We start from the raw sequence: 72,089 nt of genomic DNA on the forward strand, positions 1-72,089 counted from the left end.
CATGCCCCTCCCCAAAGCAACCTCCCAACTCCTTTGTCCCCTTCCCTCGCACAACTTTACAACATCACCCCTCTCTCACTTCCCCCACCCAATCTTCCAACACCATCACCCCCTTCCCTTCCTCCTCCGATCCCCCGATTTTTATCTTTTCTCTCACCTCCTAAAGTGCCCTTGGGCCCCACTGAACCCATCCCCTCATCCCCTACACCTCCTCCGACCCTTTTCCTCCCAACTTGCGATCCCCATCTCCCCCGACTTTTCTGTCGGACCTGGGACAAGTTACTGATTCCGAGCAGGAAGCAGATGGAGTCTAAGATGTTGGACTTGCCGCTGCCGTTCAGGCCGGTGATGGCATTAAAGAGCGGATCGAAGCCATTAATCTCTGTCCGTTGCGCGTAAGACTTGAAGCCGTCGATGATGATGGACTTTATATACATTTTCCTTCACCGTATTAAATTAAACTAAATCCGGAATTTCACTGCAACTCGGGGAGTTCCAGGAGCCTCCCAGTAGTTTAAATTTTGGCGCCAATCCCTGACCGTTAGTTCAATGGCCTCAGTTGGTTCAGTGGTGCTTTCACTTCAGTACCGCCCAGCAATTTTAAAACAGAAAACGCAGCGGTTCGACGTTAATGTAATTATTGCGGCGGATTCCTGGTGTTTGGAGAATAATTAACGATTTGTGGAAAATTGACGATTTAGATACGGCAGGCGCCTTTCGATGACGTTACCACCGCGCGGGGCAGAATCCTGCCGTTTCTCTTAAAGGGGCCACGTCTTCACTTCCTAAATCACGTGGCCCCACCCGAGGGTGACAAAGGCCTTGGAAATGCCACCCCCCCAAACATTTCTGTCTGCCCGACCCATCAAGTAAAACCTGTCCTGAGTGTGGTAGACTCTGCAGATTGTTTAGACTGAACAACCATTTCGCAACCCATTGAACTCAGATGAAAGACTTGGCGTTGTCATGATCTTATTGAATGGCAGAACAAGTTTGAATGGCCTGCTGAGTCCTAAATTCCACAGAACCATCAAAACGTTACGGCACAGAAGGAGACTATTCAGCCCCTTGTGTCTCTGCTGAAAAAAAGAAACTAGCTACCCATGATAATGCCACCTTCCAGCACCTGATCCAGAACCTTGCAGGTTACAGCACTTCAGGTGAAGATCCAGGTACCTTGGTTCCTTTAATGTATAACATTGAAAGAGGCCATTCAGCCCAATGTCTGTGATCTGGTGCTTGTATATAAGTAATAATAGAGCATTCAGCTCCAGTAACGACATTTCAGGAAGTATGTGAGCGTGCAGAGCAGGTTTGCAAGAATGATTCCAGGAATAAGGGAATTTAGCTACCATGTCAGATCGGAGGAACAACTGTTGTTCTACTTCGAGCAAAGGGCATCAAGGGAGATTTGACAGGTTGAAGTAAGATAAAGCAAATCTCACATCTCCGAATGATATGAGGGCACACCGTTTTAAGGCTTTAGGCAAAAGATATCCACGGGGATGTGAGAAAGAATGTTTGTTTTTAACACAATTATTGCGTAATCTTAAATCCCTGCTCCCAAGGGTGCTGGAAGCAGTCATGGTCATTGGGGGATATAAACTTGGCAAAGCTGCACAGACTCATTGGGCTGAATGCCTGTTTTGCTGTAATGACTCTATAAGCCTCCTCCCTCTCATCTTTATCTTCACCTTGTCAATATATCCTTATAATCTTCTTACCTTAATGTTTATCTGGTGTCCCATTAGACTCTTATTAATCACTTCAACATTGAAATAAGAGGGCATTTAGCCCCGTGAGCCTGTTCTCTCATTTAATGGGATAATGGCTGATCTGTACCTCAATTCCCTTAACCCATCTCTTCCACATATAATAATACTATTGGCTAAAAAAGCATATCATTACCAAATTTAAAGTGAATAATTTGCTGTTTGTGGAAGAATTCCATACAGCCATATCGGGTCAAGTAACCAAATGTGCCGAGAAAAAGATTGGCTTTAAGGAATATATAAAAGGGGTAAAACTATTGCCAGATATTTATGGAGCCTCCTCCTCTTGGATGTGGTAGGACTGCAGAGCTTAGGTCTGATCCTTTGGTTGTGGGATCGCTTAGCTCTGTCTATCACTTGCTGCTTATGCTGTTTGGCATGCAAGTAGTCCTGTTTGGTGGCTTCACCAGGTTGACACCTCATCTTCAACTATGCCTGGTGCTGCTCTTGGCATACCTTCCTGCACTCTTCATTGAATCAGGGTTGATCTTCTGGCTTGATTGTAATGGTTGAGTGGGTGGGGATATGTTAGGCCATGAGATGACAGATTGTGCTGGCGTACAATTCTGCCGCTGTTGTTGGCCCGCAGCACCACATGGATGCCCAATCTTGAGTTGCTAGATCTGTGTGAAGTCTGTCCTATTTATCACGGTGTTAGTGCCACACAACATGATGGAGGTTATTCTCAATGTGAAGGTGGGACTTCATCTGCACAAGGACTGTGCGATGGCCACTCTTACCGGTACTGTCACGGACAGATCAGCTGCAGCTGGCAGGTTGGTAAGGATGAGGTCATGTATGTTTTTTACTCTCGTTGATTTCCTCACTACCTGCCACAGACCCAGTCTAGTAGCTATGTCCTTTAGGACCCGACTAGCTCAATCAGTAGTACTGCTGCCAAGCCGCTCTTGGTGGTGGACATTGAAATCCCCCACCCACAGTACATTTTGTGCCTTTGCCATTGTCAGTGCTTCCTCCAACTGCTGTTCAAAATGGAGGCGTACCGATTCATCAGCTGAGGGAGGACAGTATGTGGTAATCAGCAGGAGGTTTCCTTGCCCATGTTTAACCTGAAGCCATGAGACTTCATGGGGTCCAGAGTCAATGTTGAGGACTCCAAAAGCAACTCCCTCCCGACTGCATACCTCTATGCCGCCACCTCTGCTGGGTCTGTCCTGCCAGTGAGACAGGATGTATCCAGGGATGGTGATGGTGGTGTGTGGGACATTGTCTACAACGTATGATGCTGTAAGTATGACTATGTCATGCTGTTGCTTAACTTGTCTGTGAGACAGCTCTCCCAATTTTGGCACTAGCCCCCAGATGTTAGTGAGGAGGACTTTGCAGGGTCATTAGGACTGTTTCTGCCTTTGTCTATTCCAGTGCCTAGGTCAATGCCAGGTGATCCGTCCAGTTTCATTTCTTTGAGACTTTGTCGTGATTGGTACAACTGAATGGCTTGCTCGGCCATTTCAGAGGGCAGTTGAGAGTGAAACATATTGCTGTGGGTCTGGAGTCACATGTAGGCCAGACCAGGTAAGGACATCAGGTTTCCTTCCCTGATACGTTTTTCTGACAATTGACAATGTTTTCATGGTGATCAGTAGATTCTTAATTCCAGTTTTTGTTTATTAAATTCAAATTCCACCATTTGCCATGGTGAGATTCGAACCCAGGTCCCCAGAACATTGGCTGGGTTTCTGGATTAACAGTCTAGCAATAATACCACTAGGCCATTGCCTACCCCTGTGATATTTTACGCTGTAGCATAATGTACCTTAACAAAGATTGATATAGCAAATAAGGCCATTCTTTAGGGAGGGAAAAGACTACGGATAAATTGAAGTTATGTTCTAGAAATAACATTCTCGAAATGATTAAGCCAATATATCCTACCAGACCTTAACTGGGACGTTCATAGTACCATGAAGGAATCTTTGCGCGCAAAAGATATGGCACAATATCTAGTGGGAATTTTCTTTTTATCTTTATTGTCACATTTTGGGATTCCCATCTGTTTTAGCTGGTATAAGGATTCTTAATGTCAGGCACAAGTGGTTTTGTTAGGGATTGGAAGCCAAATATTTCACAAATGTGGAAATTGTCAGTATCCATTCTAAATGAAAATTGGTCTGGATTTTATAGAATAAAATGAGCCAGCTATTAAAAAGTTATGACAGTAAGGCAAACAAATAAGTTGTTAAATAATCCCAGTTGAAGTTCCTAGCTGTTCTGTTGAAATAATTGGAACCAGCTGAGATGCTGGCCTTTACTTCAAGTGGTCCAAAATATAAATGACTGAAAATTGAAATACAATGTTGGAAGTCATAGTCAATACAGTGTGGAGCTGGAAGAACACAGCAGGTCACACAGCATCAGAGGAACAAGAAAGTCGACGTTTTGGATCTGGACCCTTCATCAGGACTGGGAGGGGAAAGGGAGCTCAGAAATAGATAAAGGAAAGGTGGTGATGCTGGGCAAAGGCAGCTGGGATGGTGATAGGTGAATGTAGGTAGGGGATGTAGAGTTTGGTCAATTGGAACGGTGGAGCGGATAGGTGAGAAGGAAGAAGAACAGGTTGTGTCAAGTCAAGGATGCAGGGATGAGAGGGAGGGCTGGATATGGGATGAGGCCAGGGGTGGGGAGATTTTTGAAGCTCGTGAATTCTATGTTGAGACCATTGGACTGTAAATTCTGGAGGTGGAATATAAGGTGTTGTTCCTCCAATTCTCATGTGGCCTCATTGTGATACTGGAGGAGGCCCAGGATGGACATGTCACCAAGGGAGTGGGAAGGGGAGTTAAATTACATAAAGCACCGGTTAGTTAGACTGCAATTATGCAGCACCTTTTTTTTAAAAACCTTGGGCTGACTCAAAACATTTACAACTAATCAAGTATTTTGAAGTGTAGTGCTCTTGTAATGAGGGAAAGGTTAGCCAACGTGTTCACAGCAACGTCCTGCTAAAAATGCCAAAGTGACCAGAACTCAGTAAACTCAGTGTGGAGCTGGAGGAACACAGAAGGTCAGGCAAATGTCAGCTACTGGCAACTGTTCTGAAGAAGGGTCCCGACTCGAAGCGTCAATTTTCCTGCTTCTCGGATGCTGCCTGGCCTGCTGTGTTCCTTCAGCACCACACCTTGTTATCTCAGACTCCAGCATCTGCAGTTCTTGCTGTCTCCAAATGACCAGAACCGTTTTTTTTGTAATGTTCATTGAGGCTAAGGGCTGGATAGAACACTGGAGAAACCTGCCCTGCAAACCTTTAGAATAGTTCTATCAGATATTACATATCCATTTCACAGGACAGAATATCTGTGAAGTGAATATGTAATATCTGATATAACTACTCAACATCTCAATGAAAGTTGGTGCATCCAACAGTGTAGTCATCCCTCAATTCTCTGGAGTAGGGAGCTTGAACCCATAGACTCCTGAAACTGGAATGCGAGTACAGCCCGTTAACATCATGAGATAGCACCATAGGCTTCAATCTTATTAATTATACATTTGGAAAACATTTAAATTGAAATAAGATCTAGGAACAGTTGTTAATAATTTTAAAAACAGGAATTGAAGAACTATTTGAATGGGCGGAAGATCGCAGGGCTTTACTCAGGGGGATCGTGAAGGGTAGGAAGAAGAAATGATGAGAAACAATGGGCCGTTCAAAGGGCTAGTATGGACACGATGGCCTGAACGAACTCACCGTGAAGAACGGTCAGTGACGATTACCCGCGCGAACAAATAGCCGTTAGGGTTTGAAATGGTGACGTTCACCATACGCGACCGCTAACGTAAGCTGTAGTGCCCAGGAACTGCGCATGTGTGATGACATTGGTCGCCAGTTCGCTGACATGGCGTCGGCGAGCAGGCGGTCTGTAGTGGGGTTGCTGCTTCGATTTTGTGCCGTTTTCTCCACCCTCCTGGGCCAGGTCGATGGCTTGGTGGAAGGCTTGTACTGCGGTGCTGTCTCTTGCTACGACGTCCTTGGAGTGTCGAGGGATGCTGGCAAAAGCGACATCGCCCGCGCTTACCGCCAGCTGGCCCGGCGCTTCCACCCTGACCGCTACCGGCCCACGGAAGCCGGGGAGAACCCCGAGGAGAAGTTCCTGCTGGTTGCCACCGCCTATGAAACACTGAAGGTGTGGGTTGGGCGCACGGTACATCTTTTGTGGTGTGGGGCATATGGGCGCAAGAGGAACATCTGTTAGAGGATGCGAGCGTTTCGGGGAGGGGTGGTGGAGCGGGATCCTGGTGGTGTTGATAGTATTGAATAGACTTGTTTGCAAATGTCAGCTACTGGCAAAAGGAAACCTGCATCTCTGGTTACTGTGATTTTTAATTTTAAAATGTGTAGAACATTAAATGGTTGGATGAAAAGCAAACTGCTTTGGTCTACATGGAAGAATGGTGACTGTCACTGACAACTTCTCCTAGATTAACTATTCAAAAGCACTTCACCCAAGACTTAGAACTGCTAACCTTATTTCCAAATACATCATTTGTCAGTTACTGTCAAAGAATAAAATTATAAAATGTATATATTTCATCTGCTGTTCACGGTCATGAGTTTCATGAGTGACTTTAAAATTGTTTCTGTCTTGGCACAGTTTTATCACATTCTCTATTTGAAAAATGTCAGAATAAAATTTGGCAAATTTCTGTCCTTGCTGCATTTTGAGGTTCTGAGCAAGAGTTGAGGAACTTCTTTGGAATAGAGAAGGACGTGTGAAGTTGCATCATTGACTGTCTTATCTACTACGGACATATTTAACTCATCCTGAGATGAGAGCAGATGCTATAGTATTGGGCAACAAATGTATGTGTGAAAAGTGTCAAGTTTTTTCCTCCATGCCCCTAGTTTCATGCAAATACTGGGGGCTTTTGTTGGATTCTGCGGAACCCAGGTACCTTCTGGTACATCCCTGAGGTGGTTTATTTACAAGTGCTGACTTATCATTTGATTTAGATAAGAAAAAAGTAAATATTGTCCATAGCTTCAGTCATTGAATGGAGGTCATAATGTTACCATTAGCCCATATGTCCGAAGATCCAGATAGCACCTTTCGGATCCTCAGAATGTAATGAAGTCTTCCATGTAATTAATTATTTTTGAAACGCAGTCACTTACGTATGCAAAATGGCAGCACTTCAATGCACTAAAACCACCAATTCATCAATTCTAGTGATGTTGACTGAGGGTTTTATAGCGACCAAGGCAACTCCCTACTCTCTTTGAATACTGCCCTGAGATTGTATACATCCACCTGAACAGGCCAACAGGGCCTCCAACAATGTAGCTATCTTGTAGAGTAGTGAAAAGACAACCTAGATCATGTGTGCAAGGCTCCAAGTCATAACTTTGTAACACAAATGGGAATGTTACTGAGCTCAGCAAATACTAGAGTTCAAACCTAAGACTTTTCTAACTTATTTGGTTCTCGTACTTATGTTTGAATGTAGAATTGTTAGGGTAACTAACTTAGAGTTGTAGAGGTTTACAGAACACTAAAAAGACCCTTCTGCCCAATGAGTCCATGCCAGTCAAAAATAACCACCTACCTATTTAAAAAATCAAATGTATATTTTATGTATACTTTTATGTTTTTGTAGTGAATAATTTTACGTTGCTTGTTTGACACTTTAGGGTGGACAGTTGTCAATAGAATACAGCCTAAAGATGCTGGAAATGTAAACATTGGTCCTCATTAAGCACCACTGAAGTAAATCTTGCAGTCCCATTTCCAAGCTGCAGAAGAAAGCTGTCTCATAACTCTGGGTCCTAGCCTTAGGCTGCTTAGTATTTTATTAATCCAGAAAATCTAGACAGTATGACAGTAGCAAACTTTTTCCATATTTGCACATTGAGTGATCAATTATCAACTAATGTTTAATGCAATAGTTTATTTCAGATTAATGACCTTCTTTCTAACTTTAGGTCCAGTGGAAATCACCTTGTGTTCTCCACAATTACAGGAGTAACTTTTCAGGACTCTTAATTTGTCAGGTTTTACATGAAAACCAAAAATATTCTCATAGGTAATTGGAACAAGATTTTCTTAATTACTTTTTGGTGCATTTTCTTTTATCAAACCAATTTGTCATACTTAAACTGTAATGTTCTTGCTGTTTAAAAAGGAGATAGTAAGAACTGCTGATGCTGGAGTCTGAGATAACAGTGTGGAGTTGGAGGAACACAGCAGACCAGGCAGCATCAGAGGAGCAGGAAAGCTGACGTTTCATTTCGGGTCGGGACCCTTCACTTCTGAAGAAGGGTCCTAACCTGGAACGTCAGCTTTCCTGTTCCTCTGATGCTGCCTGGCCTGCGGTGTTCTTCCAGCTCCACACAGTTTAAAAGGAGCTCTTTGGGAGAAGCTTACATTAGATTGTGTTATATTTGGTATTAGTATTCTGTTGGATGGATTGGAGACTAGGTGGGGACACCACAAAATCTGTGCTTCTTACTGTACCTGTGATATTTATCGTACTGCACTTCCTATTTATAATTGCAGAATTATCAATAGAAATTATAAAAATGCATGTTACTTAATGTTTGCCAGTCTTTTTAATCAGTTGGTAATATTAGATTTAAAAAATGATAATGGTGATAATTGCTTCTTGTTTTAACCCTGTTTCTTAAAGGATGATGAAGCCCGGAAGGATTATGATTACATGCTTGATCATCCTGATGAATTTTACAGACATTACTACCATTACTACAAGAGAAGGCTAGCACCCAAAGTGGATGTCAGGATAGTTATAATTGTGACAGTTTGTGCTATATCACTCTTTCAGGTAAGGCATTTATGCAATATGTCGTTCAGTTGTAGGTAAGCGCTACATGACTTGAGCCATATATTGACAATTATTGATGAGTATCAACATGTTCATAAACGCAATGGCTTATATTTAGACCTGACTTATACTGACATCATCTTAAATATTTCTGATAATTTGCTTCCTCAGTTATCTTTCTCACATGGTGTTCTGTTGTCAACTGTATTTGCAAAGTTCCAGTTTAACAAATAGTCTAATTCGTATGGGAAATAAGTTTATAAACTGTTTTAGAAATTGAACTTCTGACTTTTGTCAGGCATCTAGAAAAGCTAGAATGATCCTTGTTGGAGGGGAGAAGATTAAGGGGGAGGGGAGATTTAATTGAGAAGCTAAAGATTGAGAGGTTGAGATTGTTGGAGAAACTGATTCCACTGACAGGAAAGTCAGTAACCAGAAGAGAGATTTAAAATGATTGGCAAAAAAAATTCAAGGAGGAAAATTACAATTGTTTTCTGCAGCAAGTTGTTACAATCCAGAGTGTTGGAGGCTGATTAAATAAAACCATAGACCATAAGAGCAGGAGTGGACATTCAGCGCATCAAGTCTGCTCTGCCATTCAGTGAGACATGGTTGATCTGATGATGCTCAACTCTGTTTTCCTGTGTTTTCTACATAATCCTTGATGCCCTTACTAATTAAAAATCTGCCTGTCTCAGCCTTGAATATAAATAACAACCCATCCTCAACGTAGGTAATTTTCTTTTGACAGTTACTATGTAGTTTAAAAGGAGGAATTGGAAAGGTTGTGGGGAGTAGGACTAAGTGGACAGCTCTTTCAAAGAGCTAGCTCAGACACGATAGGCCAAATAATGACGACCTGCTGCATTTTTCAGGGGACTGAAAGATATGGACTATCTTGTATGTTAGCAGTTAGAAAGCAATTTTGGTATGCTTCTCTTCTGTAGCTATAATGTTGAAGTAGTTTCACTTTGTGATAGTTGGTGTTGACGAGCTATGATGGTTCAGTTACATGCTTGCAGCCAAAAATCTTGTGTTGGATTCCCGTCACAAATTGCAAAATGGGAAAAATTCACCATTTATTGAATCTCTTGGGGTAAGCTAAATTCCTTCAGTGAAAGGAATTTGCCACCCTTATCAGGCCAACATGAGTCCAGACCCCCACAGTATGGTTTACTCTTACTCCTAAAAGGGCAAAAACAAATGATTTTACTGAAGTGGCAGTAGTCATATGTTAAATAACAGACTGCAGAAGTATTTGGGTGAATATTAAATAAAATTAGGGAAATCAACTTTCAAGAGATCTGAAAAAGGGCTATAGGATCATTCTGGATGGATAAATTCAGTCAGAATAAATCTCCTTATGTAATTTCATGATTGTTTTGATACATATATTAATGTTTACCTCGGATTTCCACAGCTTGTAAAATGTTGCAATAGCCTGTTAGTGTTCAAATTTATCAATATTTCTTACAGCCTATAAATTGAAGTGCAGAGAATAGTTTGCAGGATTTTAGTAATTATGATCAATGTGATCATTATGGGGCAGCAAGTAAACCACCCAGCTACAATATTTTTAAATCATTGTTCTTTGGTCATTCTCTACCAAGCTGAACCCTATGCTTCCTGAGCGATGAGATAGAGATTAATTGAAATAAATTGCATTATTACCAAAAGCAATTTGTTTTCTTGCACCAGGTATGGTATTCACAATTTTAGTTATTTTGATGCAATAATGTGTCTGCATATTGATTTGTTTTACTGTACGAAGACTAAATATAGCAGTTGTGGCTTTAAACAAATGATGAATTACTCCCCTCAAAGTATCATGAATCTGTGGAATTCACTAACCAAGAGTACGATGCACAGAGTATATTGGAGGAGACAGACAGTTTTTAATTAGTAATGTGTTAAAGGGTTATAGGGAGTGTGCAGGAAAGTGGAGTTGAGGCTGAGATAAAATCAGGCATGATCATATTAATTGGTGGAGCAGGCTGAATTACCGACTGTACCTAATTATGTTTAACTGTTAGTTCTTTGCACTTTTGTATTTTTAATTTCTATTGTTTTTACAGTACTACAGCTGGTGGAGCAGTTATAGTGAGGCCATTCATTATCTCACTACTGTGCCAAAGTATAGAATCCAGGCCACAGAAATTGCAAAGCAGCAAGGCCTGCTTAACAAAACTAAAGAAAAAGGGAAAAACAGACGCTCTAAGGAAGAAATCAAAGAGGAGGAGGAGGAAATCATTAAAGGCATTATCAAAAATAACATTGACATTAAAGGAGGCTATCAGAAGCCACAGATATATGATATACTCCTCTTCCAAATTGTTTTGGCTCCTTATTACATCTGTAGGTATATAATCTGGTATTGCAGGTGGATTTACCGTTTTCATATAAAACAAGAAGAATATGGAGAAGAAGAAAAGTTGTATATTATTCGAAAAAACATGAAAATGTCACAAGGCCAATTTGATAGTCTAGAAGATCATCAGAAAGAGATCTTCCTTGAGAGGAAGCTGTGGTTACGAGAAAACTTTGAGGTAAGCATTGTATGTTGCAACTTCAAGAACAATAAATTATGTAAACAATGGTTAAAACTAAATTCTTGGTCTTTAAGAACCTTCAGTCATATAGTGTTTCTATAATGGAGAGCATTCAGTTTAAAACATTTGTAGCATACACACCTAAGCACGCAGGACAAAGAATTAAATCAAAGGGTAATGCCCATTGACAAGTGTAAAATTTAGTAGTTAAAAGATTTGTGGAATCAAACTGATCAATGATTCATGGTTCTAAATTCTAAATTTTATATTGGGAAGATGGCTGGCTGCTTGGAATCCCTGATAGAATTCATTGTGAGATTTTTTTTTTTTTTTTTTTTTTGCTTGTCAGCTTTATACGTTTCCTGCAGTCCTGAATTTGTTGATTCCTTCTGCTGAGGTGTGTCAATGGATGACAGTTAACTGATGGTAACTTGTCCCAACTGACTGTTAGTAAATGTCAATGGATGTTCAGCCTAGGTTGCGGAAATAGGGGGAATAAAGATGACCCGTGTCTTAAACACTGGGAATGTCAGTCTGGCAGTACCTGTAACAGAGTTAGTGTTTCAGGGTGGTGATTGATCATCAGAGCACGGGTGAAATGGTCTCATTGAATGGTGGAACATGCTGGAGAGACTGAAAGGCCTACCTGTGATCCTAGAGGGATGTGTCCATGCCTGATCTGGTTCTTGGCCATAGCATGTATATAAACTTCAAGCAGGATTCGTCGGGCTGCAATGAGAACACTAATTATTTTATCTCCTGTTCCATTATCTAACACTGGGCTATTATAACTATGGTTCCCAATGTTATAAATTAACTTAGCATGAACCTGTTGTCAACATGGTCTTAGCTACTCACTGGGTGAACTCTCAAATGGAAGCAGGATACAGCTGAATTGACTGACTTTTATTTAATTTCAGGTTTATAAGCTGGAACAAGAGGAAGAACTCAAAAAAAAGGTAGCATCAGATCCACGATGGAAACGGTATCGGCGATGGATGAAAAATGAGGGGCCAGGGAGGCTAACCTTCATAGATGACTAAATACCTCTGCCTTACACTAGTGTTTACAGAAAATGTCTTTTTATTAAAAAAAATGACTATTTTGATAATGAAAAATAAATATCACTGATCTAATAACTCAGGATTCAGTTTAAACAGCATACAGATTCAGTTTTTTTTACAGCCCTATTACAATTTAGATTCACCCCACAAAAAATACATTCCCAAATTTTAGTGGAAATGTGTATTGATATAGAATCTGACTGCGCTGTTTCTGTTAGTCGAATTATATTTTTTTGCCTGGAAGGACTAACGTGGACAGATTTTTACCGATTTTGGTCACTTATTCATTCAATATAAATATATTAATAGGTGAGTTGGAAATTGCATTGCCAAGGAATAGTTCACTGTAGAGTTTTTTGAGTTATAAATTAAAATGTCTTAGAAATCTAAATGTGAGATGATGATTTAATTGTTGTTTAGCTTTCTAGGTGGAAGTTGAAATAATAGCTGTTCAACATCAAATGGCAGAAGCTTTTGGGGTGCCTGCAAGTTACTGTTTATATATACTAGAAAAATCAGTGGCTGCTCAAATACATGCAACTGGTTTGTAAACAAATGCAGATTACAGTTTACTTTTTTTACTTGCAGCCACCTTGTACATTATTTGTGATTGGATGCAAATAATTTTACCATTATTAATTCCCTATGACAAAATTCAGATTTGTTTCACAACAATCAGTTGAGCTGACAAAGTAGGGGATGGTGTGTTTTGTTTGGGCAAGTTCGTTCTTTTAACATTTCCTCATAGGAAGGACTTGATAATGGTTTTGTGATAATTTGCTGGTACTAGAATAGAACCATAGAATCCCTACAGTGCAGAAAGAAGCCATCTGGCTCATTGAGTCTGCACCAACCTTCCAAAGAGCATCCCAACCAGAGCTGGACCCCTTCCACTGGGCTATTAATCCTGTTATTATTAACCCTAATCCAAGTATAGCTGATCTTCTGTTTATGCAGTATAGATCATGATAGAACCTATGCTGAACTAAGTACTTCCAATTCAGAATGCAGTGACACCAATATGGAAGACTAGTATAGCTAATCCTTAGTAACCACAGACTGATTTTCTAGGAAATATTAATTGAAAGGCAGAATTTTGAATGCTGGAAACCTGGAAGAAATGCAGAAGTTAATATTAATAGACAGCACCTTGAAGAGAATAATATTAACATTCATGGTCATCAACTTGTATCACTAACTCTCTCTGCAGATGCTGTCTGACCAAGTATTTGCAGCATTTTGTTTTTTAATGGTTCCATTAAAATTTTATATATAATGAAGTGACTGGATTGTTACAAATTTATCTCCGTGCTTGGTAAGGAATGTTAATATGTACCTGCGCTTAACGATGTTAGACTAAATTGAGATGGATAATGGAATTTCATTCAAAACAATCCATCTTCTAATGTGCGTCTTCCTTGGCTGTCGATCCTAAAAATAACTTCTCAGACAAAGAGGTTTTACCCCTTGTATATAAATTTGAAATATTCTGTCATTATGATTTAGAATGAGATGCCAAATCAATTATCTTAATTACAAAAATGATTTTTAAAAATATGGAATTAAAGGCATGGATTTGTCCGATCTTACAATTTTGGAAACAAAATTATCATTTTTTTATTTCTAGATTTTGAGGAAGAATATCTACGTAGTAACCAATAGAAGCAAGTATTAATAAAACAACGCACAACTGACAGTTCAGAATGTCATTAACTGCACAGTCTTTGAAATGTATTGCTAGTTAACCCACAATAGATTTTGGAAACCCCTTTTAGATTGGTAGTAATGCCTATTCATCAACAGGCAATAATACAATGAAAGATGTCACTGATATTTTGTATACCAATCGTATTGAAACTATGGAGGAGAAGGTGGTTGCATCATACGGTGGGTCAATACAATTTTGCTCACTAACAAATGTAAATCACTAAAAGCTACTTCATTTTCATTAGTAAACAATAACTAGGATGTTATTTTGGATTTAGAATTCAAAACATCTCACAGTTCACCAAAGATGCTGTAATAGTTTCATTGAGAATAAAGCTCTCGCTTGATTGGCTATTTAAAATCTGAGTTTTGATAGAAAAATTTGAATTTATTTGGCACCTTTAATACAGCAAAATATCCGAGGTGCTTCACAGGAAATAGAGAAAATAACTTGCATTTATTTGGTGCCTTTCATATCATAAGGATGACCAAAAGCACTTTACAGCCAATGAAACACTTTGAAGTGTAGTCACTGTCATAGGAAATGTAATGGCCAATTTGCACACAGCAAGGTGGTAATAACCACATGAACTTGTATTGTTGATTGAGGGATAAAGTATTGTCCAGAATATCAGAGTGTACCTTTTCTCCTTAAATAATGCTAAGGGACCAGCAGCACTGCATTGGCATATTGGCCTTGGATTTTGTGCTCGGGTCCTGGACTGGTATTTGAACCCACAGTCTTCTGACTCAGGGTAAGGATGCTGTCAAGTGAGCTGTGGTTCAGGAGAATTAGCGGACAGAGTTTGACACTGAATCAGTATTAGGACAGGTGGCCAAAAATTTAGTCAAGGATCATGTTTTCCCATTGCAATATGTAAAAAGAGAACGATAGCAGACCTCTCTCTTCTTCAGGGAAGAGCAGTTGCCTTCAATGTGTCAACGTGCTTAGATGATACTTGTACTGTACAAATCAAGAAGCTTCCAGGTTCAAAACTTGGTCTTTGTTAACTTAAAATTTGATGGGGTGTGTAGTGATACAAAATTTCCATGCACCCCTGGTTTGGCAAAGGGAACGTCAGGCTCCTGATTACTGATCGTTTATCTGCCTTGATAAGTGTGCTGTATGGATAACAGGTGAAAACAAGATTAAACTAACCTACTTTAATTTCCTTGGTGTAACTGCCAAACCCCACAAGAGTTGTTGATCTTATCAAGGTTTTGCATGTGAATTGTGACCACTTAGGCAACTGGTATTGAAATCTTGCCGATATTTATCCCTTAGCCATACTGCAGGGAAGAAAATTCCAATGATTATCACGTTGGCCCTGGGAGCTTGCTGTCAACAAATTGACTGCACATTAAGAATGTTGCTTTTTCAACAGTGATTGCACTACAGCTCATTACTGCAAAGCATTTTTGACAGCCTGAGGTGAAAAGCCCTATGTAAAGGCAAAGGTATTCTCTCTAACTCTACCTCTTAAAGAAATCAATGCCGTAAGAGGAAGTAACTGGTGGAAGAAACAGTTGATAGAATAGCATTGGTGACACTTTGTTTTGGAGGCTGTAAGATATTGTTTGTTTGAACAAATATTCAGCAAGATATGAAAATCTACATTTTGAGGGAATGTGTTCTGGAAAAACTGCCTGTCTGATTTCTCTTGTTGAAATGCATTGTTGCATTTTGCCAAACATTCTGTAACGCTTGTTCTAATATTATGCTAATTGAGACTTAATGACAGTTTCAGAATTAATTCACTGGGATTAGAATCTCTCTTTTTGCTCTGTCTGACTTAATTTATTTTTTTCTTGCTTTATACTGAATTTTGATTTTTGAATTATTGCTGAAATGTCTCAATGTATAGTACAGCAGGAAAATTGGTCAATATAATTATCAAATTGAAATTGCTATACTCTTCAAAAACATTTTCCTGATACTCAATAAACGAGACAGTTGGCCGCATAACTTAATTTGAGTACTATCTGGTGTTAAATTCTAAAGTAGAGTAATATCTGAACCATCTTTATTATAGATTTGTGTGTAATGTTGGTTTGGTTTTATAATATGTTACACAGCAGAAAATGGTATAGAATGATATGTATCACCTTTTTCTAACAAGGGATCAGGATGCATACTTTTGCAGTTATTCCTGAAAGACATGACTGATCTGTTATGCAGAGTTTTACTTCTCGTTGCTTATTTTTTAAAGTAAACATTTTATAATTGAACAAGTGGAGGGCTAAGTGCTGCTTGAGTTTTTTTTAATTCATTATTTTATGAATACCTTCATATGTTGTAAAGACATTGAAAATTCAAGTTTTTGGAAACAGATATAGACTCTTTTAAATCATATATTTAAAATGGTTTCAAATATCTTAAAAGCCCTTAATTTGTTTGCACTTTAACGTTATTCTAAAAAAAGTTTGATTCATTCAAGAAAAAGTTACCTGTAGTGGCATGTTGTCTTGCATGTGAAGAAATTTTTCTGCACGGCATAATTATTTAACAAGCTTTTCTGGCAAAATTCTGTAATAAAAAGGTTCCTGTCAAGATTGGGGAAATAACACAAAAGAAAACAGCACACTGCTCACTGATTCTAGCTGTGAATGAAAATCTTGTGAAATGTATCTACTAATCTGTATTCTTATGTAGCAGGATGTCTTTTCAAGCTTGTGTTTTAATCCCTCCAATGGCCTTGCTCCTCCCTATGTCCACGACACCCTTAAGCTCCCTGTGCTGCTTCAATTCTAAACTTTTGCAGACCCCCTGGTTCCTTCAGCTCTCCACCGGTAATGAACTTCTTGATTCCCAAGGCTCTAAACTCTTGAGTTCCCTCACTGTTCCTCCACCTCAACCTCATTCCTTAAAGCCTGCCTCTTTGTAAATTTTTTGGTCACCTGTTCTCCTGTTGTGGTGTCAAAGTTTGTTTGATAACATTTCTATTAAATGCTTTATGTAATCTTGCTATGTTAAAGGTGCTGTATCAATGCATATTGCTGTTAAGTCTTGATTGCAATATCATTTTAAATACTTCTATTAGATTTTACAAAAATCTGCACTAGCATAACATGGCATACATAAACAGTGTTCTGTTTTCCTTCTGCCATTGTTAAGGTTTAGTTTTTAGATAGAAATGTAACATACCTTTGCCTGAATTGGAAAGAAAGGGAAATTGTAAGTATTCATCTCATATGGAGGATACTGCAAATGTTATACAAAATGGCAAGTTTTTGCCTGTCACATTCCAGCTTTGAGATCTAGAAGTGGGTAGTATATTCCATGTATATCTCTGAACAATGTGTTTACCTTAAAGTGAAAGATATTCCAGGAATGTGTTTTGTACAAATTTTCAGCACATAGTAATGCTGGGCATATACAGCTTAAAGTTCATTAGCTACAGTGGGTTAGATTACACTATGTAGTGTCTGCTTGCAATCCACCCCCGTCCCCCCAATATGAGGCCTTGAACGCATTACGTAAGCATCAAGTAACTGTTTAGTATACAAAATGTCACTTATGTACATTCAGCTTTTCGTGAGACAATATTTTGTTCTTTCTCCTTAGCAGTACTGTTGGAACTTGCATTCGCACCTATTAGCCAAGTCTGTATCTGGTAGAGTATTATTATAATACTTCGTTAGATCTGTGTTTACCCTATATGTTGAATTTGCCCTGGCTAAAAGTTCAAAAATATTGTGGCATTGTTTCACAAATGCATCTCATGAATTTCTAAGTGCTTTTAATTTAAAAATGTAAGCTTTTCCTCAAATTGTCGAATGTACTTATGTTGGAGGCATGTAATGGGATGTGCTTCAAGCCCTAATCTTAACTGATGAAATGTACACGTTTAAACTCTCTCCATTCTTTTTAAAAAAAAGCTATCTTGACCAGATTTGTTATTTATACATTATTTATTTATACATTATTTGAGTAAATGAGATCTTGCAATCAGAATTTCTGATTTGATTATGTCTTTCTAGTTATGCATATGAGGGAAATATCAATTATAGAAACTGCTTATAACTACACTCATTTATTGCTGCTGTATTTAAATTGGTGTGTGTTTTATTGAATAGTCATCCATAATCTGACTATGGCAACTGTATAGTTCACAAGTCAATACTACTTTGTGGACATCTGTATTTTCCTGCCATATTTAGAAGAAAATTAAAGCCATGTGAAATATCTCGGAAACTACCTTCAAGAGTTAAAACAATGGCTAAAGTAAAAATGAACAGTGTCAACGCTAATGTCAGCTGTGAGAAAGGCCTTTCTGAACACTTAAACAACATACTGGTGCCAGTACAAATTGTCCTGTCTCCTAATCTTAAAACTTGGGAGCCTAAATTGCTGGTTAATAATTAATCAAATTGAATAAAGAAGAAAATATCCAATAATCAGTTGCCTGTATACAATGACACTAGATTGTAAGTTAAAAGTTTTCTACTTATGGTAGAACTTTGTTCCACCATTGTCTTTTGGAAAATTTTAAATAAAAAAATTTCTAAGTATGTGTTTGAAATTGTTGACAGTGAAATTATTTTGTCAGTTGAGATTTTACTTAGCTGAAGGGACAAATCAGGTAGTTTGTAAACTTCCGAAAGAGCAAGAGAAATTGCTAACTCCGGGCGACAGTAACTCCGGGCGACAGTAGTACAAGGCTTAATTAGTTTTAATTAAGCCTTTAGGAAAAGAAGTCTTTAAAGCTAGAGTTGCTCAGTCCAAACAGCTCAGTTGGGAGAGCATTAAACTGAAGATCTAATGGTCTCTGGCAAACCCAGATTTTACCAATGATTGAGATTGTTTAGAGGCTACCTAGCTCTGAACCAGAAGGCATAGGTTCAAGTCATACCTACTCTAGAGGTATATCGTTACACATTTAAGATGAAGAGTTCCACACCTTTGAATGCTTGAGATAGAATATGCCATAAGAGGGTGCCGAATAGTATCTGCCCTTAATGAGACTTTGCATGTTTTGGGATGTTCGTTTTTTAAATTTCATAGTAAAAATACAAACCGATTAATGTCACAGTATGAGAAACTGAGTTTCTGGAACCTGAGTGCACATGTTTTGAGGAAGGGTCACCACACCCAGAATGTTAACTCTGACTTTTTCTTCACAGATGCTGCTAGACCTCCTGAGCTCTTCCAGCAACTTTATTTTTGTTCTTGATTTTACAGCACCCGCAGTTCTTTCAGTTTTTATGACCAGCAGTGTACTTAAATGATTGTTCTTTCTCTTTTGGCATTGTTAATTTCACAATAGGTGTATTCAATAGCAAATCAATTAAAACCCCCATGGAAAACTAACATTTAAAAGGTTTAAATTTTATAAATAATTAATAATTAAAACATGAAGCAATGAAACATCTCACTTATAATAGTTAACATTCAATGCCAGTAACATTTTGATAATGTAATTAAGTAGGATTCCTTAAAATGCCAACAAAAAATGCAAAACATGGTCACAACCAGCTTGTTAGTAATTTACCATGTTTCCCATTCCTTGATTCAGAGATCTGCTAGTATATCTTGCTGAGGAAGATTGCTCCACATGGACTGCCAGGATGGTCAGTGGGTGGTCATGGAGTGCTGTGAGGTATATAGCACAATGGTTTTGACCAGTTTGCTCAATTCTCACAGCAGGTATGTAGAGAGTGATGTGAGGACAGGAAGCCAGAAGAGGGCTGTGAACGGAGGGTTTCAATTATGATGCACATTGGATATTCAACTGAATGCAACACAAGATTTGTGCATATGTTGAACTTTGCTAGACAGATAGATGCACAATGCTCTACTGTAGAGTATGATAGGGCAAGTGCTGTGTTGTGGTAGCAGAACCCTGTAGAGATCCAAAAGGTTTCGTTAGTACTATTTCTGGTTCTGATCATTTTTTTTTTTCTTTCGATGTTCCGAAAAGGCCAAGGTCCTACATAGAGTAACTCCCAAATTTGTTGGATTGAGGTCATGCTTTAGTCTCTGATCATTCATGTAGTTATGTATTTCTGTTTCCATAATGACATTGTGGAAATAGGTTCCATCACGTATGTCTCCCATGCTAAATTGTCCAGAGTCCAGGGATGTGCAGGCTAAGTGAATTAGCCATGGGAAATGTGAGGGTTCCAGGGATAGGATTGGTGGGATGCTGTTAGGAGGGGACTTGATGGGCCAAATGGCTTGCTTCCACACTAGGGATTCTATGTCCTTGTCCTTACCCCAACCTGCATACACCAGGCTTTGATATTACATGAGCCGCTACCACTAACAACCCTTTGTCAGTTACTCACGGTCTCCGTTAGCAGCTGGGGAAGGGTCACCAGACCCGAAACATTAACTCTGATTTCTCTTCACAGATGCTGCCATACCTGCTGAGCTTTCCCAGCAATTTGTTTTTGTTTCTGAACTACAGCATCTGCAGTTCTTTCAGTTTCCATTACCCATTCCTTTGCCTAGCTCTTTTTCTCATCCTCTCCCTCTCCCTCTCTCTGGGTTCCATCTCCACCAATAGTTTACTGTCGTCCCCATTCCCTCCACCCCCTTCTTCAGTATATATACCAACCTTCTGAAGAAGGGTCACTGGACCTGGAACGTTAACTCTGCTTTCTCTCCACAGATCCTGCCAGTACTGAGTTTCTTCCAGCAATTTCTGCTTTTGTATAAGCAGTCCACTGACCCAGAACTAACATCTTTGATTTTTCTAAAATGCTATCCTGTCTTGGCTGTAATTTTAAAAAACAGTAGGCTCAGCCACTAATTATATTTAAGTGTGACTGCTTTTCTACTGTTTTGGGTGGTGAGACCTCTTCTGGAGTACTATGTGCAATTCTGGTTGTCCTGTTATAGGAAGGATATTATTATACTGGAGGGGGTTCGGCTTGGACCGCAGGATCTGTTTCCTTGCTGTGTGACTTTCTTTTAAAAAGACCATAGCATCTCCAACTTCTCCCGAATATGAGCATTCACGAATACAGCCGCCAATATCCCAGTGAGGAGGTAGATGGCAGTGTGAGCGCTTCTGTTGGAACCTTTACCCATCTTGTATTCACTGGCGATGGTTAACTGTGTGTTTCAGCGGCCGCTCTCTTCCCACTGCTGAATCCCCATGACATCAGTTCCTCTAGTGGCAGCTCGGGCGGAGCATTTGCAAAGTGTAAAGTAAGACTCGGAGCTACAGCCCCAGCATTCGAAAGAGACAAGAGAAAGAAAGTATTTGGGGAGAAAGCATGAGTACAAACTCGAATGTGTCCAGCATGCAGCGGATGGTGGAGCAGCTGAAGTTCGAGGCAGGGATCGAGAGGATGAAGGTGGGTTGAATGAAACGCGTGGATACAACTCGTTACATTTTGTAGCGAACGCCAACGTTCTATTCCCGGGAATCCGGCAAAGGAGCGGCAACAAATGGACTTGTATCGCACTAAGGAGGGAGTGGGAATAATGGATGGCACTCACATAGTTACACTGTGTTAAAATAGATTTAACTCCCTTATACAGCATTACAAAATCTCGTTACTTAAGTACAAAAGTTATTCCCCGCTCAAAAATATAACTAAACAAAAGCGATAGTGCAGCACCGGGAGGATTCATCCTGTCTCGAGGCTTTTTTTCAAAAAGACCCTTTCTGACCGATCATCTCACAAGTGTTTTGCGTTCTTTTGAGAGCCGCGATTGCAGTTTGTGAGTTCGTTCCAGACAGAAGCCTGTTTATGTTGCTGGGCTCCGGCCTGGCTGGAACTTTTATAGCCAGGCTGCAGGTTGCAAAGCTGAGGTTATCTCTGTATTTACACACTCGGCCAATAGGAACTGAAGTGTACGAGAGTGCAGTGCAAAGAAAAATTTGCATTTATATAACACCTTTTTGTAGGATGTCCTAAAGCCCTTCACAGACCTCTTCGAAATACCAACACAAAAAAGCTGAAAATAATCGAAAGCTCGGATAGCATCTATAGAGAGAGCGACAGTTAGCGTTTTTCAGGTCTCGCTAGAACTTTTTAAAGAACACTGACTGTTGCTTTTGTTTTATTTGTTTATGAATGCAAGAAGAATTGCATCTATTTTTATAACAATGGGTGTTCATTAGCACCTTTATCTTCCAGCCAGTATTGGTGAGTTCATCTACCAGTTCAGAGAGAACTCGGCTGTATTCAGGGAATGTCAGAGGTGCTGGGGCCTAGCCTAAGCGTTTTGAACATATTCTTCCGTCTTCCATCCTTCATAAACTTGAGCCCCTCTAATGTTGTTCATATCCAAACCCATACTGAATCTCACCCATCTCAACACTCATTAATCTATTTTGGTGAGGCCTGTCTTTTTAAAACCCTTCCATGATGTTTGGTTTGGCCTCAGGTGGAGTTTCACACCCACCCTGGGGGCAGTGCAGTGGTTAGCACCATTGTTTCACATTGACAGGGATTAGCCATGGGGTGGATCTCGGTTGGATGCCCTTCAGAGGTTCAGCATAGACTTGATGGGCCAAATGGTCTCTGTCTGCACTGTAGGGATTCTACAGTTCTATGATCTGTGTCCGGGCACTACACTTCATGAAGGACGTGAAGGAGGCGGACAGAGTCCAGAAAGATTCATGAGAGTACGTGAGGAACTTCAGTTTTGTAGATAAACTGGGGAAGATGGAACTGCTCTCCTTTTGAGAAGCAAAGACTGAGAAGAGATTTGACAGGGATGTTCAAAATTAGATGGGATCAGGATAGAGTAGATAGGGAGAAACTGTACCAATTGATGGAAAAGGTTGAGAATGAGAAAGTAGAGATTTAAGGTATTTGGTAAAAGGAGCAATGGTGATCAGGAGTGCATTGTTTGAGAATCTGGTGGAGATGAGTTCAATCAGAAGGGAATTCATAATTATCTGGAAAGGATACGGGGTGGGGGGAAGGTTCGGAAATGACAGTAGGTGAATCGTTCTTGTAGAAAATCAGCATAGACCCGAAGGGCCAATGGCTTCCTGTACTACAACCATGGGTAATTCTCTCCTATCTCTGTCTGTGTAACCTTCTCCAGCCTTTGGGTCTCTGCACTCCTGTAACTGCTGTGGTTCTCTTATATATTATGTATCTAATTTTCATCTCCTCCAACATTTTGTTACTTGTGCCAGCCTGGGGTCCTACAATCTGGAATTTCCACCGTAAAACCTCCCTTTTTCTGCCCCTTTAAACGCTGCTTGAACTCAATCTCTTTGATCAAAAGGTCACAAGCACAAAGCTCTAGAAAAGCTCAGCAGATAAGGCAGCATGTGTGGAGAGAAGCTGTTAATGTTTTGAGTCAGTGATGACCCTTCACTGGAACGGAGTAAAGAAAGAAATGTTTTGATAAAAGTTTTGAGCAAATGGAAGGGTGGGGGAAGGGAGAAAAGTACTGTGACCCACACTGACCTTTCTGCTAATTTGAGATTACCTCTTCATCTGGAGCAACCTAATGGATTGCCTTAACAATTGCGAACTGAATTCTGGTTAAACTGTCGTGAAACCATAATAATGGAAGGAGGACTCAAATGACATTAAATCCAGGGACTTAAACTGTGCACGTCAGGGATGAGAGGAGGGCAGAGATGATATTTTCTGTGCCCTGACGTAAAAATGTTTCTGAGGAGAAAGCAGGTGAAATTCACACTTTGAATATGATAATACTTTAGCAAAGTACTTTCAGCATTTTGCAATGTTGAAGGCACTATACAAATGCATGTTGTAATCATTGGTTTAGGGATTATAAGTTGCTCCCCTTTAGAGGGGATGCAGAAGACTTCTGCATCTTTCTCATTCCTCCCAAAATAGCCTTGATTTTTGACGTTAAGATTTGAGAATAGTTCCACAATGAGATTCTCATATGTAACATTCATTATTTCAGATTTAGTGTTCTGCAGCAATTGGATGTGTGGTTTTTTTTTAAAAGTGTGTAGAGTTAAGTTTATTGATTCAGATTTTGCAACTGGGGTCCCTGAGCTCCACATGGCTTCAGATTTTTACATTTCCTGTTAACTTCCTCGTTTATTTTAGTCTCTGATCAAAAAAGTTTCCTGCAATGGTGGCATTTCCTCCTTTTTGGGGAATGCAAGCTGTTCAGAAAATAAGATGGATATTGAATATTTGCATGTGTATCAATACTTGCAGCCAATCACCACAGATCTTCTTTCTCTGTTGAAAGCACCAACAGATTTGTTTTAATCTCAGAAAAACTGGAGGCTTTGATCTGGGGAGAGGCCCTGACCAAACAATCTTTACTGAGTCCTGTTCTATATTAAATATAGATTTCTAACTATTATAGATTCTGAATGTCAACACTCTCCCCTTACACAGTAGCTATTTTGAATTTCCCCTGAAATTAGCATTCTCGTGAATTAGCCTGTTAAAGAAAACAGTTCAATAAAATGGCTTTTTCAGCAATCCTGAAGCTCCGCACTACTTAATAACTGCTTTAGACTTAAGTGGTTATAGCACTGAAGGAGGTCATTCATCCCATTTTGACTGTGATGTGGCCCTGCAGAAGAAATTCACCTAGTGCCACTCACCTACATTATCCCATAACCTTGCACATTTTCCCTTTCCAAGTATTTGTCCCATTCTCTTTCAAAAGTTACTATTGAATCAGCTTCTACTGGCCGTTTAGGAGAATCGATGGTCACTGCATAAAACAATTCTCCTGATTTCCTTTTGCTAATTTCTTAAATTTAGTAATCAACACTCCTGTCATCCTCAATACTGAGTAACAACTGTTGAAATGACAGCAAGAATTGCGTAACAACCAGCATTGTGTTAGCAAGAGCTAGATAATGTTCACATCACAAAAAGTCCCGCAAATGGCTGTGTGCAACACCTTTGAAGTGTAGTCACTGTTATAATGTACGAAACATGGGTCGGTTTGCACACAACAAGCTCCCACATACAGATTATGACAAGGTCATTTGTTGTAGTGGTATTGAATGCCGAATATTGGCCAGGTCACCACTGTCCAGCTGCCCCTAAAGATTACGCCTTGGGATCTTTTACATCCACCTGAGAGGGCAGATGGTTTTAATGTCTCATCTGAAAGATGGCTCCTCTGACAGTGCAGCACTCCTTCAGTATTGCACTGGAGAAGTAGCCGAGTTGTGATGTAAGATGGACCTGAAATCCACAGTAATTCAGAGACACTGTTTATGAAGACAGCTGGAACACACTGTTTGCTAGGAATTACTGCTTATACTTAACCACAAGGTTAGAAGTTTGCTTCATTGTTGAAAGCTGGAGGGTACAGGTTGTAATCACATTCTATACAAGTCAATGTTATTTGTTGGTACAAAACATTTGTTAGTACAGAATGTGAATCTTGCTGGAAAAAGAGACTTGTTGCTGAAGCTTTTCATCTTGCATACATCAAGACAAATGCAGGAATGCCAAATTTCAAATATCTCCACCATCCCTCTGTAGTATGAGGGTTTGAGACTTGGTATTCCTGTGGTTGTGCTCCTGTGTGCAAAATGGAAACTTATAGCAACGAGTCTGCCTTCTCAGCAACGTACAAGTCATTGTGTTGGCGGTTCGACAGCGGTACTTAGGAATAGAACTTTTTCCCCATTCCTTTATCTTTTTGCCACTCCAGGTCTGAATTTGGTGGGTATAGCAGCCTGTGGAGCGGACAGCTCAGAATAAGCCTCAAATGAGCTGCACGTTGGGGAACTGAGGCTGATGGACGTTTTGGAGTTTAGTTTTAAGTACAAAATGGGAATTGTGAAGGAACTCCTGAGTACAAGTTCAGATGCTACATATAATTTTACATTATTGCGCTCAAACTGCTTTCTTTTAAAATTAAAATAAAATTATCACAACTGAACGATGGTTTATTCTACTCTTATTACAGCCCACAATGAAAATGGTAGGATTATTATCACAGGGAATGGGTGAGATGAATAGTATAGATATAGGAGAAGCTAGTTACATACATGAGGGAGAGGGAAACAGAAGGATATGTTGACAGGGTGAGACGAAGAGGGGTAAGAGCAGGCTCCAGTGGAATATTATAGCCCGGAGGGACTTTTTGGGACAAACTGCCTATCTGTCCAGGGCAATCCTGTTACTGCTAAAATTTGTGACCTTGAATTCCATTCAGTTTTTCTTCTTTGCACTAATACAGAGTTGATATGGGCTGTTGACAACGGCAGTATGTAATGGGTGAGTGTTATAGACTAGATCAGACTCCCTCAAAATATTTTAACAAGCTAGCCTAGACCCCCAACCTTTTCTTATTTTAAAGATAGATGTGAATTGCCGTGTTCCAGATAGGATGTGACTGGTCAAACTACTCGACATTAAGCAAAACACAATTTATTTAAACACTGTAGTTAAAATGCCAGCAATAGAAAGAGGAATTTGGAATAACATAACTATTAGAAAACTTAACCGAATAATAGATACAGTAGCTATTACTAATTAACTGTTACAATATAGTAATGTCCCTTAAACACACCCCTTGGCAAAAATCAGACACAGATTCTCACATGCAGTTCTCCAATCCAGGAGGAAAGAAAACATCAAGAGAAAATTCAAAGAAAATAGCAGCTAGGAGACATTCAGTGAAACTTTCAACTTTTTTTGAGACCCCCAAAGGCTTCTCCTTAAAACCCAAACCTAAAAACTAAAAAAATCTAGAAAGTCTGGTCTCTGAGAGCTGGCCACACCCAGGCTGCTTCTATTGTTCCAACTTTTAAAAGAAAACCCCAAGGCTTCACAAATTGTTTACTTTCGAAGAGACAGCTCAGTACCTCTGCCTTACAACCTCTCCAGGACAAAATAACCTCTTAAAGTGACAGTATCATCACAGTGAGCTTGTACCGTTTCATTTGTGTGATTATGTATAGAAACTAGTAAGAAAATAAGAAGCTGATTGTCCAGATTGCTGAAATTTTAAGAAGTAAAGACTAATATTGTAGCTTTTTAAAAAAAATAAACCTGCAAATCCTGAACACAGAAGGCTGTCTCTACATCTGAAGAATGAAGAGACTGTAAAGGTGCCTTTAGAGCATAAGAACAGGAGTTGGCCAAGCAAAGCCTCGAACCTGTTCTCTGTTTAGTGCGTTCATTCCTGCCCTGTATCCTAAGTCAGTTTCTACCTTCGCTGTCTCAACGTACTGTCAGTGTCTCTTGGCAAAACAAGGTCACCAACTTAGAGATCCTAGAGTATGGTCATTGTTGAGCTAGTGATGTCAGCAGTGGCTCAGCACGTCTGCTGGCAGGGTGGGGGCTTGATGACAGCTGTATACCCAAAGACCTTCCAGATGGTGAATTGGCCACAGGGCCATAGCCTCCTGGGCTTTCACACGTCTGCTACAAGCAAGGTCTAAAGCTGATGGACATTGATACTAGCAAGTGAGAGATGCTGACAGAGCCATGCCCTCTTGGTGCTGACAGTTTCGAGGGGCATTAGAAGAGATAAGGCAGGACGAGACGTTGAGCTGGCTGAGAAGAGAGCTGTGAGAGAACACAGGCAGAGAATCTCGCACCTTCTCATCCCACTGTCTTTCGCTGCAGCAAATTTGGCTACACCGGCCGGTGTGGGGTGTGTTCCCGGGATCCCATCAGGCAATACTTAACACAAGTCTGAGTACCATGGTGCAAAGCATTAAGAGAAGGAAGGCAGTCATTGTTCCTAACCTTGGCCTTGTTCTGTGACCCACAGCAGCCTTTTCTGTAACCCTGCTGTACATATTCTGCACTGTATTTATCACTTTATCTTTTCTTCATCTACTAGTAATCCCTGTAATTCCTTAAACTAGCAATAAAAGGGGCTGCAATTCCAAGTATGTAATTGATTATTAATGTTTGTTCCAAAACAGAGTGAAAATTTCAGAGCATGCCTGAAAGACCTCAAGTGGAATATAAATCATGCCCTAGTTTATCATATTACAGTTTTCACTTCCCTGTAAATATTCCATGCATTCTTCTGTAAGGGAAAACATTTGGAGATTTTAGATTTTAACAAGTGGAGACCAACAAAGGTAGATAGAACAAAACCCAACAGTGTTAATTTCTAATAGAGTAGTGGGTAATTTACTGTTACACTACACACGTGAAATTTAGATGAATGAGAGGTGATTCTATTGAAACGTAGAACTTTGCAGGAATTGGCAGGGTTGATCCTGGCAGAATGTTTTCTCTTGTGGGGGATCTCAAATTGTGGAGTGGAGGGGGGGCGGGCAACTTCAAAATAAGAGGTGTCCCAATTTAAAAAGAAAACGTAGAGAAATTTCTTCTGAGGATTGTTAACCGCAGTAGCACGCAGAGCAGTGGAGGCTGGTCAGTGTAATTATTCAAGGCTGAGTTAGAGTTTGGATCGAAATGGGAGTCGAGAGTTATGTGGGTTGGGCAAGTGGAGATGATACTTAGTCTTAGACTTAGACTTAGAATCCCTACAGTATGGAAACAGGCCCTTCGGCCCAACAAGCCCACACCGACCCTCAGAGCATCCCCCTCTGATATCTCAATCAAATCTTCGTAAAGTTATTTAATCTTCTTCAAGGGACTAAATGGCCAACTCCTGCTATTTCTTGTATTCAACGGCTGTCTGTACACCTCAGCATCTTGATGTAACTGCTTTTTATTTCCAGATGTAAATACTTGACCGTGTTCAGAATTTTTAGGGAGTTTGAAAGGAACAACTGGAGGAATTGTTTCCAGTGTAGGAAGGATTGGTAATCAGAGGGCAGAGATTTAGAGAATGTAGCGTGAGAACACAGTGCAGGTAGTTGTGCTATAATGCATGTTTCGTTAACGAGAATTGGCTGTAACACAGTTGATGAATAGGGGACACTGTTTGGATAACACGGACTTTCTGCTGTACAGATATAGCAATTTTCTGTAGCGATTTCCCTATAACGTGATTTTCTATGATGATTTTCTATAGTGCAAGGTCGTACAAGAACGCAACTATGGCATTATAGGAGAACCACCTGTGTATCTTTTCTTCAGAACTGGAATATTCAAAAATATACCTCAGACAAAGGGAACAGATGGTGTCGAGGCCCAGAGCAAAAGGCAAAGGGGTTGTTAATGATGGTGAAAGAGAAAAGGGAGATGTAAAATGTTTTCTAAATTAAGTTGTGAAAGGGAGACAATGAGTCCTGTACTGAGGCGAGTTGGGGGCATGGTGGGGCGGAGAGGGTGGGTGTCAAGAAAATAATCATACGGAATTGAAAAGATCAGTTTCGCTTCCAATTTCCATCCTCTCTCTCCTTCACCTGGTCCATCTCAGACTGTTCCATCTCAGACTGTTCCTTTCCCTTCCTTGGCTTCACCGTTTCAATTTCTGCGGATAGGCTTTTCACCAATATCCATTACAAGGTAGACAGACAGGAGGCTGGAAGAACACAGCAGGCCAGGCAGCATCTGGAGGAAAGGAGCAGTCAATGTTTTGGGTATTACCCCTCTTCAGGTCTAGACTCTCACATTGGATACACTTCCAGAGTTACGTTGACAGTGCCTCCACATACCCTGCTTCCTGCAAGGATTGCATTCCATTCTCCCAGTTCCTCCGTCTGAATTGCATCTATTCTGATGATGCCATCTTCCACCAGGCTGTCTCCGACATGACCTCCTGTTTCCTGAACTGAGTATTACCCCCACTATCATGGTTGACAGGGCCTTCACCTGTGTCTGACCCATTTCCTGTACATTTACTCTCACCCTTTCCTCTACTTCCCAGAACAACAATTGGCTTCCAATTTCCACCTCATTAATCTCCACATTCAAGAAATTATCTAATGCTGTTTCTGCCACCTCCAGCAGGATACCACCATCAAACACATCTTCCCTTTCCCTCCATGATACCCTGGTCAGCTCTATGATCACTCTGAATGCCTCCTCACTTCCACATGGCACCTTCCCATGCAATCATAGAAGGTATAACAATTCTGCCTTTACCTCCTCCCAGACCCCAACCAAACCTTCCAGATGAAGGGGTGTTTCATTTGTAGTATACTTCTTTCAATCTGGTCGACTGTATTCATTGCTCGCAATATGGTCTCCTTTAAGTTGGCGAGACCTAATGCAGATGGATGACCGCTTTGTGGAACACCTCCGCTCCGTCTGCAGAAGGGACCTCAGTTGCTTGCCATTTCAGTAAACCACCTTGTGCCGTACTAATATTTCTATCCCGGGCTTCTCGCAATGTTCCAGTGAAGCACAACGCAAGCTCAAGGAACAACATCTCATTTTCCACTTAGGCACTTTACTGTCTCAATGTCTCTGTATTCAATTCCATAAATTCAGAAACTGACTGCATGATGTCTGTTCTCCATTTTTCTTCCATTCTCCCCTCCCCTGGTCTTGTTTACTTTGCTGTTAATGTAGAGAGAACCCATTCTCTCCCTATCAGACTTTAAGTTACATCCATCTGTTTTTTTCTTTCACCACTATTAACTGCCTTTTTGCCTTTTTTCACTGGGCCTCTACACCATCTGCCATCCTGCTCCTCCTCCACCTCTGTCAAAGGTATACCCAAAAAATTTCCAACGCCTTTCTGTTCTAAAGAAGACTCAACGTTAAGTTTGTTTCTCTGTCCACCAGTGAGCGCTGCCATACCTGTCCAGCATTTTCTGTGTTTGTTTCAGATTTCCAGCATCCACTTTTATTAAAAAAAACTGGAGAGATTAAAATTTTCTTCATGCCACCTTTATAAGAGCTTTGTCCGAAAGGTTGATGGAACCAGATTCAGTAGTGACCTTCAAAAGAAAGTTGAATAAATTGTTGAAAATTTGTAGGGTGATATGGGAAGCAATGAGGGGAGGGAAGTGGTCCTAACTGGACAGCTCCTGAAGAGCCAGTGTAAGTACAATGGGCAGAATGGCTAATTTCTTTGCTCTGTAATTTCATGGTGTTGACTCTTTTCGTCCTCCCCATCTGCTGTTCCAGAAAAGGTTAGAAGCACCCAGCCATGTTCTCATGACCGTGCAATCCAGTCACTTGGATGATTAGATCAAAGTAAATTGCTAAAACGTTAAGCTGCAGCAATAGCAACATTACGGAGCTTTTAGCTCCTGACTATAAAAACGGGCTCAATTTGTAATGGGACAACTCTCAGTGGGCAGGTAAACATGGAGAGGAAGAATTATTTCTGAAATTGTGAGGCCGTCACACTGTTCCCATTATGGATGATGATCATTTTTATGTGTTAGCTCACTAATTGGTCAACTCCCAAGGTAATTAATGACCTGAAAATTATATTTTCTGAGCTGTCATTTAAATGATTTCTGAGGAGCGAAACCACCCACATAGCAGTAGATTCCAAACTTGCATGAGATGCCGCACCGTAATGAATGCCTTGGTCGAAGCTTTTAAATGTTCTGCTGATTCTACTGTGGGGGAGAGAAAACATTTCAATCTTTCAAGAATAGAATATGAAAATACATTTAGTATTTAGCAAGTATTTTGTCATTTTTGCTGTTATTTTTTCTGGCTCCAATGATATTTTAACGTGTATTTGAGCAGGTCGTCAGTTCATAGACTGATGCACCATAGAAAGAGCTCATTCGGCCCATTGTGACTAAACCAGCACTTTGAAAGAGCTACCCAGTTATTTCCATGCCCCAAATCTTTCCAAGCAGCCCTGCAAATTTCTCCCCTTCAGGTATTTATCTGATTCCCTTTAGAAAATAATGATGGACTTGGATTCCACTGTCCCTTCAGGAAGATGTTCCTATCTCAGAGCAGCTAGAGAATTCAATTCAATTAATAATACCAGGCTGGAATGGCGGGCTTGTATTGGCTTGTATTTCACAAGTATTGTGAAACTTTGGACTGTCATAAAAACCCATCTGGTTCATTCGTCCTCTTGTGGAAAGGAAATCTGTGACATGTCCGTCCCATGTATGATCCCAGACATACAGCATTATGGTTGACTATTAATTGCCCTCTGAAGCGGCCTAGCCTGTCACACAGTTGTGTTCAAACATCTTGCTCGCCACCACATTCTTGGGGGCAATTAGGGATAGGAAATAAATTTATTTTTCCTTTATTAGTTCATGGGATGTGGGTGCAGTTGGCAAGGGCAGCATTTGTTGTTTAACCCTCTCACTGCCTATTGACTGAGTGACCTGCTGCGTCTCGCACAATCCACTTGCTGCGGTTGGACTAGAACCCCATGAACATTAAGCATTGAGCCTGGGCCTCTGGATTACTTATCCATTAATATTACTGCCACATCACTGTCTCCCCACCTAAATACTGACCCTGCACATGATGCCCAAATCCCACGAATGAACACCAAGAAAAGCTAGAGAAATTTAAATGTGAAAACAAGAAGCTCTTTGCAGAGTGATTCTGTGTATTTTTAGAATTGTTTAAGTACAGATTACTTTAAAAATGAGAAGGGAAGTCACCATGTCTTTCAAATTGTAGGCTGGCTGACCAACTAATGCTGGGTTTAGTCTCTGCACATGCTCTGTGTCTCTCAACTGGAGAAGTCATTTTTTTAGCAGTGCTGTGTTGATGCTTATTTTATTGGGCATTAAAATTAGACTTTGGAGTTGTGGTCGAGGAATAATTGAAGTTCCTCCCTCACTTCCACAATGTTGTAGCTATTTGGATTCATCAGTTAAATATTGTTGCCAGTCTGTCATTAAGGAGTTTGGTATTAAGTGCCAACTTATATTTAGATGCAGAGCAATTCACAGGAGCATTTATCAGACAATGCAGGGACATGATGTAAGACTTAACTTGACTCAGGGACTTAATTTGAACTCATCCAAAGCTCTGCTGCCTGTTTCCCAACCGGTTTTAAGTCCCGTTCACCCATCATCCCCCTGCTGACTGACCTATATTGGCTTGTGGTTTTTACATCACCTCACATTTAAAATGCTCACCTTCATTTTCTGGTCCTTCCATAGTCTTACCTCTCCCTTTCCCTGTAACTTCTCGCGCATCCTCAGTTTTAGTGGCTGATTTGCATACTTATCTCCATATACCGCCATCTTTTCTCCCCATATCTCTTAATAGCCGAGGTAAAGCTTTTAATATTTTTGGACTTGTATCAATTGAAAACTTCTCAAATTTTGTTTGCAATGCTGCAAAAGCCTTAGGAATTCATAGAAGCTAGTGACAGTGGTAAACCGTACCTTCAGTTATCAATGGTTCAAAAGGTTAATTTTAAGACTGACACAGAACAATGCACCGAATCCTATATCTAAAAACTAGAGTGATGCCCGTCCAGGGTATTTCATGGCACCTCTCGATGGAACTTTGGTAAATTTCCAAATTGAATTTTGCTTTAATTGTGTCCCACTTTGACAGTTTCCTTGAAATAGAATCAAGCATTGCATAATTCTTGCTTTGTTTATTTGGTGGCCATCAGAAAGACTCTTGAATGTATCCTGATTCATTGTCTCAAGCTTCAGCCTTGACTACCTCCTTAGTGCCCGCCCAATCCAGTATTATTTCCATGTCACTGTGATCAAAAGAATTGTGAGCAGAAAGTTAAAAGCGCTTTTCCTTTACTTGGATGGTTTGACCATAATTTCTATTGCATGAAGATTTTGTAGAGCTTCCAAATTGGCTTGGGGCCTGGATGGTGGAGTCTAACCCTGTTTCCAACTTACGTTTTGTTCGAGGGAAGAGGGGTCAGGGGCTGGAATGTGAATCAGACAAGGGAAACCTGAGCTCGATGCTGAGTTCAAACAGACGTATTTTTGAATGTGGCAGGGGCTTTAAATTACAGTCGCAAGTTAATGGTGTAGATATGTTGACTCTGGAAGGATAAATAATGTGTAAAGTGTCACAGCGTGACTATCTTTTAAACGGCCTGATCTTTGCATTTTTAAAAAAAAATGGGCTGCTCGGGTCAATGAGACGTAAAAGAACTGTATATTCTATCAATTACAATGACTGTATTTGCCTTTTAGCAAGGATTTCAAACCATCTCCTGCGCATCCAAACTAGCACCGAGCTAGACCATCACCAGAGACCCAGAGCCTGCAGCCTGTAACTTGGATGGGGAGGAAGAGAAATAGAGAGGGGAAGCAATATAATGTAGCACCAACAGTGACATGCAATCTATCCACATGACTTAGGATGTTTGGCTGATTTACAAAAGCTTTAATTATCTTCACTCGATTTGGAATGGATGGGGGGGAGGTGGTTGGGAGGTTCTAGGTTCACAGCTCAGATTGACAGCTCAAATAGCCTGGTGAACACTTTGTTCCATTTTGCTGTGGGGTTTTGAAGGAGGAAATGGCACAGCTAGGACAAAACCCCAGAGAACTTAACTGCTTTGGCCAAGCGTGTCACCATCTCTGATCTGCTTCAGGTGGCGATGGGCCGGACTCTATCCCACTCCGTATGCCCCAGAGTGAAAGGTAGGTCTGCTGGAACACCAAGAAAGGTTTGCCGAATTGGGGAATTTCCCAACTCGAGATACTCACCTCATAAAAGTGAAAATCTAACCTTAGGTGTCCAATCATTGTTTTTAAAAGTGAAACAATGTGAAACAAAAATCCACATTTCACAAAATAGAAACAGAAAATGCTGGAAGTACCTCACCATTTCAGGGAGCAGTAATGGACAGAGAAACAGTCAGCATTTCAGGCCAGTGATCTTTGCCAATTGGAAAAGGATGGAGATATAATAAGTTTGAAGCAAATACATAGGTAGGCATACATTGGTGAAAGGAAGGATGTCATTGGGTCAATTCTCTAAAGTCGCCCAGAAATTTAAGCCATTCTGTCCAGAACTTTCAATCACCAGAGTAGGACTTGGGTGGGAAGTGATTTACAGTGGAAGCCATAGCCGTAGTCTCTCGGATTTACTGTTATGAAAAACAGACACGAGTGGAACAGAAAGTGACTTTGTAATGGGAATATTCAAAATGAATGATGCCTGTGCTATGTTCGAGGAGCATGAGTAGTTGGACTAGATGGATAGTTCTTTCAAAGGACTGGAACACGTATGATGACCCAAAAGCCCACCTTTTGAAGGGTACCATTCAATAATTCGAGCAATAATTCATAAATGTTTCAGTGATTAACTTTGAGTGATCCACAAACTGTGTGGAGTTGTAAATGTGAGCTGTAGAAATACATTAGGTCATTACTTATAAGTTTTGTGTATGTGACTCATTCTCGGTGAGTCATATTTTCCTTAAAAATCTTTTAAACAGGGAGCTATTGCCTCCATGACGTTGCTTTACCAAGAATGTTTTTTTTTTATTTGCAGTACACAATTTTGTATGGCTTTGAGCATACTTCAAGGAATGTAGGTTAAACATGGAATTAAACTAGGCATTGCGATGACATTTAATGTTTGACTTAGATGCATCAGCATCAGACTTGATCTTTCAGAACTGGTTTTCCCCTTCCTTTCTGCAACGTCATTATGGCAGACAACAATTGATTTTTTTGCTTCAAACATGGCCAACATTTCAACTGGGACGCAAAAACCCCTGCTCTGCATCTGCCAAAAACATAAAGGCACTAAAATGTATAATTTGCATCATTGATGTCTGTTGAGTGTTAGCTGCTTCTACTTTGGACTGTTTTCGAATCACAATTAAAGGAGACCTTCAGTATTGTGTGTTCGGGGGTGACATTTTGGGGATGTACTGGCAAATCCTGAAGAAGAACATCACAGCATCTGTTAAAGAAGTGGACTCGAAATGTTGACTCTGCTTTCTCCCCGTAGATGCTGCCAGACCTGCTGAGTTTTGCTAGCAATTTTTGTTTTTGTTTTAGCATCTGCAGTTCTTTGCTTTGTTTTCTGTTAAAGGTGAAACTGGTACAAAATTCTCACTTCTGCAAATGGGGAAGTTTGTAGTGGGAATAACGGTTAGTGCAGGGCAAAAGAGAAAGTCCAAAACACAAGCTGAAGGGCAAAACTAAACACAACGGAATCAGCTAAGTGAACAACAACTTGCGTTTATGTATCATCTTTACTGTTGTAAAGCATCTCGAGCTGTTTCATAGGAGTGACTATCAAACACAATTTGACACCGAGCCCCATAACAATCTATTCAGGTGACCGAAAGCTTTGCCAAAGAAGTAGATTTAAAGGAATGTTTTAAAGAAGAGACTCATAAAGAGGCTAAGGGGTTTAAGGAGTAAATTCCAGAGCTTATGGCCCCAGGTAGCTGCGATCACACACGTCTGTATTAAGTGAGATTTGAACTCAGACCTTCTGTCCCACAGGTCAACATACTGCCACTACTCTAGAAGACCCCTGTAAGTAGCTGTTAATTGTTAATTACTAAATTAAGGTCAAGTGTCTCTAGGTCAGGGATTCAGGGGAAAAAGAACTCATTGGATAATGAACTAATGTATATGTTTCTGTAACGGTGTAGTTCTCCTGTTTGCCAATCATGTGAAAAATCCTTGGTTCAAAACCAGGTGGAAACCTTATCAAAGAAACAAAACTGTGAGGAAAAGTTGCATTTTTCTCATTTGTTGTTGAACATAAAGATGCACTGGCACTGTACATTGAAGGTGCTGTCTTTCTGATGAGATATTAGTCTGAGGATCTGTCTGCCTGCTCTCATGGATGTAAAAGATCCCATGGAACTGTGTCAGAGAAGAGATAGGAAGCTATTCTTAGTGTCCTGGTCAATATTTATAAAGAGACACTTATTCACATGGACAGTGGGTTGTAGCATTAGATTGGCAACATCTCACAGTGATTAAATCTAAAACTGCGATTGACTTCTGGTTTCTCACCAGTGGAGCAAGCTGGGAATGTACAAATTGCTGAGGAAGTGAAAACCAGGTTTGAATTGATCGGTGAACAAATTGTAGGAGTTGAATTGATGCCACATAAATTATAATTTATCTGAACTAAACTTACTCCTCTGCTTTTGTGTGAGAAATGCAATCAGACAATCTTTGTTTTAATACAGGTTTCGCAGGCTGCCACAGAACTCCAGCAGTATTGTGTCCAGAATGCCTGTAAAGATGCACTGTTGGTAGGATTACCTGCGGGAAGCAACCCCTTCAGAGAACCTAGGTCCTGCTCCCTTCTCTAAAACCAGGTACAGCAGGCAGCCGTTAAGCTTAGCAGTCTGTGTTGTATGAAATTGTCTTATGCTACATACTTTGAACGGAAGGTCACCCAGGACCCATAGAACTTTGTTCTTTTGACAAAGGACCATCTCTAACCATTCCCCCTCCCTGTGAGAAACAAAGAAAAGACATGTAACCAATTAAAGAAACTGTCAGAGGTTCGTAGGACCCCCTCATTGGCAAATACCTGGAGGCCTTGACCAAGTGGTTATCTGTCCAGAATCTTACCTTTCTTCAGCCTTGATCTCTCAATTTTATTAGAAATGCAATCCACATTCCTCATTGCCGCCTCTGCATCATTCTTCCATGGATCAATCACAACCCGAGAGTGTTTATTATGACCAACCTCAGTCACTATTTTTTGATTTATGCAGCCCTACTACCTCAACCCAACTGTCTAATTGCACATCATCAACAATCTCAATAATTTTGAAGACTTGAATCAGATGAACTGTACACACAGACCTTTACAGTGAATTTGAACACAAGGCAAAATGTATGTGTCCATGGCTCAGTGCATTTGATACTACTTGAAGATGCTGTTTATGGATTAACATCAGAATCTAGTTTACTTTTACTGTAGCCACTGCTCATTCTATCATTTTCTTTACCGTACCCAGGACAAATGAACTTTGGACTTGTTGTTAATTTTAGATTTCACACCTTGAATTTAATCTGCATCTTTTCATACATTTGAACGTACAAATTAAGAGCAAGAGTAGGTTTTTCAGCCATTTGATGTCAACTCTGCCATTTGATAATAGAAAGGAAAATTCCACACAGCAACAACCCTAAGAGAAAAGAATTCCCCCCATCACCATCTTAAACTGGAGTCCCTTATTTTCTGGTTCTACTTTATCTATTTTTCTATACACTGGTTCTGGTCTGAGGGAGACAACGTCTCAGAATCTACTCCTCAGAATCGTACGTGTTTCAATATGATCACCTCTCATTCTTCTAAATTGATATAGGCCCAGTCATTCCTCCTAAAATAACCCACATTCCCCAGAATCAGTTCCATGAACTTCCTCTGAACTGCTTCCAATGCTATTCTGTCCTTTCTCAAATAAGGAGACCCAAACTGTACATAATTCAAAATGTGAACAAAAGTTCACACTTTTCCACATATAGTCTCTCTGCTAACTTTTTGCACACTTATTTACCAAACCTAAATCCCTTTACAGCTTCTTCATGTTCTCCTGACAATTTACTTTCCCACCTATCTCTGTATTAATAACAAATTGAGCAACCATAAATATGATTCCTTCTCCCAAGTCATTTATATTGGTGTAAACTGTTATGTCCCAGCACTGATCCCTTACCCATTCCACTGGTTACAGCTTGCCAACCTGAATAAGACTAATTTATCTATACTCTCGGCTCCCTGTTAGTTATGCATAATATGTTTCTCTGTACACCGTTAGCGCTATCTTTCCTTTGAGATGTTTATGAAACATATTTGTATTTATTTTGAGCACAGTACAATCCTACAATTGTTAAAATCAGATGCAAAGTGCTTTCTAATGCCCAGCCTTTTCTTCATCTCCTAACTTGTCCGTAACACCCTGTTGTAGTCCGGTTTGTTTAATAACTTCCCTTTATGTGGAATATAAGTGCACACTGGTTGGGCAAAATGGCCTGTTTCTATGCTGTATATTCCGTGTAAAAATGATTTCTTATTATTTTGAGTAAGTCGTATTTAACTGCCTTTTATTCTGAATTCACTGAAGCTTCCCTAATTTTCTGTTATTTTTGTTAATTACTGATATCTTTCGCTATCTGAAAGGACTAGTGCTAACTTTATAATTTTAGAAATACCATCTTGTTCAGTGTAAATTGTCACTTTGAAGCCATTGCATTTCATCATGCACTTCTCTGGAAAGAAAAACTTTAAGGAAATGATGCAGCACCCATGGCTAACTAAGGAAGTTAATGGTACCAGCAAACTGTAATAAAATTTGTATAATTCTGCAAAGATGAGTGACAGGTCAGAAGATTGAAACATAGTACAAAATATAAAGAGCAGCAAAGAATGTCTAGGAAGTTAATAGTGAATTTGAAATTAAGTGTGAAAGTGAAATTAAGAGTTAAGGAGCAGTAATGTTAAACAAGAGAAAAAAAGGAACAAGAATTAGGAGTATAAGGGAAAGCAAATTTGATATATAAAAACAGATTGTAAGCATTTCCACAACTGTTTTTAAAAGAAGCAGAGTTTGTAAGGTGAGCACTGTTCCTCTAGGGAATCCGGGGAATTAATGCAAAATAAAGGAATGGCAGAAAAATTGAACAGATATTTTGCTTCTGACTTCATTGAAGAGGATAACGAGAGTCCAGAGGCAATATTTTCCTGTTAGTATGAAGGGCAAGGCTGGTAGGTGAAGGGAATGCTGGATGACTGGAAAAATTCAGGCTTGGGTCAAAAAGAAGGAGGCATATGCTAGGTATAGGCAGATGGGATTGAGCAAATCTGTTGGGTATAACGGCGATGGGAGTGTACTCGAGGGAAATCAGGAGGGTAAAAAGGGGACATGACATAGCTTTGGCAAATAGGGTTCAGGAGAATCCAGAGAGATTATACAAATACATTAAGGGCAGAAGAGTAACTATGGAGAAAATAGGGCCCCTTAAAGATCAAAAGGGCCACCTATGTGTGGAACTGCAGGAAATGGGTGAGATACTAAACGAATATTTCACGTCAGTATTTACAGGAGAAATAAATAGTGACATCTTGAAAAGTGTCCATATTATAGAGGAGGTGGTGCTGGATATCTTAAAACACATAAAGGTGGATAAGTCACAGGAACCTGATCAGGTGTATCCCAGAACTTTGTAGGAAGCTAGGGAAGTGATTGCTTGGTTCCTTGCTGAGATATCTGTATCATCAATAGGTGAGGTACTCAAAAACTGGAGGGTGGTTAATATGGTGCCATTGTTTAAGGAAAAGCCAGGGTACTATAGACCAGTGAGCCTGACGTCAGGTAAGTTGTCAGAGGGGTTTCTAAGGGACAGGATTTACATGTATTTGGAAAGGCAAGGACTGTTTAGGGTTAGTCAACAGGGCTTTGTGTTTGGGAAATTGTGTCTCTCCAACTTGATTGAGTTTTTTGAAGAAGTGACAAAGTTGGATGAAAGCAGAGCGGTGGATGTTGTCTGTATGCACTCAGCAAGGTATTTGACAGGAGTTTTGCATGGTAGACTGGTTATCAAGGTTAGCTCATGTGGAGTCCAGGGAGAGCTAGCCATTAGGATACAGAATTGGTTTGAAGGTAGGAGACAGAGTGGTGGTGGAGGGTTGTTTTTTGGACTGGAGACCTGTGACCAGCTGTGTGCAGCAAGGATCAGTGCTGGGTCCACAGCTTTTTCTCATTTATCTAATTGGTTTGGATGTGATTATAGGAGGAATGATTAGTAAGTTTGCAGATTACACCAAAATTGATGGTGTAGTGGACAGTGAAGAAGGTTATCTTAGAGGACGATGGGACCTTGATCAAATGGGCTGATGGGCCGAGGAGTGGCAGATGGTGTATAATCTAGATAAATGTGAGGTGCTGCATTTTGGAAAGGCAAATCAGGGCAGGATTTATACACTTAATAGTAGGGTCCTGGGGAGTGTTACTGAACAAAGAGACCTTGGGTGCTGGTTCATAGTTCCTGAAGGTGGCGTTGCAGGTAGACAAGGTAAAGAAGAAGGCATTTGGAACCTTTGCTTTTATTGGTCAGTGCATTGAGTAAGAATGTCATGTTGTGGCTGCACAGGACATTGGTTAGGCCACTTTTGGAATACTATGTTCAATTCTGGTCTCCCTGCTATAGGAAAGGTGTTATAGAGTTATAGTTATAGAGTAGTTCAGCATAGAAACAGACCCTTTGGTCAAACTCCATGCTGCCCAGCTATCCTACTTTAATCTCGCCCTATTTGCCACATCAAAAGTTGCCACACAATGTAAGAGCTCACAGAGATGTGGGCATAACACATTATCATACAGGATTGGTTGGTGACTAGGAAGCTGAGGATGGGCATATAGTTTCATTTGTCAGTTCACAGTCTGTGCCACAGGGAACAGTGGGCTCTCAATTATTTATGAGCTATGTAAACTTGTTCACTTCAGGAAGAATAGAGAAGTATGATTTAAATGCAGAGAGATTGCAGAACTCTGCAGTGCTGAGGGATCTAGGTATCCTGGAACATGAACAATGTAACATCAGTATGCAGGTACAGCAAGTGGTTAGGTCATGAATGGAATGATGTTTATTGCAAGGGGAATGTAATATAAAAGTAGGGATGTTTTCTTACAGTTACAGAGAACTTTGGGGCCCCATCTGGAGCACTGTATACAGTTTTGGTGTTCTTATTTCAGAAAGGATGTAAAAGTGTTAGAAGCAGTCCAGAAAAGTTCACTAAAATTATGCTACAGATGGAGGGGTTATCGAATAAGGAAAGGTTGGGCATCTATCCATTAAAGTTTGGAAGATTAAGATGTGATCTCATTGAAATACAGGAAATCCTGAGGAGACTCGATGATGTGGCTGCTGAAAGGATATTTCTCAAAGAGTCACAGTTTAAAAATAAGGGGTCTCTCATTTAGGATGAAGTATATTCATCTGAGAATCAGAAGTCTTTGGAATGCTGGTGCTCAGAGTCTAGAGAATTGGCATACTTGAGACAGAGATAAATAGACTCTTGACTAACAAGGGAGTCAAAGGTTGTTGGGAGAAAAGTGGAGTTCAGGCAACAATTAGATGAGCCGTGATCTTATCGAATGGTGGAGCAGGCTCAAAGGGCTGAATGGACTACTCCTGCTTCCAATTATGGTCATCATCAGGATACGTAAAGCTTTACAATCTTTTGGGATTTCGTTTGGAATTGTTTTTCATAATACCGACTTGTCACCTCGTTTTGGAGGAATCAATGGTTTCCAAAATGATTGGAAACTGTTTGATACAACTCATATTGAGTCTGGAGCTTCATTGTCTCTGAGTTGCTGTTATAATGGCCTGGAGCTTCACTTTACTAATGAGCAGTGTCATCTACTTTTCCAGCTTGGATGGTGCAAACTAACAGTGTCTGGGCAAGAACGTCCATTGGGCTTTTTGTCATTGAGCGGCTTTCATTTGAGATGCAATCTAATCAACTTTATTTTTTAAAAAAACTGAGTAGGGCATCTACATCTTGACCCTGCCACGTAAAGAGTTGGCGAGGCATACTTTCTCTCCATGGAGCGTTAATAGGGTGGAGGCAGGATTTCAGCTCCTCACCGGCTAGTGTTCCACTTTAGTGGCTGATCAGATTATTTGGAGCTTCTAGGAAGTGCCACCAAGAGCAGTAGCCACTTCCTGGAACTATAGCAGTCTGCAAATTCAAGTTCCAGAGCCCAGATGGAGGCAAGAGTGGGGTTCTTCGGGTGTGGACAGGTTGGTGGGAGTGGGGTTGTGAATGATGGGGGTTGTGATAGCAAGGCCAGGCAGAAAGGAATCACTGGGAGGAGGGAACAGAGTGAGAGTGGAGGTGGGGTAGAGATGCTTCACAATGTGAAAAAACATAAATGATAGAGCCCGTGAGTTTGTTTCTGCCCAAAAAGTGCATACAATTGAACTGCGCAGTTCAGAAAGGATTCAGATTAGTTCCACGCAGTCATCAGAATTAACTGTAGGTATGTATGTCACTGTATTGTGAGCGGTAAGAATCAGTACACTCTGTGTCAAGTATCTTTTGAAGTCTCTTGCTGAAGATGATCTGATAGTGGGTGAGGAGAGAATTGGAATTGCATTTGAGTGTGGGTGAGCTCAGGGTTCGATTGGACATGGTGGTGATGCCCTTCCTCCCATTTTGAAATGCTGACACGTGTCCACAAAAATTGGGCAAGTTGGCAAAAGAGATTTGCAGGATTTGGTACTGAGAGGAGAGAAACTGAAACTCCTCTCAAAAGATCTCTTAATTAATCATTCTCAACGGTACTAGAACTTAATAACGAAAAAAAAAATTAACATTGAGTTATTGTGTTTGAGTTGGTATGTTGTACTTGATTTCCAGTAACTCCTGTGTTGGGTCAAACAATGTTTTTCCAAAGATTCTCACATCTGTTGTAGATTAGCGAAATTTGGTTACACAGAGGAAATTATTGTAAGGCAGATCCAGCCTGATTCATGCCCTTGGCCTTCTATTTTGGACGATGTTCTTACGAGTCATGGAGCTAATTATGTTGCACTGATGGGAGCTGTTCTCATGAGGAGCCCAGATTGTAGAATCAGGTTACAATAACTTGCAGTTAATTTATGTTTTTAAAATACAAAAATGATCTAAGGTGCACTTGCTAAACTATGTGAAAAGAAAGGGAGATGTAATACTTATTTAACATTCCTGTGTTTAATCCCTATTCATTTGTGTTAATAGCAGGGGAACAGCTTTGCTTCTGATGGGAGGATAAAATAAACGTTGTATCATAAGTTAGTCATAACAATAACTGCTTTCATTTATATAGTGTAATCACAGATAACATGGTGAACAAATCCAAGGCACCCCTCAGGAGCATTGTCAAACAAGATTAGACACTAGGCCACATCAGGAGATATTGGGAGAAATCACTAAAATCTTGGTCAGAGAGGTAGATTTTAAGGAATATCTCAAAAAAGTGGTAGAGATGAGCATCTGGATTAGGGAGGAAGCCATAAAGCTTAGGGCCTTTGTGGCTAAAGATGTAACCACCGATGGTGAAATAATTAAAATTGGGGATGTGACAGAGGTCAGTACTGGAGACACATAGAAGGCCTAAAGACCGGAAGAGGTTAGAGATATTGGGAGATGCCAGGCCATGGATACATTTGAAAAGCAAGCTAAGAATTTTAAAATTGAAAGAAATTATAAATATCAGTGAGCATGGAGATTGGGTGAATGACACTTAATTTGAGTTAGGCAGCGAGGTTTTGTGTGAAAAAATAATGTTCCAGAGCTTAATAATTGAAGCATGCTGCAAAAAATAATGCTTGTATCCTTTCATCAGTTCTGTAAAATGGTCACTGATGTGAACATGAAGTCTGATTCTTTCACCCCATGGATGCTGCCAGAGCTGTACGTTGTGTTTTTATTTCAGATTTACAGCTTTCATTTTATTTTTGCACCTGCTTTAATTTTTATAGCCCATTTATCTCTGAAATATTGCCAAAAGGATGTTATTTAAAACCCGTTATTTGAAACATTACTTAGCACTTTAGAAAGTCTCCATGTGCTCTTATGCCTGCAAGCCACTCTCTGCTTCAAAGCTTTTTACCAGTCATCTGTTGTTAGTTATCTCAGAGGACATTTTGTTTAATTTTTATGATCTGTTCTGTCTTGCAGGAAATTGGACAGTTTTGAAAGATGCGTGTCTATGACTAATGTTGCCTCTTCATAAAGAACATTTTTCCTGTATTGTTACTTCCTTCTTTGCCAAAACGATTTCTGTATTTATTAGTATCTTTATAACAGCTTCCTACTAATCTGGCAATATTCTACCTTTTGTGGAAAATGGATGTTTTTGCATTAGAAACCTAATAGCAGTGGGCAGGTTGGTGGCAACGAAATGCCTTGTATTCAACTTGTAATATGATTACAGTTGGTTGAAGGCCAGGAGGTTGATTATGTGTGAAATTGTTGGGATTTTGATGTAACTAAAAACCATACCACAATTGTGCCCACATTTAACATCTTCATTATTATTTTAGATAAATGAGGTAAACCCAGATGGGCAGTTACAGATTAGTCAGTCCCATAACTGGTGGGTTCTTGAAAGGCAAGTTGTTGCCAGTAGTGCTGATCAGCTTAACTGCATTTTGCTTTGAAAATGAGAGTCCTAGATTAATGATTAGCAGTAAAATAACCCCGAAAAATTTGGCATCAACTCACCAGTGCTATAGTATATATCTGTAATACCAGTGTGTTTAATTTTATTTTTAAAAACCAAGTAAAGTTTGTTCTAATTAAAGAAAATGAAGCCACATAGTGAGTGTATTGTCCATTGGATAGTGGAGCACTGTTGAGTAGACTTTGTGCATGTTACTGCTTTTTTTTACTGCCATAAAGATAACCAGTCACACACGTAACTTAGGCCTTTACAATGTTAACTTTATAGGTTATGAGGGAAAAAAACAGTAATTTTCAAAATAACTACTTGACTGTTATTCACCAAGTCATCCCAAAGAATTGCGGCCATTCTTTTTGAGATGCTGTGACATGGCAGGCAATCAACTGCCATTAATATTTTACCCTTTTCTTTAATTATTAATTGTAACCATTGTAACAGTAATGTAGCATATTTGGATGGTTCCATTAAATTTATTTGAAAGAGAATTTTTTTTAAAAAGTGTTTCGTGATGTGGTGCTAAATGAATAGCTTGGTGAATCAGTATAATCTGGTCACATAACTGAAGTTCAGCCTGTACCTTTCTTGGATGTGTGTTGCATTGGCACCAATTTCACACGAAATGACCTTCAGCCTCAATCACCTAAAATTGAAAATTTCTGTGTGTCATGATTTCAATCATTTTAAACCTGCTGTGCATGTGTAAACCTAAAACATTTATTAATTTGTCAGTTTAATGATTAAATGTGTTTAATCCATTCCAAGATAATATAAATTGGAATTGCATCAAAGATTAATGAATTTGATAACAATCTGTTTAAGTATTTGAATTGTGGCATGTAACAAATGCATGACTTTGGAAGGTTTTTTTGTTTTTTATTAAAATAAATAACATTTTAAATGTGGGTGTATCATGATGGAAATGCTTCAACCATTTGTCTGTATTTTCCTGTCAAAATGTGTTAGCTGACTCTTCTCTCCATTCTGATAATTAGTCTATGCCCTCTTTAAAGCTTGTGTAGTTTTCACTTTGTTTAAGCCCTACTTTGTCTTTAGAAAAGTCACTATTTTTTTTTGTACCCAAGTTGAAATGAAGACATATTTACATAAGCACATTATATCCAATAAGTTACTGACATAATGTAGAAAATGTAGCAGCCAATCTGTGTGGATCAAGTGCTCATGTACAGCAATGTGATAATCAGATACTGTATCAACAGGACATTGAGGAAAACTCCCCTGCTCTTCAAAATAACACCACGGATCTTTAAAATCCACCTGAGACTGGTTCTCCATTTAAGTGTCTCATTCAAACAATGGCACCTTCAAAAGAACAGCACTTGCTGAGTACTGCGCTAGAGAATCAGCTATGTGCTTGTACTCAGGTCTCTGGAGTCAGACGCGAACCCATAAGCTTCTGACAGACAAACTTTCTCCAATCTGACCAGTATCTAAACAGCTTGAAGGTTTAATTTTCATTGAACAAATCTTGTACTAACAGAACTGGCAACATGGATTGCCTTGGTTGTTGGGCAAAAACTGGTGTTCACTGTCCATAGCTTAAAGCTATGGATACCCCTTCAAAAATACTATATTTTAGGCTTCCTCAAACAGCATCTTAAGATGTTAGCTGAAGCAGGTCAGAGGACTGGGATAAATTCATTTTCATCGTTTTAAAGCCATGTAACTTGGCTAACTTGTATAAACACCTAAAATACAATTGAAAAGGAAATGGTCTTGGTTAAAACGTACATATTCACATCCTTCTACTTGGGTTATGTACTAGTGAAAAGTTCATAGTAGTAATATATCCTTTTGGTTTTTAAAATTGTAAAATGGTCTCTTACAGTTTGCCACTGTACTCTTGTTTATGCACAACTGAGGTTTTGGGTAACAAAAGCGATTAGCAGTTTGTATTTGATCTTCTAGTCTTCATAGAATCATAGAATTCCTACAGTGTGGAAACAGGCCCTTTGGCCCAACAAGTCCACACTGAACATCAGAGTATCCCACCCAGACCCATCCCCCTATAACCCACACCTCCCTGAACACTATGGTCAATTTAGCATGGCCAATCCACCTCGCCTGCACATCTTTGGACTGTGAGAGGAAACTGGAGGAAACCCACGCAGACATGGGGAGAATGTGAAAACTCCACACAGACAGTCGCCCATGGATGGAATCAAACCCGGGTCCCTGGTGCTGTGAGGCTGCAGTGCTAACCACTGAGCCACCGTGCCACCCCATCTTGTGCAGGAATCCTGAGAAAATGATTCCTTATTTGGGGAAAGTCTTTATATGGGACAGAATGTGAAACTTCTGCCGTATTGTCATTGCCTTCTTTTCCCCCTCCTTCATCCAAAATGTGGCCCAAGCAGGTTACAGCTTCTGGCTCACCCTGTGTTGCTGGTGGGATCAGTGAGATGATTGTTATATGGCATTAGGCCTCATCCAAGTCATACATGTGGGTCTTTGGTATCCAATAAATGATTGTTCAATTTTTTTTCCATCTAAGTGGCATGTGTGAAAACATGGAATGCAAGTTAGGTCACAGATAAAGGGCTAGAAAAGTTACATGGATATTCAGGATTGTTTATCTTATTCTTACAAAGAGGTATTACTGTCACAAGATGCTACATGTCAAAGACAAAAAAAAATGACTGTCAAGTCAGTATGTCAGAGCCTGTATGGTCTCTGGGATGTGGAATTGGTTCAGTGGCTAACAATGGAAGATAGCTACTTAAAGGTACACATTGTGGAAATTTTAAACAGGAACAACTTGTCTGGAAGGTGTATTAGATCCACCAGCATCTGAAAAGAGAAATGATGGGCTAACTTTGGCTGCAGACATTTTGTCAAAATTGAAACTGTTACATATTTTTACTTTTCGTTTCTAACAAAGACTTGTGGTATAGTAAAATTAGTCTTTTCCAGATGCATCTTTGTATTGCAGAATTACCTGTTTTTGGTCATCTTATTAAGTCACTCACACCTCTTTGCAAAATCACACTTTTATGTTAAGTATCAGACTGATGTTCATTTTCAGTGCTTAGTTGTATAGCAGCATCTGGGCACAATACAGAGAAAAAAATGCTAGATGCTCAAATACTCATTGGAGGCTGCTCAATTGTCCTGGCCTCTAAATGAATGGAAATAGAATAGAGTGATACATAAACCTCACTGCCCTCCTGATTATCTTTCTGCTGCTTCCAGGCAATGCTTTAGGTCTAACTGTTCAATGGTTAAAATCTCCTTCGGTGTATTAAGGATGCAAGGGGAAGCTAAGGCAAAAAAAACTAATATGTCTACCGTGGCATGTCGAGTTTAAATATAAGATTTTTAATATTGAACTGTGAAAAGTAAATATCAAATTCTGTTGCAATTGACAAATGTGAATTCATCAAATTATGTTTAAAAAGAACAAAACAGTAGTGTGTCATATGCTGTCAGGAGGTTTTAATTTTACACTCCTGACCAGCACTCACTTCCTTGTATAAGTCATGCTACACATCTGCATTGGTAATAGCAAACAAAAGAAACCATCTGATCGTGCATAGGCATGACCAATATTGTTCTGTCCAGTCTATATGCAAGGATGATATTTGCATTTCATTCAATTACTATTTTCCTAAATACAAATTACTGTTTTTCACATACTGCTCTTGTATAAACTTGGTATTTTTAAATCCTCCTTCTGTGAAACACACTAATTTCTTAGTGCAAAGCATTTTTCTGTAGTTGTTTACACTAAACCTTATCCATCCTTTCATCGTCATTCATTAACATCTTCATCTAATCTAGACAGTCAACTTGCCTTTCTAAATCCCGAACCAGTTTCAATGGCTGTATGGACTGCAAACGAAATAATACACCTATAGCAGAGGTAAAGGGAAGTTATATCACAAATCCTATCTCTCATTTTAATTCTTTTAAAATGCTGCAAGCCATTTTTATGTGCAGATGTTGCTCCTTTTGGGAGAGTGTATTTTAAGAGCTAGCTGCCCTCTCTGTAGCTTTCGTTGTACTGATGGGGAGTGAAAATAAGGTTAGTTTAACTGTGGCATCCTAGCTGCAGCTCAGCATGCATTACTGTTACTGAGTATATTACACAATAGCCATTTTGCATGCTGCAAGATCAGAAAACTGAAATGAATGGCTTGTTCGTTTCTTAGGTGATGTGAGGAAGAAATTTGACTCGGATTCCAAGATAACTCCTTGCTGCTTTCCAAATAGTATAAATACTGTTATCGTATACCTGAGCCACTAAATCAAGAAGCCAGAAACTCTTCATCTGATGGATTGCTTAACCAGTGGTGCCATACCCCTCAAGCCTATCCTATATGAATTCAGAAGCAGAATGTGGTGGATATAGAGCTATATCATTTTTTGTCCAGACATGGATCAACAAATCTAGTTACTGGGCATCTAAGCTGTGCGGTTGGCCTTGAATCTGCAAATATTTTATCCAGAGACAAATAATAAATGTGAAAGGGTTTATTGTTTATGAAGTTGTTGATGCATTCAGTGGCCAAAGACATCAGTGACAGGACAAAAAAAAACTCGCCTCCCTCTTTTTGGTTTTGGGGTGGTCACTGAAATAGTAGGGTAAAATGCAGGTACACTTTGCCAACCAGTACTGTTTGAATAGGATATCCTGTAGAGCTAAGATGGAGTTTACAATGTATCTCACACCTTGGTTTCTTTTGGTCAGCCAGTCATTACAACAGTCAGAGTCTGGAAGCAAGCAATGACTTTTGATCACAGCCTAGCCGACATTCCTAGAACCATATATCCATTGTCACTTTCCCTTTCAGCCTTTTCTTCTACTACACAGTCTCAGTATTTCAATGTTATATAGCCAATCAAAGGCATTGAATCTAACATAAATTACTGTTTCTCTCAGATGTAATGGTGGGCGATTTTTTAACTTTCTAAACATAGACTGAGACTGCCATAATGTTAAGGGCTTGGATGGAGAGAAATTTGTTAAGTGTGTACAAGAAAATATTCTTATTCAATATGTGGATGTACCTACTAGAAAAACAGCAAAACCTGACCTTTTGTTGGCAAATAAGGCAGGGAAAGTGACGGAGGTGTCAGTAGGGGAGTGCTTTGGGCCAAGTGGTCATAATTCTATTAGTTTTAAAATAGTCATGGAAAAGGTTAGACCTAATGTAAAAGTTAAAGTTCTAAATTGGAGTAAGGACAATTTTGACAGTATAAGGAGCTTTCAAAAGTTGACTGGGGGAGGCTGTTCGCAAGTAAAGAGGTGGTTGGAAATTGGGACGCCTTCAAAAATGAGATAACGAGAGTTCAGAGACTGTATGTTCCTGTTAGTGCAAAGAACAAGGCTGGTAGGTGTAGGGAACGCTGGATGACTAGGAAAGTGGAGGTTCTGGACAAGAAACAGGCATAGACAGCTGAGATTGAGTGAATCCCTCGAAGAGTATAACGGCAGTAGGAGTATACTTGAGAGGGAAATCAGGAGAGCAAAATAGGGACATGAGATAGATTTTGCATGTAGGCTTAAGAAGAATTCAAAGACATTCTACAAATACATTAAAAGCAAATGAGTAATTAGGGAGAGAATATGGCCCCATAAAGATCAATGAGGATGTCTATTTGTGGAACCACAGAAGTTGGGTGAGACACTAAATGAGTATTTTGCATCAGCATTTACTGTGCAGAAGGACATGGAAGCTAGGGAATTTGGGGGGATAAATAGCGATGTTTTAAAAAGTGTCAGTATTACAGAAGACGAGGTGCAGGAGGTCTTAAAATATGAAGGTAGATAAATCCCCAGGATCTGATCATGTGCCTCTTAGAACTTTGTGGGAAGCTCGGGAAAAGATTGCTGGGACCCTTGCCGCGATGTTTGTATCATCAATAGCCACGGATGAGGTGCCAGAAGACTGGAGCGTGCCTAATGTGGTGCCATCATCTAAAAAAGGTGATAATGAAAAGCCAGGGAAGTATAGACTGGTGAACCTGATGTCAGGGGTGGATTAGTTTTTGGAGGGAGTTGTGAGGGATAGGATTTACATGCATTTGGAAAGGCAAGGACTGATTAGAGATAGTCAACATGGCTTTGTGCATGGTAAGTCATGTCTCACTAACTTGATTTCAGTTTTTTTGAAGAGTTGACAAAGAAGATGGAAGACAGAGTTGTAGACATTGTCTATATGAACTTCAGCAAGGCATTCAACAAGGTTCCGTATGTTAGACTGGTTAGCAAGGTTAGATCACATGGAATCCATGGGGAACTAGTCAATTGGATAGAAAATTGGTTTGAAAGTCGAAGACAGAGGATAGTGGTAGAGGGTTATTTTTTGGACTGGAGGCCTATGATCAATGGTGTGCCACAAGGATCAGTGCTAGGTCCCTATTTTTTGTCATTGTATATAACTGATTTGAATGTGAATGTAGGGGGTATAATCAGTAAGTTTGCAGATGACACCAAAATTAGTGGTCTAATGGACAGGGAAGACCTGTATCTTGGAGAGAAAAGCCGAAGGTCTTTTGCTAGGGTAGGGGAGTCCAAAACTAGAGGGCATAGGTGAGAGGGGAAAGATTTCAAAGGGACCTGAAGGGCAACTTTTTCAGAGAGAGAGGGGTACTCCTGTGAAATGAACAGGCAGGAAGTGGTGGAGGCAGGTACAATTAAAACATTTAAAAGGAATCTGAATGTATAGGAAGGGTTTAGAAGGATATGGCCGAAACGCTGGCAAATGGGACTAGATCAGTTTCGGATATGTTTTGCGTGGACGGGTTGGACCAAAGGATCTGTTTCCGTGCTGTATAACACTATGAATGACAGAGCATTACAATCCTAATGTAAAAACGCTGGAAGCATCCAGCAGGTTCAGCATCATCTGTGAACAGAAATAGATTAGATTACTGTTTGAGTTTGATACCATTTGTAAGGATTCTGATGAATAGTCATCAATCTGAAATCTCAACCTTTCTGTATAAATGCTCCCTGATCTGTTGAGTGATTACTGCATTATATATAAAAGATTTACAACCTTGACAGTATTTGCAATTTTTCAAGTAAAAACTACATCCCTAATTCCTAAGCAAAAACTAAATGCATTCTAAATAATGACAAATTAGTTGATGTTGAGTTGGGTGTGTAGTTTTGTGATCTGAACAAATCAGGGGCATTGTTTGAAAATTACAAAAACCACTTTGATTGATAGTCTAAACTACACCTTTAACTTTGCAGGATGTCCTAGTTAAATAGAAACTGAGTAATAAGGAAAGTTGCTTTGAATGAAATTTTCTTTCAATATTTGAATGCCGAAAGAAAACTACATTGGGATGAGCTTTGCAGGAAAAGTGTACCTACTCAATGGCTAAGGAACAAATAGCAGCAATCATTCATAAATGTTATAATTCCTTGTGACCGTTACTGCAGATTTCAATTGCATGATTTCAAAATGGCAAAGCAGAAATCTCTGACCAATACCAGGAATATCAATGATAATTACTATAAAAGAATTCAGCATTCATATGAATAACAATCTAATATTTTAATGAGTAATACACAATAGAATACATTGAGTTGGTTGGATCTATTAATATTTAACTTCACACAGTATAACTATTAAGGAAAAACAGAGTTTTGAAGAAAAATTGAACAATTCTCAAACTGTTTTAAGAGAATACGAGGCGGGTCTGCCCATCAATTCTTCCAGGAACCTTTTCATAGGCTAGTCTTTGTTTCTTTGCTTCTGGTAAAATTCTGTATCTTGGCTCTAATAATTGAAAAAAGCAAGGTCATGAAAAGATGGTGGGGCTCTGAAATTATGCTTAAACCATTTGTTTAAAGATATATCTATCTCTTTAATTGAGGTGTTATTCTAATGAAATTTTAGAAGAACTAATACTGCCATTAAAATAATAAAAGGCAATATAGTATAGTAGAAGATCTGAGCATTTTGTAAGAGGCTGCCTTTCTAAGTAACGCATCGCAAGGTACAGCCATGAATGGATGTGCACAGATATGCAATGTTATAATGCAATATTGTCTAACAAATAACTTCATTCAGTTTTGCATTGAATTGGAAACTTCTTGCAGAACAGTAAAGATAAGCCCTAGGCCTAACACTGTAAACTGTGAACAAGAAAACTGAGAGACTGGCTTACATCCAAGCCTGTTCCCATTCCTAGGCTTGAAGATTGGCAAAGATCTTATGCAGTGAAACTTCGTCACTCTTAATTCCACGTTTTTGTCATCTCATGTGAATACTAAAAGAACTCAGAAATTGCTTTTCTCTTGAGTGTGATATTGGCCATGTTGATAATTAAATAAGCAATCAGGAGAATTGTACGTTTGAGTTGCAAGTGAATCACATCAGCTATTTCTAATGGCTAAATGGGAGCACATTTCATTTGTTATACTGCTCCCTCTGCTGCCCATACGGTGGGTGAGGTGTAACTAAAGTTTGTTCAATAATGGCTGCCTGGAGCTGGGCGTGTGTCAATTTATTCAGTGCAATACACAACAGGCAGAATTTTTAAAAATTCACTCATGGTGCGCGGTTGTAGACTTGCTCACCGAGCCAGTGGGTTTGATTGCAAACATTTTGTCACCACGCCTCCGGTGAAGCATCGGTGTTCTGTCCCGTTTGTTATTTATATATCTCGGTTTGCTGGGGTGGTTGGTATTACTTCCAGTTTTGTTTCTCAGTGGTTGGTACACAGGGTTTTATTCAATGTGATTGTTGATGGAGTTCTGGTTGGAATAGCAGGCCTCCAGGGATTCCCGAGTGTGTCTCTGTTTGGCTTGTGTGACTATGAATCTGTTGTCCCAGTGAAATTTGTGTCCCTCATTGTCCATGTATACTGATATAAGTGAGAATTGGTCATGTCTCTTAGTGGCTAGTTGGTGTTCATGTATCCGTATAATCAGTTTTCTTCTGGTTTGGCCTATAGTGTTTCTCATAGTCCTTGCATGGTATTTTGTATATTAAACCTGTTTTGCTGGCTTTGGGTATGGGATCCTTTACGTTCATCAGTAGCTGTCATAGGGTGATTGTTAGTTTGTGGGCTACTCTTGATACCCAGGGGTCTGAGTAGTCTTGTGGTCATCTCTGAAATGTCCTTGACGTATAGTAGGGTGATTAGTGACTCTGGTCGTGATATGTCTTCCTGTTGTGGTGTGTCTCGGAGGTAACGGTGAATTGTGTTTTTCGGGTATCCATTTCTTTTGAAGACTCTGTATAAGAGTTCCTGTTCTGTTTTGCGTAGTTCCGGGTTGCTGCAATGTGTTGTGTCTTGTCTTGACACTATATATAGTGTCCTGATGCAGCTCCGTTTGCGGGCGTTGGGGTGGTTGCTAGTGTAATGGAGTATTTAGTCCGTATGTGTGGTCTTGCTATATACACTAGCCTGGAGTTCCTGTTGTTTTTGCATTCTACCATTATGTCAAGGAAGGGTAAGTCCCAAGGGGATCCCCGATATCAGGACTGATTGCAGAAGCAGTAATGCAAAGGTTAGAATGGACAGCGCTCCCCATTATACAACTCAAACTTTGGGTCCGATAATGTAGATGACACTTTTGTATTCTTAAACACACAAAACGAGAAGAAACACATTAGCACATAAACATCATCCTTACCGGGATAAAATTCATGAAAGAAGAAGAGAACAACAACTGACTACCCTTCCTGGACATAATGATAGAATGCAAAAACAACAGGGAAGTCCAGACTAGCAAATATAGAAAGACCACACACACGAACCAAAAATACTCAATTACACTAGCAACCACCCCAACGCCCACAAACGGAGCTGCATTAGAACACTTGCAGCAACCTGGAACTACGCAAAGCAGAACAGGAACACTTATACAGAGTCTTCAAAAGAAATGGATACCCGAAAAGCACAGTCTGCTGTTACCTCCAAGACAGACCACAACAGGAAGACCCAACACAACCAGGCTCATAATCACCCTACTATACATCAAGGACGTTTCAGAGATGACCACAAAACTACTCAGACCCCTAGATATCAGAGTAGCCCACAAACTAACTACCACCAACTGACGAACGTAAAGGATCCCATACCCAAAACTAGCAAAACTGGGGTAATATACAAAATACCATGCAAGGACTGTGAGAAACACTACATAGGCCAAACTGGAAGAAAACTGACTATACGGATACATGAACACCAACTAGCCACCAAGAGACATGACCATTTCTCACTTGTATCACTACACATGGACAACAAGGGACATGAATTTGACTGGGACAACACATCGATAATCGCACAAGCCAAACAGAGACACGCCAGGGAATTCCTGGAGGCCTGCTATTCCAACTGCAACTCCATCAACAAACACATTGAATTAGACCCTGTGTACAAACAACTGAAAAACAGAACCAGAAGTAATACCAATCACCCCAGCAAACCGAGGCATATAAATAACAAACGGGACAGAACACTGATGCTTCACCGGAGGCGCACTGACGATGTTATCTCGCAGGGTGACGAAACGTTTGCGATCAAACCCACCGGCTCGGTGAGCATGTCTACAATCTCATTCACAACCCAAGCTACAAATCTTCTTGAAAACTTTACACACATGTATGTAGGCATTTATTGTTCAGAGGACAATTGAGTTAACTGCATTGCTGTCACATGTAGGCTAGACAAGGTAAGCATGGCAGATGATGTTTCCCCTCCCAAATGGTTTTTAAAACAATCAACAGTGGTTACTTTGTTACCAGTTTTGAAAGTTTTTTTATTCCTCGAGTACTTAACATCCAATATAAAATTGGAAATAAGACAGTAAATTTGATACTATGCATTAACATGATTACATTTACTTAAATAGATATCTCAATTGCCAACAAGATACTTGTGCTTAATCACTTTTGATCAGAACTTAGTGTACATCTTGAGCAGTGTTTTCCAGGAGTAATATGTACATTCTGAGTAAATATGGTCTGTGGAACTTTCCAGCATGTACTCTGTGTTGACCAATGAGAAGAAAACTTACCCAACCTGACTCCTGTATCTCTTTATCTTTCTTAAATACATTTTATTCATAAAATTTATAAACATAGATTACACCACCGAAGTAAATTTTGAATATAAAGCAAAACAAACCAGTGTCTTCCAATCTGTGTATTTTCAGTTTGTAAGACTTGGTTATGGGCAATACTTTTCACTGGAAAACCAACAAGCTACAGGTAGACTGAAGTGTGTGTTTTTCATCAAGCTAATGATCTTCCAGCATGTGGAGCAGCGTCCTGCATTGTGGACCTGTTCAAGATGAACATTGACAAAAAGCACTTACCTTTTTTGAAATTTGCTTTTGCAAAGGCACATTCGAATGCTTATTTGATGGCAATTTTTTAACAATAATAATGACTATCTGGCAAGACCCACAATATCCTTTTCCTGCAAGACTTCAGTTAATTCTAATTGCAAATTATGTCAGATTTATAATTCAAAGTGTTTTTTTTTGTAAATGTATGCACACAGGACAGTGGTATGACAATGTCCAGCTGCATAAGGTGTTTTATGGTTACGTGGTCAAACCTATCCTTTACAACACCAGCACAGGTAGAACCTGATCACGTCGTAACACTTGGTGCTTATTTTACTGAGAGTCTACACACAACTTGATGTTGCCAGACACAAAGGTGGTTATTAGAGTCATACAGTAATACAGCATGGAAACAGGCCCTTCAGCCTAAACTGGTCCACACTGACCATGGTGCCCACTCAGCTAGTTACAACTGCCACATTTGGTCCATATCCCTCCAAACCCTTTCATCCATGTACCTATCCAAATGGTTTTTAAATGTTGCTGTTGCACCTGCCTCAACCACTTTCTCCGGCAGCCCATTCCAGATACACACTATTCTCTATGTGCAGAAGTTGCCCCTTAGGTCCTTCCTAAATCTATCCCCCTCAGCTTAAACCTATTCCCTCTAGTTTTCAATTCCCCATCCCTGGGAAAAAGAACTAAATGCATTCATCCTATCTATGCCCCTCATGATTTTATACACCTCAGTAAGGTCACCCCTCATTCTTCTATGTTCCAAGGAATAAAATCCTATCCTAGGAAGTGGTGAAGCGGTTGAAACAACCTCGCTGAATGTGTTTAAGGCAAGGCTAGATAAATTTTTGAACAGTAAAGGAATTAAGGGTTATGGTGTGCGGCGGGTAAGTGGAGCTGAGTCTCAAAAAGATCAGCCATGATCTTATTGAATGGCGGGGCAGGCTCGAGGGGCCGGATGGCCTACTCCTGCTCCTAGTTCTTATGTTTTTATCCTGGCTAACCTCTCCCTGTAACTCAGGCCTACTAGTCCTGGCAACATCCTCGTAAATCTTCTTCGCACACTTTCCAGTTTAACTATATCTTTCCTATAACAGGGTGACCAAAACTGTACACAATAGAGTGAACTGGGATTATTAAGATGAGGGCTACATTGAGTGCATTTTCTCCCAGCTTTACCTGGAGTTTTGTTCATCATATTGTTGTTGGACGTGATCTATTTTCAAGAGTCCATGGGTGTGAGGCTGCAAAAGCACAGCAGATAAGACAGCATCCAAGGAATAGGTAAGTCAACGTTTCGGGCCGAAACCCTTGTCCTGACAGCTAGACAGATTCAGGAACACCAACAGCACCTCTCGCCTGATTACCAGGTTCGTACCTACCATGGAGAGGGAGTTTCACTCACTCCCATTGGCCCAGTTTTTGTTTTACCATGGCTACACACTCATCTTGGATGTTAGCACATACCCAGCCCCAATGAACCATCTCCCCAGGAGCTTCAGTAGCCTGACCTGACGTTGAAGCAGGCAAAGGATCAATCAACTTTAGTGTTATTGATTTATACCTGCCAGATAAATTATGTACAACACTTTCTCAAGGGGATCAAAAGGATCTCTGAAGTGTAGCTGCTGGATTCATAACTTGGAGATCCTAACCTGCATAATTAGAATTCTAAAATATTACTGCACAGCAATGTGGCTTAACCCTATGCTCAGAAATAGTACTGCAATAGTAATCCATCTAATTCATACACGAAACAGCTTTGTGACCTCTCTGATGTAACATCTGAAATGCAAACATATATTTACAAAGCACAGATAGCACAGTTCATGGGAACAGGTGTAGGCTGTTCAGCCTGTCGAACTGACCTCACCATTCAATACAATTATGACTGATCAAACATGACTTTTACTCAGCCCATCCCCATAATCCTGTATGCCATTAGTAATCAGAAATCCATCAACCTCTCCCTTAAAGTTACTCAAAGACTGAACTTCCTCAGCCCTCTGGTAGAGAATTCAGAAGGTTCACAACTGTCTTGAGGAAAAAAATTCTCATCTCAGACTTGTGTGGCATCCCTTTATTTTTTAAGCTATGTTCCCTGGCTCTAGTCTTCCCAAACAGGGGAGTTTGCTTTTCTGCATCGACTCTGTTTATCCCTTTAAGTATTTTGTAAATTTCAGTGAGATCACCACTCATTCTTCATAACTCTCGAGAACACAGGCCCAATTTACACAATCTCTCTCCATAGGTTGTCTCACCATCCTGGGAAAGCCACAATTAGGTATGACATTAAAATCTACATATTTATATATAAATCTATTTAATGAATCAAAAACTAACCTACTGGGAAGCTCAGTAGTTTTACTAAAGAACTGCTGTGCACTGTCATGATAGTGATAAAAAATGGATTATTGATTTTCACATTCCTCATTTTAATCTCTACATTCTTCTGTAGCACCATGGATGAGTTAGGAGATTTATCTATCCCGAGACTAATGAATCTCTTCATTACCATTCATTTTTATTGTGAATAAAATAAGTTCCTCCCCGTGATTTGTTTTTAGTTCCCCTTTTATCACTGGTATTTTATCGTCTCCCTCTACTGTAAAAACTGATGCAAAGTATTTGTTTAATAAATCTGTCACTAACTAGTCATCTTAAACATCATCAGCTATCTCTGTCTTTAATGGGGTCATATTTCCCTTAGCTACACCCTGATTCTTAATATATTAATATATTCATAAGCACCTCTACTATATAAGTAGGTTCATACAGATCTACCAATGTTCATATCACAGATAATTCTCAAGAAGCCTTATTCATGGAAAGTCAAAGGATTCACTATTTTGTAAGAAGAAAACTATACCATGAAACATACAGTACATAACTCTTCTGTAAAAATGTAGGTTATGTGTCCTTTTAAGCATTTCAATTTTTCAAAATGAATACTTAAGGCACTTGTAGATTAGACTGACTTTTTAAATATTGGAAGTAAAAAGACCTATTAATCCTTAAGTAAATGTAAAAAACTAATATAGGATTTAACTGTCTTTTGTTTCAGTCTGAACTTTGCAGGTTATTGTCACTTTCTGTTCTGGGTTGAAAGCATACCCTGTCTCTTTAACGAAGTGATGACTAACTGTGAAGGAGAGTTTTTTCCTTCCATTCTCCTGAAATTTTAAGAATGGAAGGCCTCTGGTATTTTAGTCAGAAGACTCATGAGTTTCCTGCTCCCACTACCTTCTCAGCACATGTCTGGAGGATTGTCTTGAGGAAGAGAACCTCTCGCCTCCTCTTGACCTCCTACACCGTAGACTCTAGTGCAGTCTGTCAGACCTGTGAGCATGCTCTCTCCTCTGCTACACCATTTCTGTTCCTTTCTTCAGGTCCTCCAATCTTCTCCAAATAGCTACAACCTCAACTACAACCAAAATGAAATAAGATTTTCAATCTGACTTTAAGCAGACCGTGCAAGGTTTAGGTGGTGTAGACTCACATGAACTTGAACCTCTTGCTGAGGGGTGCAGCTGCTTAGCAGCAAGTTCAAGGCTGGGCTGCACACCAAATGAGCATTCATGCATTTCTGGCCTTGTTCAACACTTAAAGATCTTTAAGTTGCTTGACTTTTCAAAGCAATCCTAAGTAAAGACATGGAAGGCCTGGCCTGTGATAGCTTTGCAGGTGATCCTGAGCTATGGTAACATTGTGATGGATTTGCTGAGGTTTGGCAGCATTGGAGAGGTCCTTTAGTTTGTGCCGTCATTGTGAAAGGGGAACTCAAGGGTTTCACCAAACAATGGAAGAGGAACCTAAGGCTTGGCGGAATTGAAGGGGAGTAAATTTGGAGCTTTGTTCATGAATCAGTATATGCATGTCAGCAAGATGAGGGTTCTAGGCCCGGCAGTGCTAGTTGTTTCGTTTCCAAGAGATGTCTGCAAAAACTGAACTCTTACGTGTCTGGTTTCTGCAACAACCCAAGTCCACTATCCCAGCTACGTTGAAATGGCAGTCTGGAGATTTAGCTAGGGAGATTGTTAAAGTAGTCCCTAATCTACAGATTGGCCCTGAAAGAGTTACATCTGTGAAATAAATGTTTTATACATTTTATTTTGTAAAACTTTATTAAATATTATAAATTCTTTTACTGAGGAAAAATGACAGATTAAGGCAGAGTTAAAATGGGATACAAGCAGGCACATTCAATAGGACAGACCATTTTACCTTCAAAATCAACACCAAGGTTATCAACTATCATAAAAGGAATGAAATACAGTACTTACCTGAAGAACTTGCTGAATATGTATAAAATGTTGCTGTATCAGGTAAATATTCCTCTATGTTTGATGCAGGTAAACCTCTCCACTCATTCATTTTAGTCTCAGTGCATTGCCTCTTGTTTCCTTTTCTTCTAAATAATTCATAATTGAAGGCCTGCTCTTCTACAATTTCATTGCAAAAATCAGTTGTTTGAAAGGGAAAGTGGGTACTATTACAAATTTCAGACTTGTCTGCATATGCATACTCAATCTGTGAGTCATAATCTGAAAATTTAGGATTAATGTACGGCATTCGTTCATGATTTGCTCCAACAGCCCTATGACGTTGGTGACAGAATGGTTCACTCAATTGGTAAGATGAATTATCCAAATGTTTCCCAGATAAGACTGGGAAAGCTTGATAAGAAGTCATGGGATGATGGTTCTTGACATTCTGCAATGCTGTAATGTCACTGGCCTCATCTTTCAATCCATAGCGAAGTACATTAATGTCATGCTGAGGAAAGAAGCCATACTGTGTACTGCTGCTCGATTTTATACCCAGCCTCTTGTTTGCTTTTTTTTGAGACTTATATTCTGCAGTGTATGTGTGCTCACCCATGCAAAACTGGTCAAGAGAAGGCATTTTGCTCTTTTCAAAATAAACGTCAGGTCCCACAAGGTCTGAGCTTTTCTTTAATGCTAGATGACTCAGGTGATCAGATAATTTATGTTCCACTTGGTGACACTGTACTCCAACATTATAACCAGAACTTTCAAAATAGTGAGGTAGACCATTTTGCTCATGTTCTGCCATTTGCTTCACTCTTGAATGCAAATGATTCTTCAACTGATAGCACGGTGAAAGGGTAGCAGCCCTGGATTCAAAAATTGGTCTGAAATTCTGATATCGAGTTTCAGGGAACACATTCCCAGTCTCCCATAGATCCCTTGGTCTACAAATGTTAATCATTTCCGAACCTTCTGATTCTTCAGGTCTCTCTGAGTGAACACTCTTTAGTATATCGTAACTTGAGTGAAGCTGATGGTCAACCATTTCAGACACAGATGGTGTAAAGCTTGACACAGTTTTGTCAGAAGGTGATTCCTCTTGTGATTTTCTTGATTCTTGTGATGTGCCAAGCCTGTGCAATGCAGTTATCTCACTGAAAAGCTAGAACAACAGTTTTCATTAAGAAGAATAAAGAATAAGTGAGTTTCAAAGAAAATAACATAAACATGGAACTACAGTGAATATCGTAAATCACAAAATTGATCTGAATGGTGATTCCAATGATTTGTGCAGTTTTCTTTAAATGTTCCCTTGGCATTTCCTTTATAGTACAAAACAATATTTCTAAAAAAATTAGCAATTAAAATCAAGAAGTACAAAAAAATTTGCTACCACGCAATAAAGTAGCTTGTGTAATTCACAACATCCTGATTTCATTTTATCTTACTTGACAGGATTTGGCTGTCACTGGCGAGGCCAGCAATGATCTCCCATCCCATTACGACTGAAAGGTTTGTTAGGCTATTTCAGAGGGCAGTTGAGAGTCAACCACATCACTGTGGTCCTTGAGTCACATATAGGCCAGGCCTGGTAAAGATTTTCTTCCCAAATTATATGAATTAACTGGCTGCATTTTTAAGGAACACTGGTGGTTCCATGGTCAGCATTACTGATATTAATTATTTTATGAAAGATTATTTAATGAACTGAAAAAAATCTCAAGGCTGGGATTATCATTTCCAGATCATTAATCCAGACATCTGGATGAATTGACCAGAAATATAACTGTTATATTAATGTTTCCCTTATCATTTTTTTCTATTCATTTTCTGTTTGACAGAAAATCAGGTCTAATTAAAAGACTACTTTGGATGATACTAACACAAGTTACCATATTCCAACACTATTTATTGTATCAAGAAAATACTTCAAATTGAGAAAACAGAAACAGATTATTAAGGGTACCGAACTTAATTCATATAAAGCTGCAAATTTCAAATTGGTACCTGGTTCCCCCACTGATGTTGCAAAACTCATTAACTACACACATTAAAAGAAATATGGTCAAGATATTTTCCCTGTTATTTTGTTCAATAGTTTTCAGAGCACTGGCAATAATTTTTTGGAGATCTTGACTTTGGACTAATAGATATCTATTTGGAAAGGCTTGAAGTCAATTGAGCACATAAGAAAAAGAAACAGGTGTATGCCATGCAGCCTCTTTATACCGTTCTGCCATTCAATAAAATCATGGCTGATCTGACTTTGGCCTCATCTCCCCTTTCCTGCCTGTTCCCCTTGACTTCCTTAGAGTGAAAATTGAGTACAACTCAGTCTTGAATATATTCAATGGCTGAGCTGCTACTTCTCTCTGAGGTAGAGAATTCCAAAGATTAACATAAAAGCAAAATATTGCAGATGATGGAGACCGAAAATAAAACAGAAACTACTGAATAAACCTAGCAGGTTTGGCAACATCATTTAACATTTTGAGTCTGATTTGACTCTTCTTCAGAACTTAAGGGAGATGTACAATGTTGTTTTTTATTCTATTGACCAAGGGGGAGGAGGACGAGTGTAACAGATGGTGAGGGTGCCCAGAGAAAAAGACAAAGAAGTGCTAACAGTAGTAAAGGAGAGAGATAGATGCAGAATAGGTGTTAAGATAGATGTGATTCGTAGAAAACAGGGTAGCTCTGCTGAAAACAAAACAAAAACAAAAGAACTGCAGATGCCTGAAATCAAAACCAAGAACGGAAAATGCTGGAAAAGCTCAGCAGGTCTGGCAGCATCAGTGGAGAGAAGGCAGAGTTAACACTTCAGGTCCAGTGATCCTTCTTCAGAATTCTTCTTTCCAGCAACTTAAATTTTTATTAAAGGTAAGTGGTAATTTCTAAACCAATTAGGGTCAGAAATAGGTTTTACAACACTGATCAGAATATCTGGGCCCTTTTTGCAACACCTGCAGAGACTGACAAGAATAATAAACTGCTAATGAGAACAGTTACGTGTATAATGGGTAATTTAGGTAACTCACAAAGTGCAAGTGATAATGAAGGCAGTTTATTTTGTATGAAAAGAGGGATGTTTGGGGATCAAAATGCAATACTGTACTAATGCACCAATTGACTTGCTTTAGTCATGTGACTTCCACAATAAGACACTCACAGCAGGCATTTATCTAACAGTCAGTTCAATAAAGTCACAGTCCATGCCAGACAGTTGTCCTGTAAGTTTGTAACACAAACCCTCATTTTACTGGGGCAGTGAAGGAATCAGGAAGCCAGCACATTCTTAGATCTATTGAGGCTCTTACATTAATAGCCAATTAAGTACACCATTTCACCCCTTCTGCTATTTTACTCACAGCAGGGTAGCTCCACAACAAGTGGATAATTGGATAGTTTTGGCTGCATGGTTTGGTTTTGGACAAGAGAGGTGGGACCTTCTTTGATGGTCTCCCGTGCCCAACAGAGACACCAGCCCTCTTCAATCAGCCTCTTAAATTGGGCCTCCAATGGCTCAGGCAAGCCAGCGAAGTCCTACAGATATCTTGAACTTACCTGAGATCTAGCATCCATAACCTCCTCTTCTTTGGGATTGCCTGTGGTCCCTTAGCGGCCACTACTTGAACTATGTGCTGCTGGGACTGATGCAGTTGAGTGTGAAGTTTCTGAGCCATGAAAGAGCATAGGTCAAGTTTTTTCAGAGCCAGAGGAAGGTTCAGTCATTGTTGTTGCTAATGCATTATTCCCTTCTCTTTATCTATTATTGCTATTCATAATTCAACTCCCTAGGTTGCATTTGTTGGAAATCCCTTCCTAGATCCTTCGGCTTCTCCACTTCTCTCTCTGCCTTTACAACCCTCGTAAAATCCATTTCTTTGACTTTGTTTTTTTGGCCACCCCTCCAAATACTTCTTAGTTTTTCACTCTGATTCTATTCTTCTCTAAAACTTCTGATTTTGGATGTTTTTCTACTTTTAAAGACATTATATAAAGTCAAGTAATTGCTGTTTAGTCAATTTTATGCAAAAATTACAAGCCCATAATTATAGGCAGATCCAACACCTGCCAAGATCATTAAAGTAGAAAGGTCACATGAGGTGGCAAGGTTGATAGGGTGACAATGAAAATAGCTTAAAGAATTTATATGGATAAGTTTGGGGAGAACATAAGGGCAGTACAGAAAAGAGAGTGAAGAGATCTGATAGTGGTTGGAACCAAAGATGAGGAGAGGTTTAATGCGTCAAATAATTTTTAAAGAGAACAAATTAGAATGAGGAGAAAAATTGTCTATCTTTCTCTCGCTCTTCTTCTGCTTCATCAATGTTAGAGATTAGAATTCCTGTGTAACACACGTAAACCATTAGTATTAATCCTTCCTGTTAATACACAGGTCATAATCCTGTGTTTTTTCGTAACAAGTAATATTAAATGAAGAAAGACACAGCACTATACTATTGTTCTGTCATCATTAGATCTCAAATCTGTAGAATATGCTTTATTTTGTTATATCCTTCATAATATTTGTAGCTGATTAATTAGAATATCAGTAAGTTATTTAAATCCAAGTAATGTCCAACCTTCAGAGCTTTTCCTGGCACCTCAGGAAGGATTTCCTGCAATTCATTAAAAGTCGCAGACAGAAGCCACTCCATTGATGGAGCTTTTCTCAGCATCAATTGTGCAACCAATGAATTTAAACTGGGAAAATCAAGTAGCTGCTTCTCATCCTAGAACAAAATAAATGTGTTTCATACATATGCAATAATATTGAATTGCAGAGCAAGGTCAAAGAAACTGAATGGCTTACTGCTGCTCTATTTCTTATGTTCTTATGTTGGTACATGGGCTTTCAAAAGACACTTATTAAGATACTCCATAATAGACTTATCAGGTAACTAAAGCCCATGGCATTTAAGGGCAGTGGCAGGATGGACATGAAACTTGCAAAGAGGCAGAAAACCGAGGTAGATGCCTTTGCTTTTTTGCAGCTCATCTAGGATGAATAATACCAAGTGTAACATTGTAAATGAAATTTCCATTTTGCTGCTGTATCATCACCCAAAACAGTTAATAGAAATTCTAGGTTATTATAAATTTTCAGCTCCCTAGGTTGCATTTGTTGGAAATCCCTCCCTAGACCCTTCAGCTTCTCCATTTCTCCTTCTGCCTTTACAACCCTCATAAAATATACTAAAACACATAGCCCCTCCTTCTCACAGCCTGTTTGAAAGGAGTGTGTACACTCCATTAAATTTTCCTCCAGACAATTTACATAGGATTGGCCAAAATGAGGTCAACATTTGATGCATTTGTGTTTCTTTATTTTTGGTTTTCTTGATTTCTCTTAGTTAAATAAAATTCATAGAATTCTCTGTAAAATTGAAAAGATTAATTAGATTAATAATGTAAGCTTTCTTTGTGATGATAGTTAAATTAATATTGGCATAAATTACAGATTGGTGGACTTTCAGGTGAGCAAAGAGTCACATTCACAGGAAGGAGTACGCATGCACCCTCTACTGACTATTCAGAGTGGTGAACATTGTAAAGTGGTATAAACAAGTATAAAGATATAAACATCATAAACAAGTGGTAAATCTGAGGTACATTAGTAATGATTGCTCCCTAAATGCCTACACTAAAATTATATAATACACTTGGATGATAACATAAAATATGGACCTCAGTTGGAAGAGTAGAAAGCCAAGATCTATCGAGCCATGTGAATGGATCCTTATTGCTTGAAAGCAAAGTGAGATCTGCTATATGGCGAACCACTTGGGCTGTCTCTGTAATTCCTGGTGCAAGCACAACCTAAAAGTATGATAGGAACAAAATTGTTACAAATAACTCAATAAACTGTATTAAACACTTTAGGTCTGCTTTTGAATGCTTTGGACTTAATTTTGTTATTGCAGATCATCTAGGCTTACAACTTAGATTTAAATATTATACTTGTAATAATTTATGCTATAATGAATAAACTGATTACCGCAAACATGGGAATTCACAAGCTTTCTGTTGAGCAAGTGAAAGAAGATTGCCTGCGATATAAAACCTTTTATACTGTTGCAATTTCTAATTATGGCATGATTTGGTACGACAAAAAATACTGAAAATTCCACTTGAGTTGCAGAGGAATTGGTTGAAATAATTAACAATTGTGGAGGGATATTTATCTTGCAGTCACAGTCAGTTGTCCCTTTCACCCATACTTAATTTTAATCATTGGTACATTTTATAATGCAAATGTGCTATCTTTCTCAGCTTGCCTAAAGTATGAAGGCAAATTCTAATTGGCCACTGAAACAGCTGGTCATTTGGATGGCATATGCCCTCAAATTGGTATTTGAGTGCCAGTAAGCTGAACGGAGCTGAGCACGTTGAATTTGTAAAATCAGCTGGTTACTGGAACAGCTGTTCTTACAGTTGACACACGCTCCATTCGTTGGCACCTGAATTCAGACAGTAAATTTAAGCAGTACCAATAAGCTCAGCACTTGCTGACTTTCAGAGAAGCTGTTAAAAATATAAAAATTGCAATGTTGTAAAATGTTAATGCTTACAAAGCTAGATGTATGAGAATTAAAAGTGTGACATTTGGTTTCTTCTTTCACCAACTGGCTATCAGAAATATAACACCAGAAGCTTCCTGTTACTGGAAAACCTATTTCCACAAAGTAAAACTTAAGACAGCAGACAACATGATGATATTTAAATTGACAATCCACTTCCAGGAACAGATTGGCTGCCTTTCATCCCACCCCGCCTAACCCTGTCCTACCTCCTTCTTACTGGAAATTGGGAGGTCAGAGAGGCTCTGAAGTTGGCATTGTGGGTCTATATTATGGACTGCAGCGGGTTCAAGAAGGTGGCTTACCACATCTCAAAGGCGGCTAAGGGTAGGCAATAAATGCTGGCTCAGCCAGCAAAGCCCACATCCAGTGAATAAATAAAAGAATTACTACCCAACCCAAACTAATCCATTTTTGTGTGGCCAACTATATCTCATCACTGACCCTTGTAATCTTTTGTACAATCTTTTGATGCATCAAAGCACTGCCTGATCCACCCTAACTCCCCAGAGGCATTTCCGATTCATCCCCCTAAGTCAATTTGTTTATCCATGGAAACCCTGGAAAATTAGTGATAGTGCCAGTTATACAAGTTTTCTGGGTAGAGCACAACGGCAATAATCTGTCAGGAAATTTCCATAGTATTTGATCCTATTGGTTTTGTTGCTGTAGCAAGCTTTTAAAAAGTAAAATTCCGAAAATATCTCAATGAAACAATACAGACATAAACTTCAGGTATGCTTAGGAATGTGAATAAATTGTCAAAAATTCATTGCTGGATCTATATTGGTAAAGTAACTTCCCAATTCCAATAAAGATATATTCTTAAAGGAAATGTTACATTACAAGTAATTTCCCTACTTGGTGTAATCCTACCAGTTGGTCACCTATCACTTTACAAAGTAAACAGTTCTGCTTTTTAAAATAAATTACAAGAGAAAATATAAATTCACTTATTCATCATTATCTGTATTTGTACCTTCACTTCAATCTCCTCTGATTTAATCAGAAAAGGCACAAAAGCTGCATAGATCAAGGAAAGATTATGAAAAATCTTTTCATTAAAACAATATCTGAAAAGGAAACAGGACAAGAGAAATGAGTGCAAAACTTAAATTCAACTATGTACGTTATTTCATGAGTTTCTCGTTGATATTTTCTGATATGGGAAGTTGTAAGGGTGATTTTATGTAATCATGGTAAGCAAGTTGGAACATCATGCTGCAGCAAGTGCACAACCTTACTATTTTTATAATCAAATGTTAGAAATTAAAATTCATTCTAAAGTGATTTTGAGAATATCTGCAGCACGTGTGGAAAACAAATTGATAGCGGTCAACTTGTTAAAATCTTATATTTACTTACTGTGTGTTTAGGCTTTGTTTTGGATAAAAAATGAGCCAGCAACAGCTGTACTGTAGTGCCAATGTTGTTAATCTTCGAACAATTAAATCTGATGCTTTTTCAGTAGTTAGCTCCTTGATATCCTAATAAGTATAAATTGTTATTACTTCTTGATCACTTTAATGCAAAGTAGCTATACATTTTGTTTACATTACTCAACTTATTGTGCCTCCTAATGTAATGTTGTCTGGAAACTTGGATATACTGTAAAATACTTCAACCACCTTTGATACAGTACTTTACTTTCTGTCTCATGCTTCACAACCAATTACGACCCTAAGTCTCAAGATTTCCTCCAATTCCAATCATTTTAACTTCTGCAACTCTTAAAACAGGAACTTTATCAAATGCCTTCCAAACACACATAAAGACAGCATCCAGAAATTAGCCAGAATTCAGAAATTCTTCAGCTCGTATGTGTTAAAATATTCTGTCATTATATACCCGATGATAGCAGTGGGGCAGTCATTCAAAAAACTGTAGTTTAATAGTTTTTCTTTCTCATGTTTCATAAATAATGCTTTGGCATTCAACTTTTTTTTAAATCTATGAATTTGTAGTACATTATTATTGTTTGGGAAACTTGGTTTCTAAAGTAGAGTGAAATGAGTTTTGGTTTTGGTTCAGTGATGGTGCCTTTTTTAAAGGTTAGAAATTCCTTTTATAGCATTGGGTCAAAATGGCTGTTCTAAAAAAGCATGTGATATAGCTAAATAACTAGCAAGCCACCTGGTGAGATATTGTAAGCTTTTACGTTTTACAGAAACCGAGGTCAGATGTCAGAAGGTGGTTCAATACAGAAATAAAGATCCATTCCAGCAAATGTGCTGTTCAGCAGCCTCAAAGCAATCAAGGTCAGGGAAAAGCCAGTGGAATAGCTTGTCTGTACATCCCAAGAAAAGATGGAGAGAAAGTCATCAAAAGGAAACACTTGTGAACTCATCAGTTGAGTAAGAAATTTAAAGGTGAATATTGGAGTGATACTTCAGTGGAGTTGGCCGTCAATGTTTCCTGTTCCATTGGTATTTCATCAATTTGCGTGAAAACTGATGCAGACGAATGAATTATCTATCCCGATTTGGGTGTGCAGAGTATGTATAATACCTCACTCCACAAATCCAACTTGGGAGAAAGTGCTCAGGAAGTTGGAATCATGATGGGTGACCTTCTAAAGAATTTGGAGTTGTTGGGTCCGAGATAGTGTGGGTGAAAGACTGGCCTCTGTGCACCAGCACTTTGTTGAAACAATGAGAGAGAAAAAAAACCCCAAAAACAGCCCTCCAGTCCTCATACCCTTCCACACTTTCCATGCCAAATCCATGACGACTCATGTCAGCTAATGTCCCCCACCTACCTCCATGGCCTCCAGGCCAACCTATGATCCTCTACCCAAACCGACAGCCATTTCTAGTCTTTAAGGCAACTGAAGGCCTGAAATAACCCCACAGAGGATATCACCAAGTCATCCTTTATTTACAAGTACGTAGTACTTGACACTAGTCCTGTTTTCTCAGAGCCAATTCTCAGATGACAGAACCTCTGACACTCCTGTTTATATCAATTAGCCAGGGCTCCCTGATTAGACCAGATTAACAGCCTCTATCAGGGAACTCATATTCTAGGAGGTCTATCTGGCGGACCTTGTCACAATCACTACATCCCGCCGCCCCCCCCGCCCCCCCCCCCCCCGCGCTTAGTCCAGAGACGTAGGCCTGTTCTTTTTCTTTTAGCCTCTCCTATGGGAATTTTCGCACTGGGTCCAGTTCCTCTGACTTAGCCTTGGATACAGGTGGCGTGCACCGGACCATAGATCGCCTCTGGCGTCTGGAACATCTCAGGAGAAGTTCATCCTCTTCTTCAGGTGGTAAAGGTGTCGAGGCTGCAACATCTGCTGTGTCCATCTCAGATTTTGAGGTTTCTAGACTGAGGGGGAAGAACCAATGGGCTCTGACAGTCTTTTCGGCTGTTCTGAGGGGCTTGGTATGTCTTGCTCCTGACCCGTTTTGTGAGTTTGCAGCTTTCATGTGGTTCATGTGCTTGTTCAGCAACCTGAACTTTGTACGTCACAGGACCTGACCTTGTGTTCACCATGCCTCTTACCCATGCAGGGCCATTTCTGTGGTTTCGGCACCAAATTTCGTCTCCTTAAGATAAGTGTCTCTCTCGCTTAGACAAGTCTTGTATCCTGCATTGGCATTCCTGATGCCATTTCACCCTTCCCCCCCAAGATCTGGGATGATCAGATTTCACCTAGCGAAGAGTCTTATTCCCATTAGCAACTTTGCTGGAGCTACCCCTGTAGTTGCATGAGGGATGGTTCAGTAATCAAATAGGAACCAGGAGAGTTTGGTATCGAGTGAAGCTGTAGGCTGTTTCTTTAAGCCTGCCTCCAAAGTTTGGACTGCTGTTTCCACCGGACCATTAGATGATGGATGTTATGGAGCTATATTTATATGTTGAATGCCATTTGACTTTAGGACATACTTGAATTCTTTGCTGGTAAATGATAGCCCATTCTCTGTGATCAACACTTCCGGCAGCCAGTGTATTGTAAAAGATGCTCGCAGCTTTCCTATCATCAACCCCATGTTTAACGAATGAACTCTAAGCACGTCCAGCTACTTTGAGTGGGCATTCACAATGACTAAGAACATTGAACCCATGAAAAGACCTATATAGTCGACGTGTAGGGTTTACCCAGCCATTCCCACAAATAGTGGGAAGCTGCTGGCAGCACTTTTTGTTGGCACACTGGGCACTGCCCCACCAACGCAGCCATGTCTTCATCCAATCCTGGCCACCGGATACAATGTCTCGCCAACATCTTCATTTTGCTGGAGCTACACCTGTAATTGCATGAGGCATGCAACTGGTAGAGTTCAGCCAATATCTGATGGCGACCTTTGCTCAAGAGAATCACTCTTGCTCCCCATAATAGTATGCTGTCCTTTACTGTGATCTGGTGTCTCCAGGTCCAAAAAGGTTTCAATTCTGGTTATGACAGCCCTTTGGCTTCCCCCATCACCACCAGGTGCTTCAGCCTTGCTGGGATCAGATCTATCTGCATCCAAAGATGGATATTGTCAGCTGTGACTGGAAGTGTGTCCAGAAAATTAGAACCTTTATAGAATGTTGAAGTGGCAGTATCACCAGGGGTGGATCTGCCGGTGGGAGGTGGCTGAATGTATCCGCATTTGCTACTTTGCCTCCGGATAATGTTCCAACTTGTAATTATACATATAGTATTGGACGCAACCGCTGAATTCGGCCTGAAGGTTTGGGTGGCACTGCCTGCTCCTCTTTAAGTAGACCTAGCAGGGTTTGTGGTCCATTATTATTACAAACTTACCTCTATAAAGGTATTGGTAGAACTTTCTGACTCCAAATATGACCACCAAATCTTCCTTCTTTATCTGGGCATATTTACACTCTGCATTAGCCAAAGTCCTGGATGCATACGCTATTGGAAGTTCCTCTCCATTGGGCCAGCTGTGAGTTAATACTCCCCAGTGCTGTACTGGGAGACATGGCAGGTCAATACCAGATCTCACTTGGGATCATAGTGTGCCAAAACCTTAGAAGATGATAACCGTTTCTTCACTTCCCTGAAAGCTATGGCTTGGCTATGCGACCATTTCCAAGGCTGACCCTTTTTTAAGAGTTGATGCAAAGATGCCAAAATAGAGACCAAGTTATGTAAGAACTTTCCATAATAATTCACCAACCCAAGGAAAGGTCTAAGTCACTTTGGATGCCTGGAACACGTTTTTTTTTCCCTTCTAAGGTGTACGCTG

The 72,089-nt window shown here is 39.6% G+C and overlaps 4 protein-coding genes across 4 annotated transcripts in view; 2 read left to right on the forward strand and 2 right to left on the reverse strand.

Moving 5' to 3' along the window:
- smc2 (structural maintenance of chromosomes 2) overlaps positions 1-725 on the reverse strand; it is a 46,858-nt gene extending 46,133 nt beyond the window's left edge. Inside the window, exon 1 of the mRNA XM_020529775.2 lies at positions 270-725. Within this exon, the coding sequence (XP_020385364.1) occupies positions 270-437 (168 nt within the window). The 5' untranslated portion in view covers positions 438-725. The remainder of the gene's footprint in view (positions 1-269) is intronic.
- Positions 726-5,557: 4,832 nt separating this feature from the next.
- Positions 5,558-15,853, forward strand: dnajc25 (DnaJ (Hsp40) homolog, subfamily C, member 25). Its single transcript, XM_020529777.2, has 4 exons — positions 5,558-5,917; positions 8,418-8,570; positions 10,646-11,116; positions 12,040-15,853. The coding sequence occupies exons 1-4, from the start codon at positions 5,597-5,599 to the stop codon at positions 12,160-12,162; spliced, it is 1,068 nt and encodes a 355-aa protein (XP_020385366.2). The 5' UTR covers positions 5,558-5,596; the 3' UTR covers positions 12,163-15,853.
- Positions 15,854-20,948: 5,095 nt separating this feature from the next.
- gng10 (guanine nucleotide binding protein (G protein), gamma 10) lies at positions 20,949-45,657 on the forward strand. The gene is made up of 3 exons (XM_020529778.2): positions 20,949-21,195; positions 36,743-36,874; positions 44,239-45,657. Exons 1-2 carry the CDS (start codon positions 21,115-21,117, stop codon positions 36,866-36,868), a joined length of 207 nt encoding a protein of 68 aa, XP_020385367.1. The 5' UTR covers positions 20,949-21,114; the 3' UTR covers positions 36,869-36,874; positions 44,239-45,657.
- Positions 45,658-52,396: 6,739 nt separating this feature from the next.
- shoc1 (shortage in chiasmata 1) lies at positions 52,397-69,655 on the reverse strand. The gene is made up of 6 exons (XM_048620160.1): positions 69,650-69,655; positions 68,257-68,378; positions 67,871-67,964; positions 65,999-66,130; positions 60,320-61,469; positions 52,397-52,497 (listed from the first exon to the last, which is right to left on the reverse strand). The coding sequence occupies exons 1-6, from the start codon at positions 69,653-69,655 to the stop codon at positions 52,397-52,399; spliced, it is 1,605 nt and encodes a 534-aa protein (XP_048476117.1).
- Between the last annotated feature and the right edge of the window lie 2,434 nt (positions 69,656-72,089).

The sequence above is a fragment of the Rhincodon typus genome, chromosome 3 (genome assembly GCF_021869965.1).
Source record: "Rhincodon typus isolate 14 chromosome 3, sRhiTyp1.1, whole genome shotgun sequence".
Classification (NCBI taxonomy): Eukaryota; Metazoa; Chordata; class Chondrichthyes; order Orectolobiformes; family Rhincodontidae; genus Rhincodon; species Rhincodon typus.

Excerpts from the sequence above, each read along its gene's own strand:
- shoc1 (XM_048620160.1), bottom strand. Across the intron at positions 61,470-65,998 it reads TTTCTACTCTTCCAACTGAG|CTTTTCAGTGAGATAACTGC; the intron begins GTCCATATTTTA and ends CTGTTGTTCTAG. Across the intron at positions 52,498-60,319 it reads ATATTCAGCAAGTTCTTCAG|AGCCAAGATACAGAATTTTA; the intron begins GTAAGTACTGTA and ends TTCAATTATTAG.
- dnajc25 (XM_020529777.2), top strand. The coding sequence starts at position 5,597 with ATGTGTGATGACATTGGTCGCCAGTTCGCTGACATGGCGTCGGCGAGC. Across the intron at positions 5,918-8,417 it reads CCGCCTATGAAACACTGAAG|GATGATGAAGCCCGGAAGGA; the intron begins GTGTGGGTTGGG and ends TGTTTCTTAAAG. Across the intron at positions 11,117-12,039 it reads GGTTACGAGAAAACTTTGAG|GTTTATAAGCTGGAACAAGA; the intron begins GTAAGCATTGTA and ends ATTTAATTTCAG.
- gng10 (XM_020529778.2), top strand. The coding sequence starts at position 21,115 with ATGAGTACAAACTCGAATGTGTCCAGCATGCAGCGGATGGTGGAGCAG. Across the intron at positions 21,196-36,742 it reads CAGGGATCGAGAGGATGAAG|GTTTCGCAGGCTGCCACAGA; the intron begins GTGGGTTGAATG and ends GTTTTAATACAG.